Source organism: Lupinus angustifolius, unplaced genomic scaffold (assembly GCF_001865875.1).
Source record: "Lupinus angustifolius cultivar Tanjil unplaced genomic scaffold, LupAngTanjil_v1.0 Scaffold_116_16, whole genome shotgun sequence".
NCBI lineage: Eukaryota > Viridiplantae > Streptophyta > Magnoliopsida > Fabales > Fabaceae > Lupinus > Lupinus angustifolius.
Window position 1 is genome coordinate 23,186 of NW_017724975.1, and position 72,089 is coordinate 95,274.

General features: G+C 33.2%; 2 protein-coding genes across 2 annotated transcripts; both read left to right on the forward strand.

The window, feature by feature from the left end:
* The first annotated feature begins 14,991 nt into the window (after positions 1-14,991).
* LOC109339858 (65-kDa microtubule-associated protein 1-like) lies at positions 14,992-20,043 on the forward strand. The gene is made up of 10 exons (XM_019577386.1): positions 14,992-15,100; positions 16,384-16,471; positions 16,554-16,757; positions 16,881-17,138; positions 17,241-17,456; positions 17,632-17,787; positions 17,869-18,180; positions 18,869-18,956; positions 19,240-19,388; positions 19,552-20,043. The coding sequence occupies exons 2-10, from the start codon at positions 16,400-16,402 to the stop codon at positions 19,852-19,854; spliced, it is 1,758 nt and encodes a 585-aa protein (XP_019432931.1). The 5' UTR covers positions 14,992-15,100; positions 16,384-16,399; the 3' UTR covers positions 19,855-20,043.
* Positions 20,044-26,099: 6,056 nt separating this feature from the next.
* Positions 26,100-31,151, forward strand: LOC109339859 (65-kDa microtubule-associated protein 1-like). Its single transcript, XM_019577387.1, has 10 exons — positions 26,100-26,208; positions 27,492-27,579; positions 27,662-27,865; positions 27,989-28,246; positions 28,349-28,564; positions 28,740-28,895; positions 28,977-29,288; positions 29,977-30,064; positions 30,348-30,496; positions 30,660-31,151. Exons 2-10 carry the CDS (start codon positions 27,508-27,510, stop codon positions 30,960-30,962), a joined length of 1,758 nt encoding a protein of 585 aa, XP_019432932.1. The 5' UTR covers positions 26,100-26,208; positions 27,492-27,507; the 3' UTR covers positions 30,963-31,151.
* The last annotated feature ends 40,938 nt before the right edge of the window (positions 31,152-72,089 follow it).

Here is a 72,089-nt window from a genome sequence, read left to right on the forward strand (position 1 = left end):
AATAACAAAGCATACAAGTTTTATGACCTTAACACGAAAGTGATCGTTGAGTCTAACGATACAGACTTCAAAGAAATGAAATTCCCTTTTAACAAACAAATAATTATAACAACGATTGGGTAGAAATAGAACCTAGAAGAAGTAAGAGAACAATGACTGCTAGAAAGTATGGACCTGACTATATGGTCTATATATTGGAAGAGGATCTATCAACTCTTCAAGAAGCTTTGACTTCTTTGGATGCTAATTTGTGGCAAGAGGCCATAAATGATGAAATGAATTCTCTTGAGTCTAACAAGACTTCGACTTTAGCTGACTTGCCCCCTGGTTGCAAACCTATTGGTTGTAAGTGGATATTGAAAAAGAAACCGGAACCTGATGGCACAGTGGATAAATACAATGCTCGTCTTGTAGTTAAGGGTTTCAAGCAAAGGGAGAATGTAGATTTCTTCGACACCTTTTCATCTGTTACTAGAATAACATTCATTAGAGTACTAATTTCGCTCGATGTGATACATAATTTATTAGTACATCAAATGGATGTTACGACTACTTTCTTAAATGGTGATTTGGAAGAAGAAATCTATATGGAACAATCTGAAGGTTTTGTAATACATGGGCAAGAAAATAAGGTTTGCAAGTTAGATAAGTCGTTGTATAGTCTTAAGCAATCACCTAAGTAGTGACTTGAAAAGTATAACGACTTAATGATCTCAAATGAGTTTAAGGTGAATGAAAGTAACAAATGCATTTATTACAAATCAGAAATGACATTTGCACTATCATATGTCTCTATGTAGACGACCTACTCATATTTGGTTCCAACATTCATGTTGCTAATAATGTGAATCATTGTTGTGTAATAACTTTGATATGAAAGACCTTTGAGAGGCAAGTGTAATCCTTGATATAAAAATTACTAGGTAAAAAGAAGGAAATTTTTTGGATCAATCTCACTATGTAGAAACGATCTTAAAGAAATACAAATACTTTGATTGTAAACCTACTAGCATACCATATGATCCAAGTGTAAAACTTTTAAAGAACACTGATGAAGGTGTAAGGAAATTTGAGTATGCTAACATCATTGGTAGCCTTCGGTATGCCACTGAATGCACTAGACCCGATATTGCCTACATTGTGGGATTATTATGCAAGTTTACTAATAGAGCTAGTATGAAGCATTGACATACTATAGAAAGGGTAACGAGATACCTTAAGAAAACAATGAATCTTAGATTATATTACCGTAGGTTTCCAGCTATCCTAGAAGGATTCAGCTATGTTGATTGGAGCACTCTTTCAGATGATTCCCAAGCAACAAGTGGCTATATATTTAGCATAACTAGTGGGGCTGTTTCTTGGAAGTCAAAGAAACAAACTATTTTGGCTCAATCCACTATGGAAGCTAAGATGATAGTACTAGCAACAGCTAGTGAAGAATCAAGTTGGCTGAGAAGCTTGCTTGCAGAGATTCCCCTATGGGAAAACCTGATTCCAACTATGTTGATCCATTGTCATAGTAGCACGACTATTGCAAAAATTGAGAACTGCTTTTATAACGGTAAGAAACGACAAATTCGTCGTAAGCATAGCACCATTAGAGAGTTACTCTCTACAAGAGTTGTTAGAATGGATCATGTACACATTGAGAATAATTTAGCAGATCCTTTGACAAAACGACTAGCTAGAGAGAAAATCCATAATACTTCTAAGAGTATGAGACTATTGCCCATAGAACGAGGATCACTCATGATGGTAACCCGACCTAACTGACTAGAGATCCCAAGAAATAGGTTCAATGGGTAATAACAAGTTGTGAAGTGATATGAGAATGAACATGCTATAAAATTATGAGAAGCATGATTCCTGTAGCATATGTAAGGATGAGTTAAAACTCTTAATGAGATCTATACTCCAATTGGAGTGGAGTACCTAGGCTACAGGAGTACTATGGGAGAATGTTCAAGACACATATACCAAATGGTGGAAACCCTAGTTAGACTTTTTGAAAGGATTATAAACCTTTTATCTTTGACATGTTGAGTTATTTTCCTAACATATATAGTCAAGTGGTCCTTGGGCCATGACGTTCCTTGATATTTGTCAAATTCAGACATCTTAAACTTTGGTGGTACCACTAAATCTAGGACTAGACATTGTTGGAATTTGTTGAAAGAATGATGTTTTGAAGTGAAATGAAAAAACTCACTAGTCCCACTTTGCTTGGAAGAGGGAATTTGAAAGACTTTATAAGCCTTAAGTTGCATCCCAACATTCTTTTTAATAAAATATGAATTTATTAATTAATTAATTTATTTATCTAACTTTTGTGGCCTTTTGGGCTGGGATCGTGTGTTGACCAAGTCAATACACACATGCAACAAGGAAAGAACCGTTGGAAGAGATCTCGGACATTATAATAGAGGTGTTGGTAATAGGGGTGTTGGCAATAGAGTCGTTGGTAAAATAGAGTTATTGGTGAAAAAGTCGTTAGAGAGCCGTTGGAGGCCTCAGCCTATAAATAGAGGCATATTTCTCTCATTATAATTTGCACCAAGTTGAAGTTATTTACCTCTCAACTTCTCTTTGTCCACCCTTATATTCCACCGACGCATTTCCTGCAACCTTCTCCCTCTTTCTTTCCTTGACACTTGAGTATTGGCACATGCAGCCAAAGTGAAAATTTTGAGAATTAACACTAGTAGTCAGTATTGTGGAAAAAGAACTAACATGGGTAGCCATATTGTGGGAATTCGAGAATTGGGTGGAACCCATATAATGGGTGTATTCGAGAGTGATTCTTACAGTGCAGTAAGAAATCGTATAATAGAGAACTGAGTTGTTTTATCTTGGGACAGTGTGGTTGATAGCTTACTTGCATAACTTTAGAAGTACCATGAAACGTATTGAAGAGAGCGACTTGGTCGTGACTCATCTAGTAGCGATTATTTCGTGTCATTCGAAATTGTTGCGAGCTACGGTAACAACAATTTTAAGACGTTTCTACAACAATAACATTCGTAGATAATATTACTAGACCGGACAACTACGTGGTGAACGAGCCATTTCAGTTTGACGGGACAAATTTCAAATGTTGGCAACATAAGATGAAATTTTTCCTCACTATGAGAAATGTTGCCCACATTCTGAAAACTAACATCCTAGTGGCGTCGGATGAAGGTGAAAAAGAGGAAAGGGATAAATTGGCTATTGAAATAGCTCTTTGAAATGAAAGTGATTACTTATGTAAGAACTTCATTCTAAATGGGTTGTTTGATGATCTCTATGATACCATACAAGTCGGCCAAATTAATTTGGAATGTACTTGAAAAGAAATATGATAGTGAGGAAGCTGGCACTAAAAGTATGTTGTTAGTCGCTACCTCAAATATCAGATAACTGATGATAAATCAGTAGAGTCTCAATTCCACGATATACAAAAAATTGCTCATGAGATCATTTCTGAGGGTATGTCCCTAGATGAGCAATTCCAAGTGATTGTCATAAATGACAAATTGCCTCCTAGCTGGAAGGACTTTAAAAACCTTTCGAGATATAAGACTACAGAAATCTCTTTGGAATCTTTGATCACTTGTGTTCGTATTGAAGAAGAGGCTCGTAAGCAAGATCAGAGAGAAAAGGTGTTGATTATCTCCAGCAATAGGACTGTGAAGAAATTCTCAGGTGCAATTCTGAAGCCTTTTGGCACTAATTTCAAGAATCAAAACCATAATGGGAATAAGAACATCAGTCGCAACAAGAATTGGAACCCTCAAAAGGTCTAATATGATAAGCCACCTACTAAGAATGACTCTAGAAACCTGTTCATCTACTTCAAGTGTGGGAAACCAGGTCATATGGCACGCAAGTGCAAAAATAAACCAATTGGTCATCCTCCACAACCCAACATGATTGATGAGCCATTTGTGGTTGTATTATCTGAGGTCACTATGGTTGGAGGAACTAATGGATGGTGGGTAGATAATGGCGCATCCCGCCATGTCTGTTATGACCGTGCTATGTTCAAACTATATATGGATGTTGATGACAAGAAGGTGTTGTTGGGTGACTCCCACACCACTGTTGTTGCTAGAACTGGTGAGGTGGAGTTGAAGTTTACATATGGGAAGATTCTGATTCTCAAATATGTAATTCACACTCCAGAGATGATGAAGAATCTAGTTTCTGGTTTTCTTCATAATAAGATTGGTTTTACCCAGACCATAGGAGCAAACTTGTATTCTCTTACTAGGAATGGTGTATTTGTTGGGAAAGAGTACGCCATTGATGACATGTTTAAATTAAATGTTGATATTTCTATTAATAAAATTTCCGATATTGTTTACATGTTGTGTGATTTTAATATTTGGCATTCTAGACTTTGTCATATTAATAAACGTGCAATTTCAAATTTGAGTAGCTTAGATTAAATTCCAAAGTTATCTAAAAATGATTTTGAAATTTTTGAACCATGCAGTGAAGCGAAAATTTCAAAAAAAACCTCATAAATTAGTAATGCGAGAATATGAGCTTTTAGATTTACTATACTCAAATATATGTGAATTAGATGGAACGTTAACTAGAAATGGTAAACGTTACTATCACTTTTAATGATGACTGTTCTGATTTTACTTATGTATATCTTATGAAAAATAAAAGTGAAGCACCTGACATGTTTAAGTTATATGTAATTGAAATTGAAAATCAACTCAAACAGAAAATAAAGAAACTTAAAAGTGATAGAGTCATTGAGTATGGCTCTAACATGTTTAATGATTTTTATAAATTAAATGACATTATTCATGAAACAACTGCGCCATATTCACCTAAAATGAATGGTAAAGTTGAAAGAAAGAATAGAACTTTAACTAAATTGGTTGTAGTTATTATGTTAAGTTTTGGTGCAGCACCCTCTTGGTGGAGTGAAATTTTACTAACTGTATGTTATGTGCTAAATACAGTCCCCAAGGCTAAAAGCAAAATTTCTCCATAATGAAATTATTAAGAATAGATAACCAAACTTGTATTATTTGAGAACTTGAGGTTGTCTGGTCTATGTCCGGATACCAGACCCCAAGAGTGTTAAACTCTCAAGTAGAGCCTATGAATATGTATTCATTGGGTATGTTATGAATAACAAAGCATACAAGTTTTATGACCTTAACACGAAAGTGATCGTTGAGTCTAACGATACAGACTTCAAAGAAATGAAATTCCCTTTTAACAAACAAATAATTATAACAACGATTGGGTAGAAATAGAACCTAGAAGAAGTAAGAGAACAATGACTGCTAGAAAGTATGGACCTGACTATATGGTCTATATATTGGAAGAGGATCTATCAACTCTTCAAGAAGCTTTGACTTCTTTGGATGCTAATTTGTGGCAAGAGGCCATAAATGATGAAATGAATTCTCTTGAGTCTAACAAGACTTCGACTTTAGCTGACTTGCCCCCTGGTTGCAAACCTATTGGTTGTAAGTGGATATTGAAAAAGAAACCGGAACCTGATGGCACAGTGGATAAATACAATGCTCGTCTTGTAGTTAAGGGTTTCAAGCAAAGGGAGAATGTAGATTTCTTCGACACCTTTTCATCTGTTACTAGAATAACATTCATTAGAGTACTAATTTCGCTCGATGTGATACATAATTTATTAGTACATCAAATGGATGTTACGACTACTTTCTTAAATGGTGATTTGGAAGAAGAAATCTATATGGACCAATCTGAAGGTTTTGTAATACATGGGCAAGAAAATAAGGTTTGCAAGTTAGATAAGTCGTTGTATAGTCTTAAGCAATCACCTAAGTAGTGACTTGAAAAGTATAACGACTTAATGATCTCAAATGAGTTTAAGGTGAATGAAAGTAACAAATGCATTTATTACAAATCAGAAATGACATTTGCACTATCATATGTCTCTATGTAGACGACCTACTCATATTTGGTTCCAACATTCATGTTGCTAATAATGTGAATCATTGTTGTGTAATAACTTTGATATGAAAGACCTTTGAGAGGCAAGTGTAATCCTTGATATAAAAATTACTAGGTAAAAAGAAGGAAATTTTTTGGATCAATCTCACTATGTAGAAACGATCTTAAAGAAATACAAATACTTTGATTGTAAACCTACTAGCATACCATATGATCCAAGTGTAAAACTTTTAAAGAACACTGATGAAGGTGTAAGGAAATTTGAGTATGCTAACATCATTGGTAGCCTTCGGTATGCCACTGAATGCACTAGACCCGATATTGCCTACATTGTGGGATTATTATGCAAGTTTACTAATAGAGCTAGTATGAAGCATTGACATACTATAGAAAGGGTAACGAGATACCTTAAGAAAACAATGAATCTTAGATTATATTACCGTAGGTTTCCAGCTATCCTAGAAGGATTCAGCTATGTTGATTGGAGCACTCTTTCAGATGATTCCCAAGCAACAAGTGGCTATATATTTAGCATAACTAGTGGGGCTGTTTCTTGGAAGTCAAAGAAACAAACTATTTTGGCTCAATCCACTATGGAAGCTAAGATGATAGTACTAGCAACAGCTAGTGAAGAATCAAGTTGGCTGAGAAGCTTGCTTGCAGAGATTCCCCTATGGGAAAACCTGATTCCAACTATGTTGATCCATTGTCATAGTAGCACGACTATTGCAAAAATTGAGAACTGCTTTTATAACGGTAAGAAACGACAAATTCGTCGTAAGCATAGCACCATTAGAGAGTTACTCTCTACAAGAGTTGTTAGAATGGATCATGTACACATTGAGAATAATTTAGCAGATCCTTTGACAAAACGACTAGCTAGAGAGAAAATCCATAATACTTCTAAGAGTATGAGACTATTGCCCATAGAACGAGGATCACTCATGATGGTAACCCGACCTAACTGACTAGAGATCCCAAGAAATAGGTTCAATGGGTAATAACAAGTTGTGAAGTGATATGAGAATGAACATGCTATAAAATTATGAGAAGCATGATTTCTACAGCATATATAAGGATGAGTTAAACTCTTAATGAGATCTATACTCCAATTGGAGTGAAGTACCTAGGCTACAGGAGTACTCTTGATAGACTCACCTATGTGAACGTGGAAGTGAGGGCCGCTTCCTATGAAATTTTTGGGCATAAATTTCTAGAGTGTTCACTATATTGGGATAGACGTGCATGACCTTTAATGCACAACCTTTATAGAATACACCTTTAAAAAAGTTGTGTGTGGTTTGATGTTGGAGATAGAGTTCAAGACAACGAGTCACTCTAATAAAATATGGATCTTATCACTATGCAAAGGTTCAAGCCGTGACACATTTGTTTATGCATAATCTTATTGAGACCAAAGAAATTCTCGGAAATTGTTTTTTAATTTCAAGTGGGGGATTGTTGAATTTGTTGAAATGATGTTGAAGTAAAATGAAAAAACTCACTAGTCCCACTTTGCTTAAATGAGGGAAGTTGAAAGGCTTTATAAGTCTTAAGTTACCGCCCAATATTCTTTTTAATAAAATATTTATTTATTTATTTAATTTGTTGGGGCCTTTTGGGCCTGGACCTTGTGTTGACCAAGTCAACACACACATGCAATAAGGAAAGAGTCGTTGGAGGAGATCTCGACCATTAGGATAGAGTTGTTGGTAATAGATTTGTTAGTGAAAGAGTCGTTAAAGAGCTATTGGAGGCCCCAGGCTATAAATAGAGGCATCCTCCCTTCATTATAATTCGCACCAAGTTGTTGGCGCTTACCTGTCAACTTCTCTTTCTCCCCCCTTATATTCTGCCGACGCATTTTCGATAACCTTCTTCCTCTTTCTTTTCGTGACACTTGAGAATCGGTATAGGCAACCAAAGTGGGAATTTCGAGAACTGACACTAGTAGTTAGTATTGTGGAAAAAGAATTGGCATGGGTAGCCATACTATGGGAATTCGAGAATTGGCACTGATATCCATATTGTGGGTGTATTCAAGAGCGATTCTTATAGTGCAGTAAGGAATCGTATAACAGAGAATTGTGTTGTTTTATCCTAGGACGGCGTGGTTGATAGTTTGCACGCACAATTTTACTAGTACTATGAAACTTCTTAAAGAGAGTGACCTGCTCGTGACTCAGCCAATAACGATTATTTCGTGTCATTCAGAATTGTTGTGAGCTACGGTAGCAACATACATATGTTTGTGACATCCTCAAATTTGGGGTGTTTAGGGTCGGTTCAGATCGGTTTTTAGGCAAAAAATCATCCGATCCAAACACATAATTAACTTGTGATTCATCTAGTTTGCTTATATTAAGACATCCAATCCAAATATTATATGCGATTTTACTTTAGTTAGGATCAATTTTTATAAAACGTTGGCACTACACATACACTACAAAACTCATAATCATGACTAAAATATGAAGTCTAATACACTTTAAAATGTAAGTTTATATGCATTCATGTTAATATTATCATAACTTTGTCACAATGCTATTTAGATTAAGTATAAAGGTATAATATTACAAGTCCACAACCTTATTCCTGACATATGTTAACGCATGTGAACTCCCAATTTTATCTTGCCCAAAAATATTTTTAAAATAAAAAAGTGTTTTTTTAAATTTAAGTAATTAAAGGCCAAAATAATAAATTAGGATTTTTTTTTAAATTACAATACCGATTTCAAATGTCTCACACTTTAAAAAATAATAAAAAGTTAAAATTTAACACTTAATTGACTCAATATTTTTGGGATTCAATTTCAAATTATCTTTAAAATAAACATCTTTAAACAGCTTAATAAGCATATATCGGCTCAATAATAGTAAAAAATCATCACATTTTCGTTTTTTATTTTAAATAAAAAAATTAAAATGTCTTTTTAAGTGACTTAGTGGTTCTTGTTACCCTAATTATGAAGGACATCATTTTCTTTTCAAATATGTGCCTAATTCCTATTATAAACAAGGGTTTGGATCACATACAAAGACCATAAAAAATTACAAAGAAAATATAGAAATGTAGTATACAACATGCAAACACACAAAGAGACATACATATTCTATAATTTTTTCCGTAAACATTCTAAGCCTCATGCATACATATTCTATAATTGTTTCCATAAACATTCAATTAATAGGCAAGCCAAAGACATTACTCTGCATCGACGCCACCTTGAGGGAGGGATACTCTACTTGGCTTGGTAATATTTGCCATTGTTACGACAATTCATGGGTGTCCTTCGCAAATCGATAGTTTCATCCACTGCCAATAACAGAATGTTGGTTACGGCCTAGATTGATATACCCAACTCTCCCTAACTATATTCCTTTACAATGAGGGACCTATGATTGAATCGATGCAGCAGAATGTATGGGTAACCATATCCATCCATGTCCCCCATAACCATCGTGTAATGTCACCATGAGAAACCCGTGGTTTGTTCGGAAACGGGTTATACCGTGAAGAGGGAGATGTGGAAGTCAACCCAATGGTTGTGATGCTCGGTAACATAACTTATAAGTCAGCCCAATGGTTTTGTCGTGGACATGGATGTTGTGACGCCTCTCACCCTCCACTCGTTCTTTGCTTATTATAGTTTCGGTGATCTAATTGTTGCTAGTTTTGTCAACGGAAGAAGGATGAAGATGGCTAATCCAATATGTGTGTCGTTCTTTGTCAGCTAAGCAACCAGTTTCATGTCGAACTTCACGCTTGGTGCAGCCCCTATCCATGGAAGACAACTTTAATGGAGAGGTTACAACTCAATATCTTTCTTCCTGCTTCAAGCCAAGAAATAGTTGGGGTCATTAGTAGTGCTTTTGCTATTTAACGAAGTATGAAGACGGTAAGAAACTATTGTTGAATCATCGTCTATTATTCTCTCTTTTAAAAATAAATTATTTATAAAAAAAATCAGATGTTTTAACTATTTTAATGAGAATTCGATAACGAAGTTATGACTAATGTTGAATCTTAGTTCCTACTTTGAGTCGAGAAACATTTGTGATTATTTGTACTACACATGCTATTTATCAAAATTGGAAGATGGTAAGTGACCAATGCTGACTATTCGTTTATTAATTCCCCTCTAGTGAATCTAAATAATTCCAAAATCAAATCAAGTCAACACCACTCAAACTTCTTTAAACACGGAAATATGTAGTTTTGATTCTCTAATGCACATAGGGATACATAGGAGCAAGATTAACTCTTGTCGAACACAAAAGTAAAAAATAAATATTTGTTTTAACAATTTATTTTTTAATAAAATAAATCAAGGTTAAATTTAATTCATGCAATTAGCTAGGATATCATTTCATTATTGGTGTAAGGGTGTTAATATATTCATCGATCTGTAATCAACTTCTGAGCTCAGAACTCTCAGTCAAATAACTATTTTATCTAAATTTGGCTTAAAGTAGAGTTTTACACGTTTTAATTGCAAAAAAACATAGCGACAACTCTAAAAAGTCATGCAACTATGATCGACCGAAAATCGAGATGCAACAATATAAAGAAACAAACGACTATTGTATAAATTAGAAGAAATTATGTTCATAACAAAATGTTTCATTAAAAGAAAGAATAAATAATTGGACATAATGGACAATTGATATTGATTTATTCCTTCATTGTAATTGTATTGTGTATGAAAAGAAAACAAACTTAACTACTTAATTATATTTATGAAAAGAAATATCATCTCTACGGTATAAACAATTTACCTACATGTGTGACTATATTACTTAGCGAACATATATTTTTTAATATATGAAATGAACATTACTGAATGTACATATGACTTGTTGGTTGTTAAATATGTATTCTAGCTTGTTTATAAAATTATTGAACTGAAATGTTAAACACTTAAACGTACAATTATATTTGTGCATATTCTTCATAAGCTAAATTGATTCGGTCCTATTTGGATCAGTTTGGTTCGTAGAGTTGGAACAAAACCCAAACCAGACTGACCAATTTTTAAAAACATCAATTCAATCAGTATAAATGTTTTTACACTATGAGCAAACTATCTATCATTTATATGTTAACCATCATTGATCCTCAAATAAAATTAATATAAATTAATGATAGATAATATACTAACTATTTAAAGAACTTTACATTAACATGAACGATGCATAAATTTTAAACTCAAGTTATATATCCTTTATACCTTCCTAGTTTCCTTTAATTTCAATCATGGCTACTTATGTTCGAGTAAAACAACATATCAATCCTAAGAAAATATAAAATATTGAATGCAACCAATTAAAGAATTTAAAAGATTGAAAAAAATGTGAGTATTCTTAATTATTTCATTTTTTTTACTAAACACTTGATGACTACTTCATTGGATGTGGTTGAAATAGATTTATTCTCAACTAGCATGTTGATATGCATAATGTGCCTGTCAATCCACTTTCCAATTATTTGTAATGTGTAGTCTACATATTGTAAATGTCAAATATAGTAAGTGAAACAGAGAAAGAGAAATACCTGGAAGTTAGAGGATGAAGATGTATAATAAAAAATAGAGAGATAAAAGTTTATGTAGTATTGGTGCTAAAGGTTAGAGGAAGAAGATGTATAAGAAAAAAGGAGAGTGAAAAGTATACTTTATACTTTCATAGTCTCAACGATGATATGCACGTTTTATTCAAAAAAGGCTGAAGGAAAAACTACAGCATTTATGTCATGTATCATAATGTCTCACTTATGCCCGGTTAATAATTCAGATATCCACATGACATGTTCACTTAAAAAATTGTCGTATTTAACCATTGTTATGTCATGTTCACTTCAAAAACTATAACAATTACCAATTGTTATGACAATTTATAGAATAAGCATTAATTTAAATTGACATAGTCATAATTTACAGGAATATGAAATTATAAATTATGAAAGGTAAAATAGGTAAACATGAATTACACAATGGGTAGTTATTTTGTGTTTTTTCTTTATTAAATAATATAGATATTTCAATCACAAAAATTAATTATAAATAATAATAAATAGATAATATATAATTATAAAAATAAAAAACATTTGATTAATTTTTTTTATAAATAAGTAAGTATTTGCGAGACGAATATCATGATTTCTTCCCCACCTATAAACTATATTTGCTAGTAATCATTGCATAGAGGTGTGAAAAGGACTACCCAAACAGGTACTGATTAGTCTATATAGGGTTCAGGCTAAACTGGACCAGACTAGAAAGTCCGACTACAAATTATGTATATCAAATTGTAGCTCAAATTCGTCCTAAGCGGGTTGCGGTTTGTGGCCCAAGCTCGACTGAAAAAGTATTTATTTAAATTTTAACATATTTAATCTATTTAAAAATATATCATTTGTATATTAGTGTATAATTTTTTTAACACATTTATTATGCTCAATCCAACCAAACTGATAGATCAAATTCCTTATATTTGAGTTAAAGTGTGAAGTCAAGTCTACTCATATAATGTTTAACATAACTCATCTATTAAGTCTCTCATTTCTATTGGACTCTCACACTCTAACAAAATATAATTTGTGACTTTATTTTAATATATAAACCTTTGGATACTATAAAAATAATTTTATATTAGTTTATAATAATATAGATTCAAGTTCAGAAGGAACTCTATATATCAAAATATAACTATAATAATAATATATGATGATCATTATTTACTTTTTGGTATGAATACCATTGGTATGTTCATTATCAACACTTTCATTGTGAATTAGTACATGTTACATTTGGTTATGTGGAGTCCTCTATAGTAAACAATTATGTTTTCTTTTAGTTTTGTTGTAAAAATTATTATTCTTTATTATATTTTTGTTCTAAAAGTTAAATATAATTAAATATACAATTAAGAAATGAAAAATTAAATTCATATAGTTAATATTTCTTCACATTTGATTTGATACACTGTTATTATATTTAAAATGATATTATGCAAAATAAGACAAATAATATATTGATTGAATTAATCTATGTTTTGTTCAAAGTTCATAATACAATATTTATTATTTATTTTTATTATAAGTTCATAGTAGTATAGTACCACTATGTAAAATTAGGGAAAAGTTCACAAAACCACTTAAATTTTATGTGTTTTCTAAATAGACATCGTAAACTATTTTTTCTTCATAATTACTCCTTAAACTTTAACTATTAGTAAAATTGGTTCCTACATGCATATAATTTTAAATTAATAAGAATGAAATTGGAATTAACAAGTAAATTGCCCTTCACTACCAATAAATTGCCCTCTTTTTATCTAGTTACTGCACTCTTCTACTATGATTCTAGGGCTACACTCTACTCCACTATTTCTAAAGAGGCTTTGTAACAGTACATTTATATTTGCTCTTTTTTTCTTAATAACATGTGTTCTTCATTGTTGAGTAATTGTGCAACTCATCTCAAAAGAGAGAATATATGTATGGATTATGTTTTTTTAATAATAGTTATTAAATAATTGTTTATGACTTATATTTATTTATTTGTTTAGTAACTGTACAACCTATCTCAAAAGAGAGGGTATTTGGTACAAATTATATTTTTTTATAATGTGTTAATTTCAATTTCATTGTTAGTAATTTAAAATTGTATGTAGGGATCAATAGTTAAAGTTGAATAATTAGGAAGAAAAAATAGTTTACGATATTTACTTACAAAACACATAAAGTTTAAAAAGATTATGTGAACTTTTCCCATAAAATTATTTTCAACTAAGGCTTAATATCATGCCGAAGGTCCGAAAAAATAATATAAAAATGGGTAGCCCAAACTCACATAGATAAGCCCAGTCTAAATTTGGTTTTAATAAAATCCATCTGATCCGGATTAAAAAGATTAGATTCAATAAAAAAATACTTAATATAATACTTAAACTCTATCAATTTTTTGAGTTTTTGTAGGCTGACCTGATTAGACCGGCTCATTTTAACACCTCAACCATTACAAAAACTTTTGCGGATACATACATGACATGTAAATTTGTTATCCCTAGGTATTGGACGTCAAGAATTGGTTGGAAGAACTCCAAAATAATTGAGTTAAGTGGGATAGATAGGAATCAAACGCCGGTTCCTTCAATTTAAATACGACCATTTTTTGGGTACATAAATACCACCATTTATTAGTAGGTTACCTACAATCTTAAATTATTATATGAATTGCATATTTTATTATTTTCCTAACTAAATCATATATTCACTTATAATATTTATTTTATAATCTTAATAACCGGCCATTTAATTAATAAACATTAAACGGCTCTATTAATATGATAGTAACCGTGACTCGAGTTGTTCGGATTCAAACAACTAGTCAAGTCAACAAAATCAGTAAGTCATTAATAGCTATGATAAACTCTCATAAGATTGGTTGTTTCAATTTAATAATTGCAGTAAAGTCATTAACAACCATGATTTACTCATTTAATAAAACAGATTGAGACAGTGTCATTTCCGTAATTAACCATGAAAAAGAGCGCAATTTGTTATAGTCAAAAGACAGACATTGGCACATCAAGTAACTGGAAATTCATCTGGTCTCTTTAAGCGTCCCTAAATCTATCTTGAACTAATCTATACTATATATAAAGCCAAAACAATTTGAAATAATTTCCTTCATGATGTAATTTTCATTTCCTATATTACTCTTAACATTATTTAATTTTTACAAAAAACTATATAATCCTAAGCAACTACCATCAATACATTAATTAACCATATGTCTCACCTTAAATATATAATATATAAAAATTGAATATGTAGTATCACACAATATTCGTCGGCAGGCACGAAGTGCTTGTACAAACTAGTCATAATAAACCAAAAATAAAAAAAGTTACTATTATTTAATTTTTTTTAAATATAACATGTTTTGATTGCTTGGAGGACATACTTTTGTTTGGTGACAACAAATTCTTCTACATATAACCTTGCTCTCATGTCCTTTGCTGATAGATTCTATTTACAACACTCACTCTCTCTCTCTCTCTCACTAACAAAGAAACACAAACACTCTCTTTCTCTGTGACTTAGATCTGAAACCACAGAACCTCTAAAACCTTACAATAACACGATCTGGGTAAGCATTTCAACCTCTTTTTGCTTCTGTTCTCACAACATCAACAATGTGCACCTCATTCTCTTCTTCATGTGCTGGATTATGCATTGTTCTTGTTTCCCTACTATAACTTTCTCAATGCAAGTTCTCAACTTTATGCTTCTGGATTTTGCATTGTACTTCTCTATATTAGTTTAACTCATTTCCTTTTTTTTGGGTCGTCATTAATTGTGTGAACTACACTAGCTTTGCACTAGTATAACATTGGTCTAGTGATATAAGACTCTGCTTGATCCAGAAAGACCAAAAGGGTCAAATGTTTGATTTCTGGGAGCTACATTTGTCGGGACGGGTAGCCACACACCCTGAAAGGTATTAATTCATCACCCATTGGGTGAGGGGATACTTGCTAGTACCCAAAAAAAATAAGGGTTTCCCCCTTTATTTCTTGGCAGTTGTTAGTTGTTAGTAAGGGTCTTGATTTAGTGCGAAGGAAGAATTGACTTTATGCTCTTTTTTCAGTAGCTTATTGACTGTGATCCTTCTTAATCAATTTGCATTTGAAAGTAAGTGTTTTATTTTTTGGTTCTTGACTGTTGGAGAACTTAATGTGTGAAATTTTGCAGCTTGAGAAGTGGGTTTCCTTTTCCAATTTTTTTGGGGTTCTTAACCTTATTTTAAAAAATAAATTTGACTTTTTGGTTTATCTGTCTTTCATTATTTCGTCAGGACCTTATTTGAACTCCTAATTGCATCTATTCGGAATATATTGTGTTATATTCAATGTGCTTTATCTAATTCCATATCTCCATTGTGTTCTGTTTTAGTTTCCCATATTCTTTCTGTTATAGTTTTCCATATTCATAGCCTTTTCCTTTTACTAGTTTTCTGTCCCTGGAATAGGATTTGTCAAATGCTCTTTTGTTTTTCTCCTTTACTTTTGGAGGGTATTTATACAATTATCATATATGCTCATATTTTTATTATTTTGGTTTGGTCTAGTGGTATATTCATGTATGCTCATATTATTATTTTGGAGACTGACTAAGAGATCAATGCTTTGTCATTGTCAATGAACATGATTTATGATATAGCATTCTGACGTCGTTTGATCTATGTAGCCGATCCCACCTAGTGAGATAAAGGCGTGGTTGTTATTGTTGTTGTCTAGTGGTATATTCATGAATTTTTGGATTTCTGGTTGCTAGTTTTTTCTTCCTAGAAGATGTTTTTGTTTTTCTATGGTACGGGTAGGAGATAAGAATTTAAGAATTTCACATAATTTTTTTTTTTTGCTGTTTAAGTTGTACTGGAACTACAATGGCAGCAACGGATGCTCAACATCCCCCGCTTGGTGAAAACACATGTGGTTCCTTGTTAAATAAGCTGCAGGTAAATATATTAAACTTTTCATCCGTGTTATTATAGATGTGCGTGTTCTACAGCAAAGTGAGGATATCTTTATTTTCTATAGGAAATATGGGACGAGGTTGGTGAGAGTGATGAGGAACGGGACAAGATGCTACTTGAGATAGATCAAGAGTGTTTGGATGTGTACAAGAAAAAAGTTGAGCAGGCTGCTAAGTCAAGAGCACAGTTACTTCAATCCTTGTCTGATGCTAAACTTGAGCTTTCTAGTCTTCTATCGGCTCTTGGAGAAAAGAGCTTTGCTGGAATTGTTAGTAACTAATTAAATTTGTCCTTTTATTGGAAACAACCAACAACTGCGAACATAACTTTCTGATGCATATAAAATTGATGTGTTAAACTAATTTCCTATGCATATTTGGTTCCTTTGCAGCCCGAAAAAACTTCAGGCACAATCAAGGAACAGCTTGAAGCTATAGCACCGATACTGGAACAGTTATGGAAACAAAAGGAGGAAAGAATAAAGGAGTTTTCAGATGTACAATCACAAATCCAAAAAATTTGTGGAGAGATAGCTGGGGACTTCAGTCCTAATGATCAGACAGGAACGTATGCAGTTGATGAGTCTGACCTGACCCTGGAGAAGTTAGATGAATATCAGTCCCAACTTCAAGAACTTCAAAAGGAAAAGGTAACTTTGCTAGACCCTCTGATAATGTTTCTAACAAGTTTGAAAACTTCATTTGATCTACTAACCAACACATTGAGTTCAATACTTTGCTTTGTCTCGTAGAGTGAGAGGTTGCACAAGGTTCTTGAACTTGTAAGTACCGTGCATGATCTTTGTGCTGTCCTTGGCATGGACTTCTATAGTACTGTGACTGAGGTTCATCCAAGCTTAGACGATTTTAAGGATGTTCATTCCAAAAGCATAAGCAACGGCACCCTAGCTAGGCTGGCTAAGACAGTCTTAACACTGAAAGAAGATAAGCAACAGAGGCTGCACAAGGTAATGCATTGAATAACTATATGTTAGTTCTGTTTTTTTATTTCTTTTTTCCAGCCTCTGTTACTTACACTATGGTAGCTCCGAAGTAATGGTATCACCTGCACACTTGGTGTCTTCGATTGTGATTAACTATTAATCTACGGTATAATTTGTTTGACTTTGACATATCCCACAGCTCCAAGAGTTAGCTTCTCAGTTAATTGATCTGTGGAATCTAATGGACACTCCTCTAGAGGAAAGGAGACTTTTCGACCATGTTACATGTAATATGTCAACTTCTGTGGATGAAGTCACTGTTCCCGGGGCCCTTGCTCTGGATTTGATTGAGCAGGTATCAATGACTGTCTTTACTTTACAGATTTATGCTCCATAAATGATGCTTACTGATTATTGTTCTCTCTATGTTGCAAAGGCTGAAGTGGAAGTTGAAAGACTTGATCAGCTGAAAGCCAGCAGGATGAAAGAAATTGCTTTGAAGAAGCAAGCAGAACTGGAGGAGATATATGCCCATGCTCATATAGAAATAGACCCAGAAGCAGCGCGAGACAGAATTATGTCAATGATTGATTCTGGAAACATTGAACCAACTGAATTACTGACTGACATGGACAATCAGATAGCGAAAGCGAAAGAAGAAGCTTTAAGCCGAAAAGATATATTGGACAAGGTTGAGAAATGGATGTCAGCATGTGAAGAAGAGAGTTGGCTTGAAGACTATAATCGGGTACCTATAAGCTCTCTTCATTTTCTGTGTTTCTCTCTAGTTAGACGTGTAAAGCTTTGATTGATGGTAGAGCTGTAGTACTATTTTGATCGGGACATATATAGGATGATGCTAATAAAAGCTGTAATCCTTTAAACTAACATCATGTAGGTGAGAACTTCAGCTAGTATATTAGATAGAATGAGTACACTGAATTCTTTATCATATAATGCATCAAATTCATTTTTGACGTATGCTGATGGTACTTGTGAAAAAATTGATGCTAATGCATCTGCAAGAATGAAGTTTCATTGTTATCTCTTGTATACTTCATATGCTTCACTTACTCTCTGTATTGTGTTTATTGGCTTATTTATTAAAGTACTGTGATCTTTTAGCTGGTATACTCTGTGGCATAGTATATTTCGTCTTGTCCTGATAGAGATAGAAATTGATCATGATAATCTTGTGTACACCAAATTACTGGCATGATGTCTGAGTCTAGAATTGCATATAATCTTTCATGTAACTTCTTTGGTTTTACAATTAATTCATGTTTAGTATTAAATTTTTAATTAGTTCACATGCTTTCCCTTTATTGTTTTCCTATTTAACAAGATATTGAAAATGTCTTGTCTGTCTCCTTGAAAAGTAGATAATGTTACTCTTGTAGATTATAACTTTACCCTCTGGCACTACATTGTAACAGGATGATAATAGGTATAATGCAAGCAGAGGTGCACACTTAAACCTCAAACGTGCCGAGAAAGCTCGGATACTGGTCAACAAAATTCCAGGTATCTGTTGAATGAGTCTAAACAACCATCACAAACTATTATTATTAGTTTGATCCACTATCAGCATAAAACTCATCACTGATAGCTTAAAATTTTTTACTCAACCAAAACTAATAGTTATTATTTTCAAATTGAGGTAAATGAACATCATGCATAACCATGATTTTTTCTTCAGTATGGGTTGGTGAAACTATTACAAATCAAATAGATGCATTTGAATTGTCTCATGTCATGCATGTACCAAAGAAAATTAATTTTGGTCCTTTTGGTGGAAAAAATGCAGCTTTGGTTGATACGTTGGTTGCTAAAACACGTGCCTGGGAAGAAGCTCATGACATATCATTCACATATGATAGTGTTCCTCTTCTTGCTATGTTAGATGAATATGCCATTCTTCGGCATGAACGGGTAGAGGAAAAACGGAGGATGAGGGTAAGTTTCATTGATGAGAATATTAAGATGACTGTATTTCAGATTTATTTTAGTACTTGAGAATTAATTAGCAAAAGTGGACTGTCAGCTTGGCTCATTTGTGTTGGTTGCATATCCTTGTACTGAATTAGTTTATATAACCTTTGCTTTTTAAATTCCACAGGACCATAAAAAGTATCAAGAGCAGCAAAATACAGAGCCAGAACCTGTCTTTGGTTCAAGATCCAGTCCTGCTCGGCCAATTGGCAACAAGAAGGTTGCTGGTCCTCGCGTAAATGGAGGGTCAAATGGTACACCTAATAAGCGGCTCTCTTTGAATGCACATCAAAATGGAAGCAGATCCTCCACAAAAAATGGAAAAAGGGATAATACTAGACAATCTGCTCCCCTGGATTTTGTGTTGATGTCAAAAGAAGATGCCACTTCCCATGTTTCTGGTGCAGAAACAGTCCCAACATCACCCTAATGAGATCTGTGTTTTCAACCCTATAATTTCATCTTTGTAGCATTTTCATGTTACTAGTTAATGCTGCAGGACTCTAATCTTTTAGTGATAAGTAACTGGAGAGGAATTGTTCTGAGATGTGTAATGCTATATATGCTATTTAGATTATAGAGGTTTTCTAATACATGTTTGCTTTAACTTTGAAATTCTTTCATGGTAGTCTTGCATTTGGAAGAATAAGGTCCCTATCACTTTGTTCTTTTACTCAGTGTTGTTAAAACCGTACCAGTTATCAAACTGATCAGGGTACTGGTATAGTGGTATAGTGGTACAGTGGTTCAACCAGTGGTTCAGTAATTAAACTACATGCCGGTTAAACCGGACATACCTACTTATATTTATATATATATAAACTTATAACAAAAAAATTCCAAATAGGTAGATACTCAAATTTATAATCCATATTTATAATCTACTCAAAATTCACATAAATAAACAACTTTTAAGTGTTTAACAAATTCAAAGTCTAAATTAAAAAACATATATCAGTCCAAAAGTATTACTTAACAATCACAAAATATAAATAAATTGACAACTTCACAACTCACTCTATAAAACAAATAAATTTAGACAAATGTAATTGAGATTATACACGAATGTTAGGAACCAAAATGTGTAATCTAAGTATGTTTTGGAAGCATGTGCCTTGAAGTGTTGAATAAGAGATGGAAAGATGGGTCACCTTGTAATGGGTTTTTAAGTTTTTTATTTTAAAAAAAAATATGTGGGTGTAAATCAACCGGTTTAGTAACATACCGGCCGGTTCACCGGTTTTGACCGATTTCGATACTTGGCCGGTTCAACACCTGTACTGTACCGGTTAGGGGCCCGGTTCACCGGTTGAACCGGCCGATACGGTACGGTTTTTATAACTATACTTTCATTTTATAAAAAAAGGCACTCAATGCACGAGACTCCCATTTATTGGGGTCACCTAGTTTTATTCTCGTAACTGAAAAGACTGTTTCTAGGCCTATAATCCTGGGGTCACAAGACAAAATTTATTGTGTTTATATCTTAATCTTCATCCTCCAAACGTATGAGATTATTGTATTGTGCTATGTCCTGACTCACGTTAACTACTGAAGTTAGCTCAGAAGACGGAGAAAATGGTAGGGAGACATATTTAATGCTCGAGAAATGATTTGATTGTCAGCATAGATTGGTAAGGAATTATTAGATCTAGTCATATTAAGTTCAATGATTGTATAGATTGATAAGGAATTATCAGATCTAGAAGATGATATTGAGCGCAAGACTGAAGATAATGACTTGTTAGACAAGTTAAAAGGAGAGGTCAAAGATTTTGTTACCTATATTTTCTTGGGTTCCTTGTTAGTTGGCTAAGTCTGTGAAGACTTCCTCTTTTGTAAATACATTTGGACATAACATTTCCAATTTTTTCATATAAGTCACAAACAAGTATAACAAAATATGATTTAGAAGCAGGTGTAATAAATGAAGAGTTGGAATCATGTCTAACATAAAGCATTTAGAGACAAATCAAACATTTTTAGATTTCACTTGCTCAATGGTTAGATTTTGGCTAAAATAGTCAATACCTTCTTCATTGTCCCAACTTCTTTGACTACCTAAGAGTTTAGTCAGGTTATCTATTTCATTTACAAGCTCAAACCAGTCTAAGGCCAGTTCCTCATATGCTTGTTGTAGTCTAATTATTTCTAGAGAATGTAGAATATCTCTAGGCAACTTAATTTCAGACTGAAGTTTGTGGTTTTCTTCTCCATCCTAGAGTGTATGCTTATGATTTATGAGTAAACTTTGCTATCTGAAAAATCGGTCAATGAAATAATGAATCAGGTTGTCACTAAGAAGTATGAAGAGTTATTGTATTCATAGGGACTTGAGCGATATTAGGCTGTTAGACAATAATTATGGTTATGCTAAGATATTTTTCACAAGTAGTTTTGTTTGGACTTAAATAATTAGAAACTAAAATAAATATTAAATGTGTAGAAAAGTGTTGGGATTAGATTTTGCTATTCACATTTCAATTACCAAATGATTTAACTCATAAAAGATATCTATACATTGATTTCATAAACATCATTTATATTTAACATCATTAGTGTTATAATGAGAAGATCAACAACCCATTTATATTTAACATCATCATTTATATTTAATAAGCTTAGATGTTATCTTCACTAATCAATCTAACTCTATTCCTAGGAATTAGACCCAATGGATTATTTATTCTAGTTTAGACTCAAACATGTAATTTCCAACAACGCACTCAACAATTAAGATCATATTTTAGGTGATCAAACTAAATCAAACATTAAAAACAAGAATAAATTATATAAATCATTGCATATATATGAATATATTGAAATAAATAAAAAATAAATACATCAAAATGAATATCTACATTTAATTTGAACAAAATAATTCATTGCATACACATGAATATATATTTCAATCTCTCATGAATATATGTTTCTATCATTTTGTATATTGAATTGACCAGAAGTTAATTTTGATATTGTTTTAACAATCATTTGTAGTAAATATATACCAAAGATCACTAAGGTCTTAATAAGATTGTAATGGAGTTGAACTTCAAAGAGTATGATTTTTTTCTCGATAAACGAAACCTCTAAAAGGTGAAGAGAGTAAATTCAACACACTATTCTAATTTCTTAGTTGTACATAAGTATATCAAAATCAACTCCCATTTCACTTTTATTTTCTTATCATACCATCAACCATATTTTTTGGTCCTCTTCTTATGAGGTTTTTAATTTTCACACTTTTACAACCCATTTGATTTCATTTCACTTTTCCAAACACTTGACTTTCTCTCCCCAACACGGATATCACCAAAACATACAAAAATGACCTCTTATTTATTATAATTTGAGGTATTCATTATTTTTCTTTTGTGGCTTAACTGTCTAATTCAATAAAGCTTTTAAGGTTCAATTGGGTTAATAAAGAATAATTCTATTTGGTAGGTTGCTCGACTATGTGATTTATCCTAGGAATTATTTGACTTCCATGTATTCCACTACAATGATAATCAAAGATTCAAGCAAAACCAACAACATAAGACAATAACATATGACTCAAATATATAACAACATTAAATTCACACAACTCTTGTGTCATGCATTCCCTAATTTCAAACAACTTCATGCTAAATTTTAAGAAACTCACATGTTTATAAAAGAACTCAACATTTAATGCCAAATATGAGTATAACCACAAATATCCCTAAATCCAATCATTTCACCATTCTACATTTTTTCTTATGAAATTGGAGTCATGCATTAAATCTAAGTAAACAAAATCCATGACATTGAACAGTGAAACTCAAACAAATATTTAATGATGTTATAAAGCTTCACACAACTATCAAATGTTTATCAAAAAAGCTAGACTGAACATGCTAAAACTAAACTAAAAAGTAATGATAAATAACATAAACTAATGAGAAAATATTTGACAAAAATAATTTGATAAACTTCACAAATTGATGCTCAAGATTCTCAATATCTATTCGACTACTCCTACTTCATCCTCCCCCTGGAAGTTTGGATTGTCCCCAGGCTAAGAGACATGCACAAGAAGGGTATGGTGTATGCACTCATCTTTCAACTACCAAGCATTCTTAAAACTGCAAAACACAAAATGATCTACAACAAAACATTAACAGCATATATTAAAATGATAAATCAAATAATTAAAGAGAAGGGTTATAAAATTGGATTGCCACCCAACTCGAGCTTCTTTAGTGTGAATATCCATTTTTGTCCGGCCCATAAAAAACCCAACATATTTTTCAAAATAATTTTTTTTATTTTTTAGTTTCAGGATTTATTTGGGATTTAAATAATTAGAATGAGATTTCCTAAATAATACACATTTGATTTTTAAAGAAGGATAAATAAATAAATTTCAAATTAATTAGTTTTAAATAAGTTTCTTTAAACATATATCATTTTCAGAAAATAATAAATAAATTAAGTTAAATTGGGCCCCTAAAAACCACACTCATTTTTCTAAAAAATGGGATACAAATATTTTTTATTATTATTTTTATTTTTTCGATTTTTATTATAAACTAAATTAAAAGATAATTAAAAATATTTTTTTATAAAACTTTATTATTAAATTCAATTTTATAAAATATAAATAAAATAAATGAGATATTCTAAATATCTCATTTAAAGTCCAAATTTTTACTTTTAGTTTTGAAAATATAAATTTAAAATATTCAATTTTTTTTGTTATTTAATTCAAATATATAAATAATTTAATAAATAAACCAAGTTTAAAATGTATTTTAATAAAAAGAAATAAAATAAAAATTTTGCACAAAGATAGAGAGAAAAAGGAGAGGGTGAGTTGAAATTCGCTCTGATCCAGTGAAAATTGGTTCCTACATGCATATAATTTTAAATTAATAAGAATGAAATTGGAATTAACAAGTAAATTGCCCTTCACTACCAATAAATTGCCCTCTTTTTATCTAGTTACTGCACTCTTCTACTATGATTCTAGGGCTACACTCTACTCCACTATTTCTAAAGAGGCTTTGTAACAGTACATTTATATTTGCTCTTTTTTTCTTAATAACATGTGTTCTTCATTGTTGAGTAATTGTGCAACTCATCTCAAAAGAGAGAATATATGTATGGATTATGTTTTTTTAATAATAGTTATTAAATAATTGTTTATGACTTATATTTATTTATTTGTTTAGTAACTGTACAACCTATCTCAAAAGAGAGGGTATTTGGTACAAATTATATTTTTTTATAATGTGTTAATTTCAATTTCATTGTTAGTAATTTAAAATTGTATGTAGGGATCAATAGTTAAAGTTGAATAATTAGGAAGAAAAAATAGTTTACGATATTTACTTACAAAACACATAAAGTTTAAAAAGATTATGTGAACTTTTCCCATAAAATTATTTTCAACTAAGGCTTAATATCATGCCGAAGGTCCGAAAAAATAATATAAAAATGGGTAGCCCAAACTCACATAGATAAGCCCAGTCTAAATTTGGTTTTAATAAAATCCATCTGATCCGGATTAAAAAGATTAGATTCAATAAAAAAATACTTAATATAATACTTAAACTCTATCAATTTTTTGAGTTTTTGTAGGCTGACCTGATTAGACCGGCTCATTTTAACACCTCAACCATTACAAAAACTTTTGCGGATACATACATGACATGTAAATTTGTTATCCCTAGGTATTGGACGTCAAGAATTGGTTGGAAGAACTCCAAAATAATTGAGTTAAGTGGGATAGATAGGAATCAAACGCCGGTTCCTTCAATTTAAATACGACCATTTTTTGGGTACATAAATACCACCATTTATTAGTAGGTTACCTACAATCTTAAATTATTATATGAATTGCATATTTTATTATTTTCCTAACTAAATCATATATTCACTTATAATATTTATTTTATAATCTTAATAACCGGCCATTTAATTAATAAACATTAAACGGCTCTATTAATATGATAGTAACCGTGACTCGAGTTGTTCGGATTCAAACAACTAGTCAAGTCAACAAAATCAGTAAGTCATTAATAGCTATGATAAACTCTCATAAGATTGGTTGTTTCAATTTAATAATTGCAGTAAAGTCATTAACAACCATGATTTACTCATTTAATAAAACAGATTGAGACAGTGTCATTTCCGTAATTAACCATGAAAAAGAGCGCAATTTGTTATAGTCAAAAGACAGACATTGGCACATCAAGTAACTGGAAATTCATCTGGTCTCTTTAAGCGTCCCTAAATCTATCTTGAACTAATCTATACTATATATAAAGCCAAAACAATTTGAAATAATTTCCTTCATGATGTAATTTTCATTTCCTATATTACTCTTAACATTATTTAATTTTTACAAAAAACTATATAATCCTAAGCAACTACCATCAATACATTAATTAACCATATGTCTCACCTTAAATATATAATATATAAAAATTGAATATGTAGTATCACACAATATTCGTCGGCAGGCACGAAGTGCTTGTACAAACTAGTCATAATAAACCAAAAATAAAAAAAGTTACTATTATTTAATTTTTTTTAAATATAACATGTTTTGATTGCTTGGAGGACATACTTTTGTTTGGTGACAACAAATTCTTCTACATATAACCTTGCTCTCATGTCCTTTGCTGATAGATTCTATTTACAACACTCACTCTCTCTCTCTCTCTCACTAACAAAGAAACACAAACACTCTCTTTCTCTGTGACTTAGATCTGAAACCACAGAACCTCTAAAACCTTACAATAACACGATCTGGGTAAGCATTTCAACCTCTTTTTGCTTCTGTTCTCACAACATCAACAATGTGCACCTCATTCTCTTCTTCATGTGCTGGATTATGCATTGTTCTTGTTTCCCTACTATAACTTTCTCAATGCAAGTTCTCAACTTTATGCTTCTGGATTTTGCATTGTACTTCTCTATATTAGTTTAACTCATTTCCTTTTTTTTGGGTCGTCATTAATTGTGTGAACTACACTAGCTTTGCACTAGTATAACATTGGTCTAGTGATATAAGACTCTGCTTGATCCAGAAAGACCAAAAGGGTCAAATGTTTGATTTCTGGGAGCTACATTTGTCGGGACGGGTAGCCACACACCCTGAAAGGTATTAATTCATCACCCATTGGGTGAGGGGATACTTGCTAGTACCCAAAAAAAATAAGGGTTTCCCCCTTTATTTCTTGGCAGTTGTTAGTTGTTAGTAAGGGTCTTGATTTAGTGCGAAGGAAGAATTGACTTTATGCTCTTTTTTCAGTAGCTTATTGACTGTGATCCTTCTTAATCAATTTGCATTTGAAAGTAAGTGTTTTATTTTTTGGTTCTTGACTGTTGGAGAACTTAATGTGTGAAATTTTGCAGCTTGAGAAGTGGGTTTCCTTTTCCAATTTTTTTGGGGTTCTTAACCTTATTTTAAAAAATAAATTTGACTTTTTGGTTTATCTGTCTTTCATTATTTCGTCAGGACCTTATTTGAACTCCTAATTGCATCTATTCGGAATATATTGTGTTATATTCAATGTGCTTTATCTAATTCCATATCTCCATTGTGTTCTGTTTTAGTTTCCCATATTCTTTCTGTTATAGTTTTCCATATTCATAGCCTTTTCCTTTTACTAGTTTTCTGTCCCTGGAATAGGATTTGTCAAATGCTCTTTTGTTTTTCTCCTTTACTTTTGGAGGGTATTTATACAATTATCATATATGCTCATATTTTTATTATTTTGGTTTGGTCTAGTGGTATATTCATGTATGCTCATATTATTATTTTGGAGACTGACTAAGAGATCAATGCTTTGTCATTGTCAATGAACATGATTTATGATATAGCATTCTGACGTCGTTTGATCTATGTAGCCGATCCCACCTAGTGAGATAAAGGCGTGGTTGTTATTGTTGTTGTCTAGTGGTATATTCATGAATTTTTGGATTTCTGGTTGCTAGTTTTTTCTTCCTAGAAGATGTTTTTGTTTTTCTATGGTACGGGTAGGAGATAAGAATTTAAGAATTTCACATAATTTTTTTTTTTTGCTGTTTAAGTTGTACTGGAACTACAATGGCAGCAACGGATGCTCAACATCCCCCGCTTGGTGAAAACACATGTGGTTCCTTGTTAAATAAGCTGCAGGTAAATATATTAAACTTTTCATCCGTGTTATTATAGATGTGCGTGTTCTACAGCAAAGTGAGGATATCTTTATTTTCTATAGGAAATATGGGACGAGGTTGGTGAGAGTGATGAGGAACGGGACAAGATGCTACTTGAGATAGATCAAGAGTGTTTGGATGTGTACAAGAAAAAAGTTGAGCAGGCTGCTAAGTCAAGAGCACAGTTACTTCAATCCTTGTCTGATGCTAAACTTGAGCTTTCTAGTCTTCTATCGGCTCTTGGAGAAAAGAGCTTTGCTGGAATTGTTAGTAACTAATTAAATTTGTCCTTTTATTGGAAACAACCAACAACTGCGAACATAACTTTCTGATGCATATAAAATTGATGTGTTAAACTAATTTCCTATGCATATTTGGTTCCTTTGCAGCCCGAAAAAACTTCAGGCACAATCAAGGAACAGCTTGAAGCTATAGCACCGATACTGGAACAGTTATGGAAACAAAAGGAGGAAAGAATAAAGGAGTTTTCAGATGTACAATCACAAATCCAAAAAATTTGTGGAGAGATAGCTGGGGACTTCAGTCCTAATGATCAGACAGGAACGTATGCAGTTGATGAGTCTGACCTGACCCTGGAGAAGTTAGATGAATATCAGTCCCAACTTCAAGAACTTCAAAAGGAAAAGGTAACTTTGCTAGACCCTCTGATAATGTTTCTAACAAGTTTGAAAACTTCATTTGATCTACTAACCAACACATTGAGTTCAATACTTTGCTTTGTCTCGTAGAGTGAGAGGTTGCACAAGGTTCTTGAACTTGTAAGTACCGTGCATGATCTTTGTGCTGTCCTTGGCATGGACTTCTATAGTACTGTGACTGAGGTTCATCCAAGCTTAGACGATTTTAAGGATGTTCATTCCAAAAGCATAAGCAACGGCACCCTAGCTAGGCTGGCTAAGACAGTCTTAACACTGAAAGAAGATAAGCAACAGAGGCTGCACAAGGTAATGCATTGAATAACTATATGTTAGTTCTGTTTTTTTATTTCTTTTTTCCAGCCTCTGTTACTTACACTATGGTAGCTCCGAAGTAATGGTATCACCTGCACACTTGGTGTCTTCGATTGTGATTAACTATTAATCTACGGTATAATTTGTTTGACTTTGACATATCCCACAGCTCCAAGAGTTAGCTTCTCAGTTAATTGATCTGTGGAATCTAATGGACACTCCTCTAGAGGAAAGGAGACTTTTCGACCATGTTACATGTAATATGTCAACTTCTGTGGATGAAGTCACTGTTCCCGGGGCCCTTGCTCTGGATTTGATTGAGCAGGTATCAATGACTGTCTTTACTTTACAGATTTATGCTCCATAAATGATGCTTACTGATTATTGTTCTCTCTATGTTGCAAAGGCTGAAGTGGAAGTTGAAAGACTTGATCAGCTGAAAGCCAGCAGGATGAAAGAAATTGCTTTGAAGAAGCAAGCAGAACTGGAGGAGATATATGCCCATGCTCATATAGAAATAGACCCAGAAGCAGCGCGAGACAGAATTATGTCAATGATTGATTCTGGAAACATTGAACCAACTGAATTACTGACTGACATGGACAATCAGATAGCGAAAGCGAAAGAAGAAGCTTTAAGCCGAAAAGATATATTGGACAAGGTTGAGAAATGGATGTCAGCATGTGAAGAAGAGAGTTGGCTTGAAGACTATAATCGGGTACCTATAAGCTCTCTTCATTTTCTGTGTTTCTCTCTAGTTAGACGTGTAAAGCTTTGATTGATGGTAGAGCTGTAGTACTATTTTGATCGGGACATATATAGGATGATGCTAATAAAAGCTGTAATCCTTTAAACTAACATCATGTAGGTGAGAACTTCAGCTAGTATATTAGATAGAATGAGTACACTGAATTCTTTATCATATAATGCATCAAATTCATTTTTGACGTATGCTGATGGTACTTGTGAAAAAATTGATGCTAATGCATCTGCAAGAATGAAGTTTCATTGTTATCTCTTGTATACTTCATATGCTTCACTTACTCTCTGTATTGTGTTTATTGGCTTATTTATTAAAGTACTGTGATCTTTTAGCTGGTATACTCTGTGGCATAGTATATTTCGTCTTGTCCTGATAGAGATAGAAATTGATCATGATAATCTTGTGTACACCAAATTACTGGCATGATGTCTGAGTCTAGAATTGCATATAATCTTTCATGTAACTTCTTTGGTTTTACAATTAATTCATGTTTAGTATTAAATTTTTAATTAGTTCACATGCTTTCCCTTTATTGTTTTCCTATTTAACAAGATATTGAAAATGTCTTGTCTGTCTCCTTGAAAAGTAGATAATGTTACTCTTGTAGATTATAACTTTACCCTCTGGCACTACATTGTAACAGGATGATAATAGGTATAATGCAAGCAGAGGTGCACACTTAAACCTCAAACGTGCCGAGAAAGCTCGGATACTGGTCAACAAAATTCCAGGTATCTGTTGAATGAGTCTAAACAACCATCACAAACTATTATTATTAGTTTGATCCACTATCAGCATAAAACTCATCACTGATAGCTTAAAATTTTTTACTCAACCAAAACTAATAGTTATTATTTTCAAATTGAGGTAAATGAACATCATGCATAACCATGATTTTTTCTTCAGTATGGGTTGGTGAAACTATTACAAATCAAATAGATGCATTTGAATTGTCTCATGTCATGCATGTACCAAAGAAAATTAATTTTGGTCCTTTTGGTGGAAAAAATGCAGCTTTGGTTGATACGTTGGTTGCTAAAACACGTGCCTGGGAAGAAGCTCATGACATATCATTCACATATGATAGTGTTCCTCTTCTTGCTATGTTAGATGAATATGCCATTCTTCGGCATGAACGGGTAGAGGAAAAACGGAGGATGAGGGTAAGTTTCATTGATGAGAATATTAAGATGACTGTATTTCAGATTTATTTTAGTACTTGAGAATTAATTAGCAAAAGTGGACTGTCAGCTTGGCTCATTTGTGTTGGTTGCATATCCTTGTACTGAATTAGTTTATATAACCTTTGCTTTTTAAATTCCACAGGACCATAAAAAGTATCAAGAGCAGCAAAATACAGAGCCAGAACCTGTCTTTGGTTCAAGATCCAGTCCTGCTCGGCCAATTGGCAACAAGAAGGTTGCTGGTCCTCGCGTAAATGGAGGGTCAAATGGTACACCTAATAAGCGGCTCTCTTTGAATGCACATCAAAATGGAAGCAGATCCTCCACAAAAAATGGAAAAAGGGATAATACTAGACAATCTGCTCCCCTGGATTTTGTGTTGATGTCAAAAGAAGATGCCACTTCCCATGTTTCTGGTGCAGAAACAGTCCCAACATCACCCTAATGAGATCTGTGTTTTCAACCCTATAATTTCATCTTTGTAGCATTTTCATGTTACTAGTTAATGCTGCAGGACTCTAATCTTTTAGTGATAAGTAACTGGAGAGGAATTGTTCTGAGATGTGTAATGCTATATATGCTATTTAGATTATAGAGGTTTTCTAATACATGTTTGCTTTAACTTTGAAATTCTTTCATGGTAGTCTTGCATTTGGAAGAATAAGGTCCCTATCACTTTGTTCTTTTACTCAGTGTTGTTAAAACCGTACCAGTTATCAAACTGATCAGGGTACTGGTATAGTGGTATAGTGGTACAGTGGTTCAACCAGTGGTTCAGTAATTAAACTACATGCCGGTTAAACCGGACATACCTACTTATATTTATATATATATAAACTTATAACAAAAAAATTCCAAATAGGTAGATACTCAAATTTATAATCCATATTTATAATCTACTCAAAATTCACATAAATAAACAACTTTTAAGTGTTTAACAAATTCAAAGTCTAAATTAAAAAACATATATCAGTCCAAAAGTATTACTTAACAATCACAAAATATAAATAAATTGACAACTTCACAACTCACTCTATAAAACAAATAAATTTAGACAAATGTAATTGAGATTATACACGAATGTTAGGAACCAAAATGTGTAATCTAAGTATGTTTTGGAAGCATGTGCCTTGAAGTGTTGAATAAGAGATGGAAAGATGGGTCACCTTGTAATGGGTTTTTAAGTTTTTTATTTTAAAAAAAAATATGTGGGTGTAAATCAACCGGTTTAGTAACATACCGGCCGGTTCACCGGTTTTGACCGATTTCGATACTTGGCCGGTTCAACACCTGTACTGTACCGGTTAGGGGCCCGGTTCACCGGTTGAACCGGCCGATACGGTACGGTTTTTATAACTATACTTTCATTTTATAAAAAAAGGCACTCAATGCACGAGACTCCCATTTATTGGGGTCACCTAGTTTTATTCTCGTAACTGAAAAGACTGTTTCTAGGCCTATAATCCTGGGGTCACAAGACAAAATTTATTGTGTTTATATCTTAATCTTCATCCTCCAAACGTATGAGATTATTGTATTGTGCTATGTCCTGACTCACGTTAACTACTGAAGTTAGCTCAGAAGACGGAGAAAATGGTAGGGAGACATATTTAATGCTCGAGAAATGATTTGATTGTCAGCATAGATTGGTAAGGAATTATTAGATCTAGTCATATTAAGTTCAATGATTGTATAGATTGATAAGGAATTATCAGATCTAGAAGATGATATTGAGCGCAAGACTGAAGATAATGACTTGTTAGACAAGTTAAAAGGAGAGGTCAAAGATTTTGTTACCTATATTTTCTTGGGTTCCTTGTTAGTTGGCTAAGTCTGTGAAGACTTCCTCTTTTGTAAATACATTTGGACATAACATTTCCAATTTTTTCATATAAGTCACAAACAAGTATAACAAAATATGATTTAGAAGCAGGTGTAATAAATGAAGAGTTGGAATCATGTCTAACATAAAGCATTTAGAGACAAATCAAACATTTTTAGATTTCACTTGCTCAATGGTTAGATTTTGGCTAAAATAGTCAATACCTTCTTCATTGTCCCAACTTCTTTGACTACCTAAGAGTTTAGTCAGGTTATCTATTTCATTTACAAGCTCAAACCAGTCTAAGGCCAGTTCCTCATATGCTTGTTGTAGTCTAATTATTTCTAGAGAATGTAGAATATCTCTAGGCAACTTAATTTCAGACTGAAGTTTGTGGTTTTCTTCTCCATCCTAGAGTGTATGCTTATGATTTATGAGTAAACTTTGCTATCTGAAAAATCGGTCAATGAAATAATGAATCAGGTTGTCACTAAGAAGTATGAAGAGTTATTGTATTCATAGGGACTTGAGCGATATTAGGCTGTTAGACAATAATTATGGTTATGCTAAGATATTTTTCACAAGTAGTTTTGTTTGGACTTAAATAATTAGAAACTAAAATAAATATTAAATGTGTAGAAAAGTGTTGGGATTAGATTTTGCTATTCACATTTCAATTACCAAATGATTTAACTCATAAAAGATATCTATACATTGATTTCATAAACATCATTTATATTTAACATCATTAGTGTTATAATGAGAAGATCAACAACCCATTTATATTTAACATCATCATTTATATTTAATAAGCTTAGATGTTATCTTCACTAATCAATCTAACTCTATTCCTAGGAATTAGACCCAATGGATTATTTATTCTAGTTTAGACTCAAACATGTAATTTCCAACAACGCACTCAACAATTAAGATCATATTTTAGGTGATCAAACTAAATCAAACATTAAAAACAAGAATAAATTATATAAATCATTGCATATATATGAATATATTGAAATAAATAAAAAATAAATACATCAAAATGAATATCTACATTTAATTTGAACAAAATAATTCATTGCATACACATGAATATATATTTCAATCTCTCATGAATATATGTTTCTATCATTTTGTATATTGAATTGACCAGAAGTTAATTTTGATATTGTTTTAACAATCATTTGTAGTAAATATATACCAAAGATCACTAAGGTCTTAATAAGATTGTAATGGAGTTGAACTTCAAAGAGTATGATTTTTTTCTCGATAAACGAAACCTCTAAAAGGTGAAGAGAGTAAATTCAACACACTATTCTAATTTCTTAGTTGTACATAAGTATATCAAAATCAACTCCCATTTCACTTTTATTTTCTTATCATACCATCAACCATATTTTTTGGTCCTCTTCTTATGAGGTTTTTAATTTTCACACTTTTACAACCCATTTGATTTCATTTCACTTTTCCAAACACTTGACTTTCTCTCCCCAACACGGATATCACCAAAACATACAAAAATGACCTCTTATTTATTATAATTTGAGGTATTCATTATTTTTCTTTTGTGGCTTAACTGTCTAATTCAATAAAGCTTTTAAGGTTCAATTGGGTTAATAAAGAATAATTCTATTTGGTAGGTTGCTCGACTATGTGATTTATCCTAGGAATTATTTGACTTCCATGTATTCCACTACAATGATAATCAAAGATTCAAGCAAAACCAACAACATAAGACAATAACATATGACTCAAATATATAACAACATTAAATTCACACAACTCTTGTGTCATGCATTCCCTAATTTCAAACAACTTCATGCTAAATTTTAAGAAACTCACATGTTTATAAAAGAACTCAACATTTAATGCCAAATATGAGTATAACCACAAATATCCCTAAATCCAATCATTTCACCATTCTACATTTTTTCTTATGAAATTGGAGTCATGCATTAAATCTAAGTAAACAAAATCCATGACATTGAACAGTGAAACTCAAACAAATATTTAATGATGTTATAAAGCTTCACACAACTATCAAATGTTTATCAAAAAAGCTAGACTGAACATGCTAAAACTAAACTAAAAAGTAATGATAAATAACATAAACTAATGAGAAAATATTTGACAAAAATAATTTGATAAACTTCACAAATTGATGCTCAAGATTCTCAATATCTATTCGACTACTCCTACTTCATCCTCCCCCTGGAAGTTTGGATTGTCCCCAGGCTAAGAGACATGCACAAGAAGGGTATGGTGTATGCACTCATCTTTCAACTACCAAGCATTCTTAAAACTGCAAAACACAAAATGATCTACAACAAAACATTAACAGCATATATTAAAATGATAAATCAAATAATTAAAGAGAAGGGTTATAAAATTGGATTGCCACCCAACTCGAGCTTCTTTAGTGTGAATATCCATTTTTGTCCGGCCCATAAAAAACCCAACATATTTTTCAAAATAATTTTTTTTATTTTTTAGTTTCAGGATTTATTTGGGATTTAAATAATTAGAATGAGATTTCCTAAATAATACACATTTGATTTTTAAAGAAGGATAAATAAATAAATTTCAAATTAATTAGTTTTAAATAAGTTTCTTTAAACATATATCATTTTCAGAAAATAATAAATAAATTAAGTTAAATTGGGCCCCTAAAAACCACACTCATTTTTCTAAAAAATGGGATACAAATATTTTTTATTATTATTTTTATTTTTTCGATTTTTATTATAAACTAAATTAAAAGATAATTAAAAATATTTTTTTATAAAACTTTATTATTAAATTCAATTTTATAAAATATAAATAAAATAAATGAGATATTCTAAATATCTCATTTAAAGTCCAAATTTTTACTTTTAGTTTTGAAAATATAAATTTAAAATATTCAATTTTTTTTGTTATTTAATTCAAATATATAAATAATTTAATAAATAAACCAAGTTTAAAATGTATTTTAATAAAAAGAAATAAAATAAAAATTTTGCACAAAGATAGAGAGAAAAAGGAGAGGGTGAGTTGAAATTCGCTCTGATCCAGTGTGAGCAACACCATTGGAAGAACCATGCACCCGTTCCACAAGCCACTGGATCGGTCTTCATCACATTGCTTCTGTTGACCAGAAACCAGAGTCAATCAGTGTTTGACATGCGGGCAGGTCTACTCTTGCAAGCATAGACGAGTGCACACTGAATTGAGGCGCCCCTACCCAACGTTTATTCCCTACGGCCGTGCTTATTGTCAGGACCGTGCACCCACTGATCTCCCCATTCGATCCGAAGGTGTAAACGTCGGCTCATACGCGCCACCACACGAGATCAATACTCCTTCTGCCCTGTTCCAATACAGCCAAGTCCACCGTGACACCCGTGCGTCCTCCATTCTAGCAAACCACATATGTCCACGTGGCATACACCAAGCAACAACCAGTACTTGCTTGACACGTAGATGAAAGTGCAATGTGTCAAGAGAGCACTTATGCTTACCTATATTTTGATGAAGACAAATGACTTAGTGAAAGCTTAAAGACAACTCAACAAATCAACATGCCAAAGATTCAAGAGTTTAATGTCTATACTAGAATCTTAGATGTGTCTTAGTTATTGAGTCTTGATTAGGTAAACCTAGATGCAAATCTCACAAAGTCTAAAAACTATCATATCATTTACATGAGACTTGCCATCTATTTTTATATGTTCATGCATTAATCATACATGTTATTTGTGCATTTTAGGCATAACATAAAGGTAAAACATGTATAGTTGATAAGCATAACATATAGGCAGTTTACCAATTAACATCTTAACTGAAAAGGTATAATTTTGTTTTTGGGATTAATCAAAGGGTGGAAGCAGGTCATGGTAATATTTCTTGTTTTCATATCGTCATTGAACAGTTGCGTTACAATGCTTCTTTTCACTCGATTAATTCCTAAATTGATAACATAAAACCAAATAATATATTATAATTATTTCAAACCTTTTTAAAATGGGATGTGGTACGAACATTAATTTATGTTGCTTCACCCTTTTTAAGGAGTTAATTATTTTCCAAACAAACCAATTTATTAATTAGAACTACATAGTCTTAATTTCCTAAAATGTTTAGGGATACGTAGGAACAAGTAACCTTGTCAGACTTAAAAAGTAAGGGTATTTAAATCATACAATTGGCAATAGTACTGTTTGATTATGGGCATACGAGGTGCTAATATCTTCCTCGATCCGTAATCGACGCGCGACAGTTGGCGACTCTATTGGGGGCATTTTTTAAGAGAGTCAGACCCAGTTGTAGCCAATTGAATGATTTAAATACCTTTTTTTTCCTTTGTGTATTATTATTAACTATAAAAAAATAGTTATGAAATAATTTTTTTTTACAAGTTTTATTTATCACTTTAATATTATTGTATATGCTCACCATTTTTTGCTGCTTTGGGGTGGAGATTTATTTGTTTCGAATTTTTTCGCTTCCTCACACACTTATAGTACACTTGAGTTACATGCATATACGTCCTATACCCGGGTTGTTAGAGATTAAGATTGAGATAAGATGGACATGTGCTTTACCAGTGTTAGACTTGTCTCCTGGTATTAGCATAATGGACCATCCAAATTGTCTTGGTATCGTGAGTTAGACGCTCGAGGGGTTTGACTCCTCTTGTTTCTAACCTAGGATATTGGGACTCCTTTCTTTCGAGATTAGGGGCAATTTAGTGACCTAGAAGTCTAGAACCTTTACCGAATCCACTTTAATGAGACCTTAATATATTGTCATACGGTTGTGACTTTTAGTCTATCCAAAATCATATAAGTATACCATGTATAGCACACTGGAAGCAAATTATGTCCACCCCATTCTGCATTCATACATGCATAAAATGAGATTTAACATTCTAAATAATTACAAAATCCATCATTTTTGCTATTGCACTATAATTGCATACCTACAATAGGGTTCCATAACCAAGGTTAGTTTTTTCATTTCCCAAAATAAAAGATAACATAAATTTTATAAAAATTTGGAGTTATGCCCCAAAATATAATCATCACTCTCATTGATAGACCCCAAGCCCGAGGGTAAGTTTTGTCCAGTTTTTGAAAAAAAAAACTTAGACTAAACTTTGACAATATAATAAATATCTATCCTAAAATGATATTTAGTTTATATTGTAATGGACTACATTATCACACAAGACAAGATCAACCACCCTAAAAAGAGATTTACACCATTTCATATCATATATTAATCATTACATATATCATTGCATTAACCATATCATAAATTATTACATTTAATTAATCATTACATATATCATTGCATTAATCTTAAATCATTGAATGTATCATTTCATATTCATTCATCATTTTGGTTATATAAACAATTTTAATCATAAACAAGCACCTTTTCAGCTAAAGGTTTTTTGTTATAGCAGGACATGGAGGCTATTTCTAAAACCGTGGGTTCTAATAACACTCTCTCAACAAAAAATAAAGCGAAGTTCGAATTGCAGACCTTTGATGTAGGCCATTTGGTGGAGCTCCTCACCAAAGTCCCTAAAGATGTTATGAGTCAGTTGACAATGGAGTATGGTAAATTGGCAGATCTCCTTCTCGTTCCTATTGATGTTGGTGCTTTATACTACGGGGCTATGGCAAAATATTGGAATACATCCCTGCGGATTTTTGAGTTTCCAAATGTAGACGCTTCTCCAACAATTGAAGAGTATGACATTCTTCTGGACATCCCACTAGAGAGCAGACTTAAGGTATATTTGTTCACTGGCACACAGAATATTACTGAATTTCTCATTGAAGAATTGATAGATATTTGTCCAGCTGCATCCCACATCATTAAGCAAGGGCCTTGTTATGGATTGAAGTGGAGTTTTATGAAAAAGCATCTTGATCAAGTGGTGGAGAAAGAAGACTAGAATTTGTTTAAACCAACATTTGCATTAGTAATCTATGGCAGACTCCTCTTCCCCTTTTTCAGTGATATGGTGGTCCAATGCACGATCGATGTCCTAGTTAAGTTCAGAAAGTTCAGAGTCAACCTAGTTCCTGCTGTGCTAGAAGACACTCTTCTCGCCTTTTAAAGAAGTCTCAAAAAGGGTATTCCTAAAATCAGATGTTGTGTGCATCTGCTTTATGTATGGATGGTGACAAGGTTCAAGCATAACCGATATCTAGATTGGACCATAAATCCTTTTCGTCGGTTCAGAAACACAAAGCTCCAACCTATGCAACTATCCAATTGGGAGGCACTATTCAAGGATGTCACCCCTAGAAATTTTGGGACTAAATGCACTATGTACAATAAGTAGGATGAAATCATGTACTCATGCGGAAGCTACCCCAATATGGTGCTCATGGGATCACAAGAATGCATTAGTGTCACCCCGACTTTAGTACTTGGACATATGAAAGGGGGCATGATGCCAGTCCCTCAGGAGCAGTTGTAAGGATTCATGATCTAGTACCAGGACAAAGAAACTACCAAAGAAACCCTGGACACAATAAGGAATGCATTAAAGGATATCCACATCTACGGAAAGAATGAGTTAGGAGAGCATCAAGATTTCTACAATGAAGAATACAAGTTGTGGCGTAGTGAGAGGAGGAAAGGAGAAGCCATCCTGCTAATGTCTCCACCCCATGAACCAGCTGGTCCCTCAGAAAATGAATTATTAAAGAGTCAGCTCAAAATCTCTGATGCAAAACTAGAGGAAGCCCGATGCAAAATTGATAAGTGTGAGCTAACCATAGAGAAGCTTAATAAGACCATGGTGGCATTAAGAAAGGAAGAAGCTAGTCTGAAAAGGGATTATGCTCAGATGTGTTCTCAATTTGACAAATATCGCCTGATCAAGTCTGTACAAGAAAAAGATGACCAACTAGCTGACTTCAGTCGACATATGAAAGCGCGAAATCATGTTATCAATGCTGCATAAGCCGATAAAAGAGATATAGAGGCAAAGTGTGAACATTTGCAAGTATCCCTCCATGAAAGTCAACAAAATGAGAATGAGGCATTAGCACGGTTAAAAGATTATCAGTTTGCACTTGATGAGATAATGAAGAAGGAAGACCTGCTCAAGGCAATCTTGGAAGATACATAAAAATTCACCATGAATCCATAACAACTACAAGTCATAGAGAGGATCATCTTTCGAGGCAGTTCTGGGATCTCTAGAGAGCATATGATGAAGTGACAGTCAAACAAGAAGCATGGTCAGAAAATTGGAAAAGAGTACTCCAAGAAAGCCAAGAAGAAAAATATCAATGGGAAAATATATGCAGAATTATGGTTGATGGCCTTCGGGACTTTACTGATGATTTGCTAAGGTCATTCTTCAATGCTAAGAGGGAACTAAAGAAGTATCTAGAGACAGGACTACTCTCAGTTATGAAAGCAGTCTACGAGTCTTGCAAGGAAGTAGCCATAGACTTAAGAAGATGGAAGGTTTTGGAAAATAGGGAATTTTGATTACAAGATATAGACCACTAGTCTTGTAATATTTTTTTTCTTATTTTTCCATGAATAAAATAACACCTTATTGCTACCAAGCTTCTTATTGTTATCAAATATCTTATTCATTGTCGCGCAAATATTCAAAGATCGTTTTTTTTTGCAATGAACCACAACAACAACAAAAAAGAAAAAAGAGAGAAAAATCATATTGAGAGAGATAATAACAACTTGTATTTAGATGCAATCTAGGTCCGAAACTTTGTGTGTTCTCATAGATTTCCATCAACTGCATAAGGCCTTGTAGAGTATGCTTTCAAGTTACCAAGTGTAGGGAAAGATGTTTAATGTTAGTAACCCACATTAAAAGAACGAATGTAGATGCAACCATAATTCAAAACTTAAAGTTGTCATCAACGCAGAAAAAACAAAGGAGGCATGCCTCATGGTCACCAAATGCGGGTTAAAACGTCTTGCTATACCGATCCTCCAAATGCAAAGGAATTTAAAAAACAAAAACTATTGGATGCATCATTGTTTTCTTCATTTAAACAAGAAAACATTGTTTTATTCAGGAATCGTCCAAACATTAGTCCCAAGCATCCGTACCACATTAGACTGCAGTCCAAGCTGATGGCAGTCCAAGAATCCGGTAGTATTGGTAACAGGTCTGAGCTTGCCGAAATCAAAGAGCAAATGAATTATATGATGAAAATCATCCAGGATATGCAAAAGGCTCGAAGCTCAGAAGAAGATACCATTGCGTCCGACACTAGATAATCACAATCCACACAAAAGTTGGGTCAGAAGGCAGTTATTGGGGCCAATCGTCGTAAGTATGTTATCATAAGGTATGAAGATACAAATGAGGATCAAGAGGAACAACAATCACCCGAGGAAGACGACAAGCAAGACAAAGATCCTACTCGCGGTCTTTCTCCTCAAGGTAAGTCCACAAGCTACCAGGCTGAAACCAAGATAAACAAGGGTACCCTGGATGACTCCTCAAGCCAAGAGAAGGTAGAGCTAGAGCTTATAAAAAAGAGACAAAGGTTTATTGAGAGAACAAACTTTCCTGATGTAAAGAAAATCATTTGAGATGTGTCTAGTGCCAGATGTAGTGTTTCCACCCAAAGTTAAGACTCCTGAGTTTGAGAAGTACGACGGTACTTCCTACCCAAAAAGTCACTTGCATATGTATGCCAGGAAGATTAAAGCTCACCACAGAGCATGGTTAAGAAACCAGAAGAGAGCTTTAAGGAATATACCCAACGCTGGAGAGCTTTGGCATGACAGGTCATGCCTAGATTGGAAGAAGAAGAACAATTATCCATCTTTGTGGACACTTTGAAGGAACCTTATTATGACTACTTAGTGGGAGTTGTTGCATCCAGCTTCAATGCACTTACTAAGGTGGAGGAGAAAATAGAAGGGCGCATAAGAAGTGGAAAGCTAGTAGGAGATCAGTCTAAGTCAGGTACGAGGAAGAAATCCAACTTTATGAAGAAGAAAGAGGGAGAAGCACTTGCAGTGTTCACTTAGCCGAAAGGATATAAAGCCCAAAACTCCAAATACTAGGCCCCATATAATGTCGCACCTTCCACACAATCCAACTACATAGCCCACAATAACAACAACCAAACACGCCCAAACTATAACCAAACACAACCCTACTAACCCCGTCAAAATCATAACCCTGCCAACCTCGTCAAAATTACAACAAAACACAACCCTATAATAGGCATACAATTCGATCTCATACCAATATCTTATGCAGAACTATATACTCATCTTTTAAGGGAGAGAATGATAAGCCCTATAATAGGAACAATGCCTGAGTCACCTGGGGCCTGGATTAATCCAAATGTTACTTGCGAGTACCACTCTGGGGTCATTGGTCACTCTATTGAACACTATCGAGCTCTAAAGCGTAAGGTATAAAGCCTAATGAATGCAAAACAACTACATTTCAAGCCTACCGTGCCAAATGTAGATAGGAATCCATTACCTAATCATGGTAATCAGGGTGTGAATGTTATAAATAAGGCTCAAGGTAGAGCATTCGTTTAGGAGGCAGATGAGGTAAAAACACCCACGAGGGTGATTTTCAAGAGATATGCAAGCGTGGATGGTGGAAAGGTTGGTGGAAGATGAAGATTCAACCAGTTGTGAGTTGTATGGCAAAGTGGATCACACCTTAGAGGAATGTCCAGAATTTAAGCTCTTATTACATAAGATATTATATATGAGATTAATCATAATAGAGATGGGATCTTCGTATCAAACTGTGAATGCTACTACTAGAAGTGAGGAGGACATATGAAGGGCCATGAGGCCATTAATCATTTGTTACAAAGCTATACTGAACATTTCAGATAATGCTCAATTACACCTACAAATAACTCGGTGGGTGCTAGTCATAAGTAGAATGAAGCCTGTTCTGAGGCCTACAGAAGAGAGACCATAACCTTTCACTTACAAGACATATAAACTTGTGCCATGGATCTATGGTTGAGGGAATTCAGAGACAACTCAACAAAAGTTAGAAAGTCACAAATGTTGTTGGGGACAGTCGAATAACCAAAAGTGGATGTGTCTATGTTCCCTCATATGTTGAAAAGATCCTAGCCAAGGAGAAAGGAAATGGGAAAGCATGTATTCATGTGGAAGATGAATTGGAGACCAATCTGAATGACCTATTGTATAAGCATGGAGATCAAATGGAAGTATCTAATGAGGAGGCTTGTGAATTTCTGAAGTTCATAAAGCAAAGTGAGTATAGGGTCGTGGATCAACAAAACTGCATGATATGGCAAATAATCAAAGGATATCATTATAACCGACCTACGAAGTTTTGATGAAGACAAGGTCTTATACGGAAGCTTGAAGACTTGGACATCACAACAAACAACATACCAATAACTCAAGGTCAACGTCATAGAATCTAGGATTGTTTTTACATTCTAGAGTCCTAAGATGATTGCCTAGTATTGAGTCTTAGGTTAGGTAAACTCAAGATGAAAATGTCTCACAAAAAGTCTAAAATGAAAATCATATAGGGTGAGACATAACAACTACATGCATATATATGATAAGTAACACTCATGCATTTGCATTAAGCATGCATGCTTTTGTGCATAAAGGTTTTAATCATTTCTAAAAATTATGTTGCATGTTCATTCATCATATAGGGTGTTTATCATATAATTAGAAAAACCATTTAAAACGATTTTAATCGATTAACCCATTTGGTAATGGATTAAGTCTTGGTGAAATCCTTAATCGATTAAGGAAAGTCGTAATTGATTAAATGGAGTTACATAAGCTAACTTCCCAGGATTTCTGCTTATTAATTGATTAAGCAAGTTTTTAATCAATTGAGCCATAACTGAAAATCTGTTTTCAAGAAACACGTTAATCGATTAACTTGGAAATTTAATCGATTAATATTAGTTGAGTCAGTTATGAACTAATTCTATTATTTTGAAATAGAATCAAATCAGTTTTTAAACTAAGCTATTCACACTTTCACTGATCATTGAAAAGATACTAAGAGAAAACAAAAACAAAGATTCATGGTGCTTAAGTTTTCAAAGATATCTTGTTGATTCTTTGAAGTTTTTCTTACATACTTGTTTAAGAGTGAAAAGATAGAGAAAGTATTTTCAATGTGCCAACATTTTTCATTCAGTTGAAATACCTTGCATGATTTCTAAATCTAGTTCTTAGGGTTGTTTGTGAGATCATTCTGTTAAGGGTAATAGAAAGCTGATTTTAGTATCGTTATCCGCACAATCTTGTGTGCAAAATAACTCGGAAAAAGTCAGTAAATTGAGGATAATTCTTGTGGTGTGTGGTATCATCACAAGTTGAGAATCAGTAGCCTTCGCAAGGCAGAGAGTCTTGATTTGAGCAAAAGTTTCGGTTGGGGCCAAATTGCACGAACGGTGTGGTATCCAAGTAGGCGTAGATAAAGGTCAAACCGAGCTTGGTGGCTCAACGGTTTCAAGAAGGAAGTTTTTGTCTACGATTATTGGAAGTTAGTTTGTAACTGAATTACATTTCTGATAGTGAAAAAAAATCTCCCGGATCAACCGGGAGGCCTGGATGTAGTTTACAAGTGGACCCGTAAACGAACCAGGATAAATATCTTCGAGCACATTTTCTCTTTCCCTATCTCTTTACGTTTCTGTCTTTACTGCTTTCTATGTTGAAAATGCATTCTATGATTAATTTGTAATTATTGTTAATTTGTTGATACTCATGAATCAATATTAAGATAGTTAAGATCTAGATTCATCATTGTTTTTCGAAGCAAGAAAATTGTTTTTCAAAGAGTAAACAACCAATATAATCGATTAACGTACTGACCATAATCGATTAACAGGACTTACCTTAATCGATTAAATCTGTTGATAATCAATTAACTGTAGCAGCTTTTGTATTCTACACAAATATCGGAAAAGTGGGATTAGTGACCCGCTACACCTATTAACCCGCCCCTCTAGATGTAATCTTACCTCACGGGTACCCAAAAATTGGTATTAGAGCTAGTACAAAGGTGTTAGCTTGGCCGCTAAATTCGTTGATCCAAGGGATTAATCATTATGGGTTCCACTAACCCTTTCGGCGGTGATGACGCATCCATCAACCACCATCCGATCTTCAGTGGCGAGGGGTAGTGGAACCCACAATAGACACGAAGATTTGGGACTTTGTTGTCAACGAGCCTTTTACTCCACTTCACTTAGTGGATGGTGAACCCAAAGAAAAAAAAAAGGATTGTGGACTGACGAAGAAAGACGTAAAGTCCAGCACAATCTCAAGGAAAAGAATATAATAACCTCTGCCTTATCATATTGTGAATTATTTCGGGTGTCACAGTGCCTTAATGGAAAAGAAATGTGGGATACATTGCAAGTAACCCACGAAGGCACAAGTGAGGTTAAGCACGTAAGATTGAATGCGTTAACACATGAATATAAGTTGTTTCGTATGTTTCCAAATGAACCGATTAATGAAATGCAAAAAGATTCACTCATATTGTTAATCATTTAATTGCTTTAGATAAGAGTTTTGCTATTGGTGAACTTACTAGCAAAATGTTGTATTGTCTTGATAGAAAACGGCAGCCCAATGTAATAACAATTATTGAGTCGAAAGACTTAGACACTATGCCACTAGCAACTCTCTTTGGGAAACTCCAAGAACACGAAATGGAGTTGGGAAGCTTAACAAATCATGAAGATTCAGACCGAAAGAAAAAGGATCTCTCTGAATGCTACATCTTCACAACCACAAGAAGAGAGAGACGATGATGATTCAGGGTCTGAATTAGATGATGAAACCTTAACTCTCATGGTTAGAAATTTTGGCAAGTTTCTCAAGAAGAAATGAGAATTTAAGCTCTTTCAAAAGAAAGAGGCAACTGATTCAACCATACGAGGCAAATCTCCCAAAGATTGCCTCATTTGCCATGAGTGTGGCAAACCGGGTCATATGAAATTCCAATGTCCGAGTCACCTCAAGGAGTTTAAACATGATAAAATCAAACCCAATGACTTTAAATCAAATAAGGCCTACAGAGTATGGGATTATCTGGAGGACGAGACAACAAGTAGCACATCCGATAAAGAGGAGACTGCCAAATTGTTCTTAATGACAAACACTCAAGAAATTGGCAGAACAAACAATCCGAATAATACGAGTGAGGTACATTTTTCTGACTCTTCTTCGTGTTCCGAGGAGTCTTCCACTTGTGATAAATTATATAGTGCATTTTTTGAGTTGCATGAGGAATTTCAGAAACTAGCAAAAGTAAATGTAGATAGAAAACGAGTCATCATGTTGCATGAAAGTAAAATAACTAAAATGCAAGAATAATTAAATGAATTGAAAATAGAAAATGAGACTCTAGATCTTATTTACTGTTCTGCCTCATGTATTTGTGTAACTAAATTAATTGAACCTCTTATATATGATCAATGCGATATATTAAATTCTGAAATTTCTTATTTAAAGCATAAATTGGCAAAGTTCACATATAGTAGCTATAACCTGAACAACCTACTTGCTACATCTAGAAATATAGTTAATCATGGAGGTCTTGGCTATAAACCAAAGAAAAATAGAAAACCATATAGGAGGCAAGTAAATTACATGAATAATAGGACTAGTCATAGAATGCCTACTTGTTTTTATTGTGGTAAACATGGTCATACATCTATATAATGCTACATTAGGAAATATGGAGTACCTAGTGGTAAATATGTATGAATTCAAAAAGGGAAAGAATCTTTGATTACTAACAAGAAATGATCCAATATAACTTGGGTACCTAAACAATGCAAGTAAAATTGTTTTGCAGGTATGCCTTCAGACTTAGAGACAACACTGGTACTTCGATAGTGGATGTTTGAGGCATATGACAAGTGATAGATTAAAGTTCTTGGATCTCTCACTAAATGGTAAAGGTTATGTCACTTAAGGAGACAACAATAGAGGAATGATACTAAGCATTGGAAGAATTGGAAATGCTTCACAAGCCGTAATAGAAAACATGCTATACGTCGAAGGACTAGAGCACAACCTACTAAGCATTAGCTAGTTGTGTGATAAAGGTAATAAGGTATCTTTTGACTCAAAATGTTGCATCATTCGTGACGGTAAATAATAATGTTAAGTTTATATGGCAGCAAATAAATAACATTTATATGATCGATTTGGATGATATAACCACTCTGTTTTCAAAATGTTTTATCACTAAAGAGAGTGACATTTGGTTGTTTCATAGACGAGTAGCACATGTCCATTTAAAACATCTAGATAAGTTATCATCACATGATTTATTAGTAGGATTACCAAAGCTTGATTTCAAATCAAAATACTCTTGTGACACTTGTCACAAGTGTAAACAAGTAAAGAGTTCATTTTCAACTAAGAACGTGATATCCACAATAAAGCCTTTGGAATTACTCCATATGGACTTGTTTGGACCATCGCAAATTATGAGCTTTGGTGGTAGCTACTACGCGTTGGTAATTGTTGATGTTTTCTGTAGATATACATGGACTGTATTTCTTGCTCTAAAAACGATGCTTTCAAATCTTTTAAAAATCTGGCCAAATAGCTTCAAAACCATTTTGATGATAAGATAGTGTATATTCCCAGGGATCATAGTTAAGAATTTTAAAACCACCTATTTGATAAGTTTTATTAAAAGCATGAGATCCTACATCAGTATTCGACTCCTCAAACCCCTCAACAAAATGGACTTATTGAGAGGAAAAATCGAGTATTATAGGAGCTAGCTAGGACAATGCTAAATGAGAGCAAGGTCCATAAGTATTTTTGGGCCAATGCGGTGCATACTGCTTGCTATGTAATTAATCGAGTACTACTTAGGCCTATACTCTTAAAAACGCCATATGAATTACTAAAAGGCCGAAAACCTAATATTTCACACTTGCATGCTTTTGGATGAAAATGCTTCATATTGAATACTGGTAAAAGATTACTAGGAAAAATTGACTCGAAAGCTGATGAGAGAATATTTTTGGGGTACTCTGTTCATAGTAAAGCATATCGAGTCTTTAGTAAATATATTATGCATGTTGATGAGTCTACCCATGTAAAAAATGGTGAATCTTATCCAAAAGAGAAGAGGAAGGTTGTGTGTGATGATGTTTCAGGTGCGCTGGAAAATGCACACACAAAGAACATGGAAATTGAAAACAAGGTTCAAGATGATTAGGAGATAAATGCAGATCATCAAGAAATGCCTATGGAGTGGAAGAGAAAGAAAGATCATCCGCTCGACAAGGTTATATGTGATATCTCAATGGAAGTGGTAACCCAAAACTCTCTGCGAAACTTTTGTAATTTTGTAGCATTTGTGTCTCAAGTCGAGCCTAAGACCATAGATGAGGCCATAGAGGATGAACACTAGGGAATAACTATACAAGAAGAGCTAAACCAGTTTGAGCGTAATAACATATGGAACTTGGTCCCTAAACCTAAAGATCATCCTGTAATAGGCACAAAATGGGTCTTTGAAAATAAATTGGACGAATCTGGTTTGATTGTATAAAATAAAGCACGTCTAGTTGCCAAAGGGTATAATCAAGAAGAAGGCATCGACTATGATGAAATTCACGCCTCTGTTGCGAGGTTAGAGGCTATTCGAATGTTACTAGCCTTTGCGTCGATTATGAACTTCAAACTCTTTCAAATGGATGTAAAGAGTGCTTTCCTAAATAGATATATTCAAGAAGAATTGTATGTAAATCAACCGCCCGGTTTTGAAAATCATAAATTCTCTAATCATGTTTATAAACTCAAAAAGACATTATATGGTTTAAAGTAGGATCCTAGAGCTTGGTATGATAGATTGAGTAGTTTCCTATTAGAAAATGGATTAGAAAGGGGCAAAGTTGATGCAACTCTCTTTATACAAAATTCAGAAAATAATGTGTTATTAGTACAAATTTATGTAGATGATATTATATTTGGTGCTAATAACGATTTGCTTTGTAAGGAATTTTTTGAACTTATGAAAGGGGAGTTTGAAATTTCGATGATGGGTGAGCTGACATTCTTTCTAGGACTACAAATAAAACAAATGAGCAGCGAGATATCATTCACCAAACAAAATATTGCAAGGAACTATTGCAAATATTCGAGATGGTTAAGTGTAAAGAAGCGACAAAACCCATGGCATCATCTTGCTATCTTGACAAAGACGAAAAAGGTAAATTAATTAAGGTAACAAAATATCGTGGGATAATTGGTTCTTTATTGTATCTAACTGCTAGTCGCTCCGATATAATGTTTAGTGTAAAACGTGCTCATTTCAGTGTTGTAAAACGTGTTTTGAAATATCTTAAAGGAATAATATCTATGGTTTTATGGTATCCTAGGGATGCTTCACTATCCCTAATAGGATGTTCTGGTTCTGACTTCACGGGATGCAAGTTAAACCGAAAAAGTACTAGCGGGACTTGCCACCTTTTGGATAGCTCCGTAGTATCATGACATAGTAAGAAGCAATTTTGTGTTGCTTTGTCTATCTCTAAAGTGGGATATATTTCCACAGGCGTGTGTTGCGCTCAGATTCTATGGATGAAGCATCAACTATCAGACTTTGGCTTAAAACTAGTAAAATTCCTATAAAATGCGATAATACTGGTGCCATAAATCTATTGAAGAACCATATTCTGCATTCTAGAACTAAGCATATAGATATTAGACATCACTTTTTAAGAGATCATGTACAAAAAGGTGACTGCATACTTGAATTTGTTGAAACCTCGAAGCAATTAGTAGATATTTTTACCAAGCCCCTTTCATGGAATACATCCCTTGTGTTACATAGAGAACTTGGTATACTTGATGAAAAATATCTAAACTAATTTTCCTAGGGTAATTATGTGCCTTTTCTTGATCTTGATTATATGCTTGTGAATGATATATGTTATGAATGCATGCTTCCTTGTTTAGATTAACTTCATAAATGTTTTTATGCTCTGTTAGTGTGTCAAAATCCTTTAGGTTTGTGTCTTAACAATAACACTCTAAGCATACCCTAGAAATCTATAAAATGCACTGAAATATGTGTTAAGCTCTGTCAATAATTGATTGTTCTGTGCCTTAATCAATTAATTTGAGTTCTAGTAGCCAAAAGAAATTTTTATCTTGCAATTTAATCGATTAACACTCGTTTTAATCGATTACATACTCTCAATATTTTTTGAAAATCTGAAAATATCATCTGTTTAATCGATTATTGTCAAATTCAATCGATTGCCTGGGATTCAAATTTTCAAATTTTGAAAACTTTAAGTTGGTTCATCGATTAAACTACTGCAGATAATCGATTAACGACAATGCTATATCAGATTCAAGTGACATTTTTTGTCATTCTTCACTTAGAACCCTAATCCTCCTTGCTTCCCCCCTTCTAAATCTTTTCCCTAAATTGAGTGTTCCTATAGAAATCAACAACAATCTCGATTACGATCTCACCGTTCCATCTCTCTACAACCTTAAATCACCACAAATTTGAATCCTCACCATATTTCCCTATTTAGAAACCCTAAAATCTCAATTCGAAAAATCGATTATCAAATCGATTAAATCAGTGTTATACATGCAAAGATAAGTGAACCTAGAAGCATAAGAGTGAAGTACACCTTCAAGCGTGCGAGAGGCGGAGAAAAAGGTTCTTCCTCGGCTCAAGGAGGACGAAAGAACCATAGAGACCCTTACTACTCTCCCATTCTTCAAGAAGCTAGATTAGCTAAGTTTCAAGGCCGAAAGCAAACTTACATCTGGTATGCGGATGCAGAATGGCTGGTTGCACAAGGCTTCCAATTCCCACATGGGTTAGAGACCCAATGAGTGACCAAATTCGTGGAATTGAAAGGTAAGTTTTATCCTTCACTCATTAGGGAATTCTATAGCAACTTTAGGTATAAAGATGAGGTATGTTCTTCAATGGTAATGGGGAAGATGATTATTTTGGATGAAGAGTTATTTTTGGATGTTGGAGGTCTTGATTGAGATGGACTGAGGCTAGGTGACTGTAACAATCAGTCATGGGCTTATTCGTTGCTATTGAAATGTACAAGTCTTGCCTAAGAGAACCTCACCTATTTGTGCAAGGGTAATTGACCAAACTAGGTTCATTTTCTATAGAAAACCGACTCTTACACTATTTGATTGCATATATATTAGTTCAGAGGAATACCAACCACGCTCAACCCACCATCAATAATCTGAAGCTTATGTTCGCCATATGGGAAGGCATTGCGGTGAACTGGCCTTCAGAAATTCTGAAAGTTATGTAGGGCATAGCTTCATCTTCATCGAGACTGCTCGCATACGGGATATTCATCTCTCAGGTCATTGACTATTACGAGATTGACACAAGAGATGTGGACACTATCATGACAAACTCCCGAGAGCTCTTGTTGGTGATAATATGATTCACAAAATGGGCATTTACAAATATGATAATGAATGGAAATATCAAGAAGATCATACTGCAAGAGTGAATGAGGATATGCCAAATGAAGATAATGGTGCAAATCATGGTGAGCCTATCCCTGAGCAACCACCTACAGAGGCATTTGTTGATCCTCAAGATCCATCGTTTGGGCTTGCTCACTTGGGTGCTATGGAATAGTGCCTCAATGCGCGTATACATGGACATTTTCAAACTATGAGGGATTCCATGGCCGCTGAATTTCACCATCAGCAACAAAGACTATCCGAAGATCTGGAATGCATCATTTTCATTGTGCGTGCTACAAATGGATCATCCCGAAAACCACCTCCACAAGATTAGCCTAGATAGGATTGTCTAGTGTGTCTAGGGTGTGTGTGTATTATGTTTTGGAGATTATCTTTTTGTGTTGATTATATTTTGGTTGTATTTTGTTGTTCTTTATGTTGAACTCTATGTACTCGTTTGCACTTACTCTTTTGTTTGTGAAACTTTGTTGCTAATTTGGATTATGTTTACAATTATTGTGTTATCCATTGATTTTATCTACATGTGTATATCTAATGTTGAATGATTAATATGCTCTCAATATTGCTTAATCATTATCATTGATCATTCTATGGAATTCATGTTGAACTTACACGACTAAATATATCTAGCAATCAATTCTGTCATAATCTATTTTATTACTAAATAATCGATTAACTCCATATAATAATTGATTAATGCTGAACTTTGTGCACATGTTCAAGTAATGTTTTAGGCTGCTTAATTGATTGTTCTTGATTAATTAATTGATTACTAGTAAACTGTGTATATCTTTCCTTACTTTTGGCTTTTAATATCATAATCTGCCATAACTTTTTGATCATGCCAAAAGGGGGAGAAATGTGTTGTTTGAGCTGTTTTCCAGGTTAAAGTGAGTTTCTGCAAGTAATCATGTTGCTACCCTAGCATTACCTATTACATGGTTTGAGGGGGAAAACAAAGTGAGAGGTAGCAGCGCATTCTGATTCAACCATATGCAAACATATCATGTCCAACTTCAAGTCATCAAACAAAGAAATTGTTTCAGTGTTTGTCATCATAAAAAAAAGGAGATTGAAATGGAAAATTGTCAAAGGATGCCATTATAACCGACCTAGAAGTTTTGATGAAGACAATGTATCATATGGAAGCTTGAAGACTTGGACATCTCAACAAACAACATACCAAGATCTCAAGGTCAACGTCATAGAATCTAGGATTGTTTTTTACATTCTAGACTCCTAAGATGATTACCTAGTTTTGAGTCTTAGGTTAGGTAAACCCAAGATGAAAGTGTCTCATAAAAAGTCAAAAATGAAAATCATATAAAATGAGGCATAACATCTACATATATGTATATGATAAGTAACACCCATGCATTTATATTAAGCCTACATGATTTTGTGCATAAAGGTTTTAGTCATTTCTAAAAATCATGTTGCATGTTCATTCATCATATAGGGTGTTTACCATATAATTAGAAAAACCATTTTTAGACGATTTTAATCGATTCACCCACTTGGTAATCGATTAAGTCTAGGTGAAATCCTTAATCGATTAAGGAAAGTCGTAATCGATTAAATGGAGTTACATAAGCTACCTCCTAGGATTTCTGCTTATTAATCGATTAAGCAAGTTTGTAATCGATTAAGCCATAACTGAAAATCTGTTTTCAAGAAACACGTTAAAGGATTAACTTGGAAATTTAATCGATTAAAATCAGTTGAGTCAGTTATGCACTAATTCTGTTATTTTAAAACAGAATCCAATTAGTTTTTAATCTAAGCTTTTCACACTTTCATTGATCATCGAAAATATACTAAGTGAAAATAAAAAACAAACATTCATGTTGCTTAAGTTTTCAAAGCTATCTTGTTGATTCTTTGAAGTTTTTCTTGCATACTATTTCAAGAGTGAAAAGAGAGAAAGTCTTTTCAATGTGCCAACATTTTTCATTCATTTGAAATACCTTGCATGATTTTTAAATCTAGTTCTTAGGGCAGTGTGTGAGATCATTCTGTCAAGGGTAATTGAAAGCCGATTTCAGTGTCGTTATCCGCACAATCTTGTGTGCAAAGTAACTCGGAAAAAGTCAGTAAATTGAGGATAATTCTCATGGTGTGTGGTATCATCACAAGTTAAGAATCAGTAGTCTTCATAAGGAAAGAAGTCTTGAATCGAGCAAAAGTTTCGGCTGAGGCCAAATTGTGCGAACGGTGTGGTATCCAAGTAGGCGTAGATAGAGGTCAAATCGAGCTTGGTGGCTCAACGGTTTCAAGAAGGAAGTTTCTGTCTAGGTTTATTGGAAGTGTGTTAGTAACTAAATTACATTTTTGATAGTGAAAAAAAATCTACCAGATCAACTAGGAGGCCTGGATGTAGTTTGCAAATGGACCTGCAAACCAACCAGGATAAAAATCCTCGAGCACATTTTCTCTTTCCCTATCTCTTTATGTTTCTGCTTTTACTGCTTTTTGTGTTGAATTTGCATTTTGTGATTAATTGCTAATTGTTGTTAATATGTTGATAATCACGAATCAATATTAAGATAGTAAAGATCTAGATTCATCACTAATTTTCAAAGCAACAAAACTGTTTTTCCAAGAGTAAACAACTAGTATAATCGATTAACGTACTGACCATAATCGATTGATAGATTTGTCCTTAATCGATTAATCCTGTTGATAATCGATTAACTGTAGGAGCTTTGTATTCTATGCAAATATTGGAAAAGTGGGATTAGTGATCCGCTACACCTATTCACCCCCCCCCTCTAGGTGTAATCTTACGTCACTAGTATCCAACACTACACTCCTGCCAGGATATCCATTATGTCTATGCTAATGAGTTCTGAGCCCCACGGAAAGGTACTGATGGAGATACTGAACCATGCACTTGTCAACCACGACATAACCACTGACAAGCTTGGTGGTATCATCAATAACATTGTGGTTGATAATTATATATCTTTCCGTGATGGGGAAATACCTTATGAGGGAATGGGACACACTACATTGCACCAGCGAGTTAAGTTTATAGTGGATGGAAAACTCCTTACTATTCTGGGAGAAGAAGATATGTTGGTATCAAGATCTCTTGACAATACGTACATCGAAGCAGCAAAGGAAGCTATTGGAACATCTTTCCAAGCACTGAAGATTGCCAATGCCTAATTTGTAGGAGGGGGCACCCACACTACGTCCCCAACCTTCGGAGGCATCAATGATGATGGTAAGAGTAATGCTGCAAAAGAGCTATCAACCGGGAAAAGAGCTTGGAAAGTTTGGCCAAGGAAGAAAAAACATAGTTATGTTATGACACACCAAAGATCGGCATGTCCTGGGATACAAAACCACCCAGGAAGATAGGGAGAGAACTGCTGAAGAGAAAAGGAAAGGAAGGATAGTTCGCCTGGGGCAGTGGGAGTATGAAGTTAGTGGGATATCCATACCGCACATTAGTAGGAACTTCGTTAGTGTAAGCTTAGAACCAAGAATGATTGATGTTGTGGGAGATGATGATTCAGAAGATGGGGAAGACTATGTTGTTCAGTACCCTCCATGCACCACCTTCAACAACTGGATAGAGGAAGACACGTCTCCACAAGTGTTTTTATGTTTCATTGATTAGTACAAGTTTTTTTTTAATTCAATAAAATGCATTTCTTTCTTCATATTTTGTGTTTCATTTTATTTTTCATATTTTTACACTTACACACACTGAAAAAAGCAACAAGTACAACCATGAAAAACTCATAAATAAAAAGCTAATCATAGCATCAACCTAATGCATATCCGATATTAACCTTAGAAATAATAACCATGTTATCAGCCACACGTACAATCATGATCATCCAATTAATCAGCTCAACGAAGAAGATAGTGATGAAGAATGGGAGGCATCACCTGATTTATTGAGAACAGTTGAGCAAGAGTCCAGAGAGATTAAGCCTCACAAAGAGTCCATTGAGCTAGTAAATTTGGGGACAAAGGATGGCAAGAAGGAAGTGAAGGTAGGTATATTAATGAAAGAAGAAGAGCACAAGAAGATGATTCAGCCTTTGCACGAGTTCAAAAATGTGTTTGCATGGTCGTACACTGGTATGGACAGAAACATAGTGGAACACAAGCTGTCATTGAATTCAAATTCACGTTTGGTTAAGCAGAAGCTACGACGAATAAAACCAAAAATTTCCTTAAGAGTGAAAGAAGAGGTGGAGAAATGGTTAGAAGTTGGGTTCGTGACAATTTCTACATATCCAAGATGGGTGGCTAACGTTGTAGCCGTACCAAAGACGGGAGGCAAGCTTAGGATCTGCATTGACTATCGATATTTGAAAAAAGCTAGCCCAAAGGATGATTTCCCGGTACCTCAAATAAATGTCTTGGTCGACAGCACTGCAGACCATGCCTTTTTCTCCTTGATGGATGGGTATTATGGTTATCATCAAATCAAGATGGCATCTAAAGATGTGGATAAAACTATTTTCCTCACCCCATGGGGAACCTTTAGCTATCTAGTCATTCCTTTTGGTTTAAATAATGTTAAGACCACATACGAGAGAGCCATGCCTTTTGGTTTAAAGAATGCTATGACCATATTCGAGAGAGCCATGGTAGCTCTTTTCCACGACATGATGCATAAGGAGGTGGAGATCTACGTAGATGGCATCATATGCAAGTCCAAATCAGAGGAAGAGCATGTGGAGAATCTAACGAAGTTATTTCAACGACTCAGAAAGTATAGCCTCAAGCTAAATCCCATAAAATGTAGCTTCGGGGTTAAATCAGGCGAGTCCTTGGTTTCATTGTCAGCCAGAATGGAATTGAAGTAGATCCTGAGGAAGTTAAAGCAATTATGGAAATGCTAGCACCCCAAACCGAGAAGGAAGTTAAAGGTTTCTTAGGGCGTTTGAACTACATATCCAGGTTTATCTCTCAACTAACAACTACATGTGAGCCAATCTTCAAGCTAATAAGAAAGAGTCAGGGAGTTAGATGGAATGACGATTGCTAGAAAGCCTTTAAAAGCATAAAACAATATTTGACCAAACCCCCAATATTGATGCATCTAGTACCTGGTCGACCTCTTCTGATGTGCCTAATAGTACTGGATGACTCTATGGGATGTGTCTTAGCCCAACATGACGAATCAAGCAGAAAAGAACAAGCCATATACTATCTAAAGCAAGAAGTTCACTGAGTGCAAGAGAAGATACTCATTGCTAGAACGTACCTGTTGTACTTTAGCATGAGCATCTCGTCACTTGAGACATTACATGTTGAGTCATACCACTTGGATGATTTCAAATATGGATCATGTGAAGTATATTTATGAAAAACCAATATTAATAAGGAGAATCGCTCGATGGTTGGTCTTATTGATAGAATATGATATAGTGTATGTGACATAGAAAGCAATCAAAGGCAGTGCCCTTGCAGATTATCTTGCCAGTCAACCCATAGAGAAGACTGAACCAATGAACCAAGAGTTCCCAGATGAAGGTATCATGAGTCTGCCCTTGGGAGAACCAAAAAAAAGACGGTGTATGAACGTTAATATTTGATGGGGCCTCCAATGCACTTGGACACGACATAGGATCCATGCTTGTATCTCCAGAAGGAAACTTCACTCCTATTATTGCCAGGTTATGCTTTGATTGCACCAACAATATAGCTGAATATGTGGCATGTGACCTAGGTTTGCAGGCAACATTGGAAATAAAATTCAAAATTTTAGAGGTCTTTGGGGATTTAGCTTTAGTCATCCATCAGTTGAAAGAAGAATATGAGACCCTTGACAACAAGCTAGTACCTTACAAAGAGTATATCTAGAGAATGGTTGAACACTTTGAACAAATTGACGTCTACCATATTCTTAGATAGGATAACAGACTAGTTGATGCCTTATCCATATTATCCTCAATGTTCCATATAAGTGGGAAGGGCCAACATCTCATCAAAATAGAAAGCAGAGATCAACCAATCCATTGTTGTGAAATAGAAGTGGAGCGAGATGGGAAGTTGTGGTATCATGACATCAAGGTGTATATACAGAAAAAAGTGTATCCCATTGGTGCCTCAGATACTGATAAGAGAACATTGAGAAGATTAGTCATGGGTTTATTTCTAGATGGGGATATTCTTTACAAAATGAATCATGACATGGTATTCCTCAGATTCCTAGAAGAGAAAGAGGCCGAAGTGATACTCAAGGACGTGCACGAAGGCTCAGTTGGAATTCATGCAAATGGACATGCTATGGCTAGAAAGATCTTAAGGGCAGGTTACTTTTGGATGACAATGGAGACAAACTGTTGTGCTTATGTTAGGAAATACCACAAGTGTCAAATTTATGCAGACAACATCAATGCTCCACCAAATTCTCCAAATTTCCTTTCAGCACCCTGACCCTTCTCCATGTGGGGAACAGATGTGATCGGACCAATAGAGCCAAAAGCTTCTAATGGGCATCGCTTCATCCTTGTTGCCATCGACTACTTCACGAAGTGGATTGAGACGTGTTCATATGCCAATGTGACCATGACAGTGGTACTACAATTTATCAAGAAGAATTTGGTGTGTAAGCATCTCTATATAAGATAAACAATCAACAATTAATAAAGTCATAATATAAAACAAATCAAACAGGTATTAATATAACAATTTAATCATATGTATGAGCATGATGTAATAATGAATGCACTCGTTAATATAATGAGACCAACTATTTTGTAGATGAATGCATGGAGAAAACATCTCCTAACTGGGCCCCTAATGATAACTCAACAGCAATGGTACCGACTGATCGAGCCCGGCCAGCCATTTGCTGTTCTTAGGAAGCGAACAGGACGAATACAACGTCGTGCCAACCATTGGTAACCAAAAGGCATATAACTATCGTGCACTCAATAGCGCCGGAAATACTCTCCGGCTGGCAAAGATAATCGCTGCATCACCCTGAGCACGATACCTTCAAGGGGGTGTCAGAGGTCGCTGTAGTTACTGCGAAGAGTTCTGTCGGGTCAAGGGAGCTACCCTATTCCTGACAAATCAATCTCCACCCACAATGTCCCCTCAACCAAGTCACACAGACAAGGTACCCCTCTGGGTTCTCAACACAATCCCAGTGTCGTATCTTCCTGCAGACTTTGTTACAAACGGTAAACATAGTGACATGAATCTTTCGATTCGTACAAAGCATAGCATTTTTTTTCCTTTTAAGAAAGAAGAATCAGGGGAAACCTTTTTATGGTAATAACAAAACATTTTCATTGAAACTCAATTATAACATTTTCATTGAAACTCAATTATAACATTTTCTTAAAGTTCTAACTCACTGGCTTATTGATCAAAAGGATTTTCTAATCGCTGTAAAAATACACCAGTTCTGATATAAGTCAGAAAAACATTTCCCCTTCATCCTTCGTCAAATCGTTCATAAGCAAAACTTTCATTCTTTAAGTTTCATCAAGAATTTTCATATGTTGTGCCATGAGAATGTTTTATGACAGTTCAATAGTTAACTCAACAATATGTCACAGTTCAAAATTCAACAGAATATTCAGTTAAATCAGTACTTTCATTATCAAACTTTCAGTCATAATGATCATTCATATCAACAAACATAATCATTCAATTCCATTGAACCAATTCAACCAAACATATCCATCATAATTTAGAATTTAAATTAATTTACGAACAACTAAGTCTCGCTACTCGATTGTTCGCGGCCATAGAAATAGTATTCGACTATATCCGCACATGGCCTAGCTTAGAGATGCATGAATATCTTTGGCATAATTTCTAAGAACCTATATAAAGACACTTCTCTTCATACCTCTATCCTTACTGAACTTAATGTTCCTTTGTTGTTGATTGCCCGAGTGTCTCGTACTTGATTAGGTCATAAACAGTTAATTTCGATATCACTAAGTTTATTCAGATTGTAAAGGAAAACACCTAAATGATGCACATACTCAAATATCTTGATTATGCACGAAAAGATTTTTAGAGACGCTATTGGTTTAAAACTCATAATTTGACTTAGGAGGCTCGAATTCGCTTCAGAAAAGCTTTAGAGAAATTATTATCTTGAGATACACACTTTATCTTCATAAAAAAGAGTACTAATATAAGTTTAGGCTCATAAAACTCAGAATTTACAAACCATAAGGCAATTTGAAACACAGGCTAACATATAGTAAAAAATTAGATAGTTTGGAGTGCCAACTAGGGACTGTTTTCGTTTTTCCCTTTAAACAGTGAGTATTTCGATTTTTTTGTCCCTGAAAGAATGATATTGAGCTAGAAATTTAAAATATGAACACATTCATATATTTTATGTAAAATATGGATGTTATGAACTCAAGTTATCAAGGAATTAAGGTATTAGGGTTTCCTTAACTCTTGAATACTTGGGACAGATTTGCATGGTTTCTTAGCCTTAAAAAATTTCGAGTTCTAACCTTTGGAATGAGTTAAAGATCATGATTTCAGTGTGTTAAACAAAACTTATAACACATGCAAGGGTTTTTCAATCCTAAACACCCTAGAACAATCACAACAACACCTAAAACACTCTTTCGGATCTATCAACAACACAAGGAGGTGATTGGGTTTAGAAATCCTTTCACCACGAAATTTTTGGGATAAAAAGACCTTCACAAAGAATATTTCCAACATGCAAAGAGTTCTAAACATAGCCATGATCATTTCTAACACAACCCTAAGCTTACTACTCAACAACAACGACAACAATGCATGATTTTCCTAACCACACTTAGAGCAGAACTTTTAAAACAGCAAGGACAACCCTTGAATGTCATTTTTTCATGAATCAGAGGTGAAATTTGAGTTCTCCATACCTTGAAATGGTTGGGTAGAGTCTTTGAAGATAAATTAGGAGGAAATCCAAGCAAACTCTACACTATAATCCATAGTTGCACCACTTTTAGTTCATGAAATCTTAATGAGAATCCAACCAACAAAACCTTATGAAAGTGTAGATTAAAAGCCATGGAGGTGAACTAGATACCTTGGGGATTCAGATTTCTCACTTGCATGTGAGTTTAAGAAGAAGATGGAGGCTTTCTTCCTTCCTCCTGAGGTGGAGGCTTTCTCCCTTCCTCCTTGGTGCTAACGTTAGGAAGAAAGAGCGGAGAAGATGAGTGAAGATGGAGTGTTGGTGAGGAGGTGTGAGAGTGTGAGAATTCAGCCCCCGACCCCCTTTAAGGTCATGTATATATATGTGTTATGGATGAGTTAGTGGAGGAAGTTATTTTGGGTTGGGTTTCATTAAGATTTAAACAAGGATTAGGTAATTTAGCAAACTTTTAGATGCATAATGTGGTATTTGGTTTGAGCAATTAGTGTAGTGCATGGATGTGTTTTCTTGTGCTCTAAGACACCTTAATACAACCTTAAACAATGTCTAGGGGAGTATAGATGATAGTTCAAGCACTCAAAGAACTGATAGAAAAGATCACAGGCACTCTCGGGCAATCCAGTTCAAAGGTACATTAAAACCAACATTTTTTCTAGAAACTCTCAACTAAGTTATTTATCATAGTATAACACTAAGATAATAAATTTCTATCCTCAAAACTCAACATCAATAAAGCATTATAAAGTCTAATAGGTTAGGTGGTCACTTAGATCTAATTAAAATTCTAAAACCATACATTACCCGATAACGGCTAGACTTACTTGGACAACTTTGAAACTAACTAGATCAACTTATTTTCAAAGAAATTATTAAACATTTAGCATTCTAATATCAAGAAAATATAATCACATACATAAGCACACACACACACACAGATATATATATATATATATATAGTTCTATGTCTACCTAAGCAAGGTGTTGAAAGGAGGGATGTTACAATGGAGGCCTCATAAATACCATCCAATTGAAAAATGTCATCGGAGACGTTAATTAGGGATTGTCTACTAGAATTAATCTTAAAGATTCATGCTTAATTTGTGTCTCAAATTGAACCTTTTGAAATAGATGATGCATTAGAATACTATGTTTAGCCATGAGCTAAATCAATTTTAGATAAACAAGGTTTGGAACTTGTCCCAAGACCAAAGAATAGTTATATAATCTATATTATTGTTAGAAATAAAGCTACATTAGTGGCTCAAGGTTACAATTAAGAAGAAGATATAAGTTTTAATGAAACATATGCACAAGTGTATTTTTAAATGCTTATATAAAATAGGAGGTGTATGTATAATAACCACCATATTTTGAAGATTTTAAAAATGCTTAATGCACTTTATAGCTTGAAGTAAGCTCCTAGAGCTTGATATGATACACTAAGTAACTATTTATATGAAACAGTTTTGAAAAGGGAAGGTTGGCACTATACAATATATTAAAATAATTTATAATCATTCATTACTAGTCTAAATATATGTTAATGATGTTAGGTATCAGTGACAAAATACACCTAGAAGGGGGGTTGAATAGGTGTGGCGGAGCTCAAGTTCCACTTTTTGGGTTTTTACACACTTGCTGAAAAATGCTCAATTAATCGATTAACTAGTGGGCTTAATCGATTAAATCTAAACACTACAGAATGATCAGAACAACAACTTGCACGGTTATTAACAAACATACAAACAGATATACAACATATACTTTTGTGCAAGATTAACAAGAACATAGCAAAGAACAAGTATGAAAAATATTAGCTTCAAACACGCATTAAAACATCTTGAAATATAAAAGAGAAAAGGATAGAAAAGATTGTGCAGGGATTTTATCCTGGTTCGTTTTGCTGTCCACTGCAAAACTACATCCAGTCCTCCCCTCTGATTTGGGAGATTTTCCTTCTTCACTTTAGAACACAATGTATGTTACATACACGCTTCCAAATACAAGACTCAAACGCTCCTTTCTTGGAACCCAAAGAACTTCGTCACCCTTGGTTTGACCTTTCCCAAAACTGCCTCCCAAGAAAACCTTTCTTACACAATTCGGCCCCAACCAAGGTATCGCTCTTTATCCCAAGACCTCCAAGTCTTTGTGTGAAACACACCTTACCTAACCGCAGCTAGGATTTTCCCAATCCTTGAATGTTCATGAATGTTCATGCATGAGGTTTTCTTGGGATATTATAATAAGAATCAAATCCTAAAAACCTAAGCAAGAACTCACAAGACGTCCTAGTCTAATATGAATGTTCATGCATGAGGTTTCTGAAAATATGCAATCTTTAAAGAACTATCTTTTGCTTTTGAAGAAACACAAGAATGATGCAAGAAAGATTTTCAAAGAAACATGCAAAATGAATGTGAAACGTAAAGCCTTAACATGATCTAATCTTTATCCTAATTCAACACTCTCTAATAGATTCTAACAATGATGATCTATATATATTCTCTTATATTTTTCACTCTTCTTTTTCCTTAGCCGTTTCTGCAATTAAGCCAGTATTTATACAAAACAGAATTTGGCTCTCAAAAACGATTTTTCAGTTATACTGTTGAAACAGAAGAAAAACATACACATTAATCGATTAAGCCATGGGGTTAATCGATTAACTAGTGTATTTTTAATACATGATTAAATGTAAACTACTTATATGATATATGCTCATGCAATACATGATTTCCAAAAATATAATACCTTTAATGCACAAAATCCATGTACTCAAATGCATGAACCTAATTATCATATATTTCTAGATGATGTCCCATTTTAGTGGATTAATTACTTTATTAAGTCTTGTGAGACTCACACCTAGGTTTACCTAACCTAGACTCAATATCTATGGCAAGCATCTTAGACTTCTAAAAAGATAATAAAGATTATGACATAAGTCTAGTAAGACACCACTTGAGCCTTCGGCATGTTGATTGTTTAAATATCTTCAAGCTTTAACTAATTCCTTCTCTTCATCAAAACATAGGCAAATGTTGCTAATGCAATCCTTCACGCTTTGCACTCTCAATCTATTATTGCTTACCTAAGGGGGAGAAAGGTATTCATAATAGCTTTTGCATATTATTGCTTACCTAAGGGGGAGTAAAGTGCTTTCAACTTTGGAGTCACAACCATTATGCAAATGTACAACGTCATCAAGCTAACTCGTCAAATGTAACGTATGATTTGATGTGGTATTTGTCATCATCAAAAAAGGGGAGATTGAGAGTGCAAAGCGTCAAGGATTACATTAGCAACGTTTGCCTATATTTTGATGAAGACAAAGAATTAGTTAAAGCTTGAAGATGTCTCAACAATCAACATGCTGATGGCTCAAGTGGTGTCTTACTAGACTTAGGTCATAATTCTTTATTATCCTTTTAGAAGTCTAAGATGTTTGCCATAGATATTGAGTCTAGGTTATGTAAACCTAGGTATGAGTCTCACAAGACTTACTAAAGTAATTAATCCACTAAAATGGGACATCGTCTAGAAATATATGATAATTAGGTATAATTTTTGGATCTACAAATGAGATTTTGAGTAGTGATTCTGCTAACATGTTGCAAGGAGAATTCAAAATGTTAATGATGGGTAGGTTAAATTTCTTACTTTGGTTTCAAATAAAGAAAATCATGAGTGATTAGTTGAGGTACTTATGTTGACGAAGATGAATTTGGTAAGTGCATAGATATTACATGGAATAAAGTTATGATTGACTCTCTAATCTATCAAACTGCTAGCAGACCTAATATCATGTTTAGCATATGCTTATGTGCTAGGTATCAACTAAATCTAAAGATTCACATCTTGTTGCTTTTAAAATTTTAATGAAATATCTTAAAAGAACAACAAATGTAGGATTATGATACCATAAAGGAAGTATTTATGATTTGGTTGATTATTCTGATTCTAAATTTCCTATATGTGATTCTGAACATAAAAGTACTAGTGGAACATGATATATACAAGAAATTCTCTAGTTTCATGATCTTTCAAAAATTAAATGTGTTGCATTAAATACTATTCAAGATCAATATATTGTAGCAGATAGTTATTGTAGCAGATACTATTCAAGATCAAAATTAAAGGGAATTTTTTTGATACATATACTCAACTTCTAGCGATATTCACTAAACCTTACCTAGATATTTTTTTACAAAATAAGAGATAACTTGGCATATTCTATGAAAGTGAATTGAGATAAGCATTCCTTACTACATTTATTGAAATTTGTATGGATATGGATTGATTTTTTATTTATGAGATGTTTGATTGTAGTTTATACGATCATTTGGTGTTCAAAACACTTTTTGAGTAACTTTAGAGTAATTGATTATTCAAGCTAGGTAATTGATTATTGAACTCTCGAGGTGCCTATACAAAATTCAAAGATTTAGGGTAACTGATTCCACTCATTTTTGTAACAATTACATCATCTTGGGACTCCTGGTAAAAAAATCCAAAGTTAGACTAACAGATTACACCAAGTATGTACGTAACTGATTACATGTCAGTGAAGAGTTCAAAACAGAGAAATTGGTGTAACCTTTTATCCTAAGTACATAACTGGTTACATGCATGCGCGAATATAAAAGGAAATAACTTAAATTCAGCGATGCTCGTATTTTGAATTCGTACTATTTTGTTTCTGAATTGTGATGTTGACATGATTGATTGATAAAGAAATAATGTACTTTCGCTTTGATAAGTATAGGTTGGTCTTATGCACATATTTTCTACTTTTCCATTTAGTCATAATACACATTGATCATTAGGGGTGTAAAAATTCGGTTCGGTTCGGTTTTTGGTGCATTTAGTGACCGAACTGATTACAAACATATGGTTCGGTTCTACTCAATTAACCGCAAATTTAACTATAAGAACCGAACCGGACCGAACCGCTCTTGAATGGTTCGGTTCGGTTCCGCGGTTTTTCCATTTACTTTTTTATAAAAAAATCTTGCATCAATTGAAAATTCAAAATGTATTACAAGAGATATTGTTTATCCATAAAAGGATAAACATTACTACTATTATGATAAAAATTTATGAATTATATATAACAATACAATTCATGATTAGTAACATATATATCAGTTAGTGAAATATATGATAGTTACATTTATAACCTTATATTTCATAATTAGTAACACATATAACAATACATGTATAACAATATATGATATATATGTTAGTTTCAAACTCAATATCACATAAGTTGGAAAATATGTTCCAAATCATAAGACATTAGGAAACAAGTAACTAATAACATATATAATATTAACTTAATAACAATTTAGTAATATATATAACCCTACAAATTTAAGCTAGAAAATTAGTTGAAGAATTTAAACAATAATAAAACATTATTCCCTAATCNCCTAATCCCTAGTATATATTTCTTTAATATGCGGTTTGGTTCGGTTCCAACGGTTCCTAAATTTCTAAAACCATAAACCGAACCAAACATAAACGGTTCCTTAAAAAAATAACCGAACCGAACCGCGAAATTGAACCGAACCACATTTTGCGGTTTGGTTCGGTTCGGTTCCATCGGTTTCGCGGTTTAAACCAGAACCGCTTACACCCCTATTGATCATTGCCTAGTTGTGAGTTTGGTGCTTTAATTGTCATATCTTATATTCTCTCCTTTTTATTCTTCTTAATAATTTCAAAAGGAGAGAAATCTTTGTGTGTGGTTGTTTCTTTATTTCAGGGCATTGAAGACTTAAATTGAAAAGGAAAAGGGAATATACAAGATAGATAGGGGGAGTTACTTATTGTTGAACCAAAGTGGATAAGAAGTTTCAAGATGTGATTTGTCATCATAAAAAGGGGAGTTGTGAAGAAGAGCCTTTATCTAAATTTGGTTAGGTTCCGATGAAGTCACCAACATCAACAAAGAAGAAATTTTTTTAAAACCATGAAGATTAAAAAGAACAAGGAGTTAATTTTGGAATAGATAAATTTTATTAATTTCTAATTATAGGTCTTGCCATTTATAGTCTATTTTATGTTTATATCACTTAAGGTCCATTAAAAATTAAATAATCAATGCTAAAATGTTTTTGAAAGTTAAAAGAGATAGAAACTATAAGCCTTAGTTTAGTTGAGTAGAGAAAGAGATGAAACAATTTGAGTGTAGAGAAAGTGGATCTCTCCCTCATTTGGTTGAGAAGAGAGTAAGGGAGGAGAAAACTAAAAAGCACATGGGACCCATCAAAACTATTTCTCTCCATATGTGAGGAGAAAGTGAAAGAAAATGTGAAATGACAAAATCAACTATTTTAATCACTCTCTATATTATATTATTTATTTTTACACACAGTTTTCCACTATTATTTTTCTTTTAATTTTTTTACCTCATAAATATTGTTTACATTTATAGTAGTATAATTTTTACATAAATTTCAAATTTATAATTCATAAAATTTTAATTAGTAATAAAAGATTTTTCATTTTTTAGTGTATGGAAATTTTTGTCATTCAAGAATTTATATCTACAATTTCTCTTCTCTTTCTCTCATACCATACAATACAAAAAATATTTTTTTGTTTCTTACACTTCTCTTTCTCACCTCTCTCTTTCTCCCTTCTTTCTCTTCTCTAATTTTCTACTCTTCAATCAAATAAAGACTTCAATATATTAGGTTACTAATAAATGTGTAACAGGATGTAAAAAAGTCTACAATAGAATAATGGCTCCAGTAAAACTTAAAAACAATTTGGATACAAAAGACAATCTCAAAAACTAATGGTTTTAATCGATTAAATGATTTCTTAATCAAATAATAGAAAGCTTTAGTTAATCAATTAACAAAATACTTAATCGATTAACCTTGTTGATTTTCTTGAAAATATTTTGTTCTTGATACAACAAGAAATGAGTGATTAATCTGATCTAATATTCACTTAAGCAGTTCAATGAAAGTGATTAATAATGCAAATTTACTTATGCAATAATCTCTATATGAATGTAATTAAATATAGTGAAATACGATAATTGCACGAAAGTAAAAGTGTAGGGAAAGAGAGAAAGTAACACGATCAATTTACCCTAGTTCGATTATCAACCACTGTAATCTACGTCTAGTCCTCTCCTAATCTTGGGAGATTTGCTTTACTAATAAGAAATCAAATGTTTGTACAAATACTTCTTCCACCAAGAATTTCCTTGGACCTAACTTCTAATGGATCCACACCACTTCTAACCAAGTATACCCAAAGAGACATTTTCTTGGAGTTGACCTCGGCCTAGGATTTTCTTCCTAAATTTATCTCTTCTTCCAAGGTGAGGTCTCACACCCCAAAGAGACAAATATGTAAATCAATCAGTAAAATGCGTGCAAATGTCTTTACACCATGATGTGTTAATCATACACTAAAATACAGAACCAATAACGCTTGATGAATCTTACAATCTTAGAGATGAATATCAATGATTATGAGACACAAAAGGAAAATCTTTGAAAACTATGAGTGCTTGAAAACTAAAGTTCATTCAAAGATTTACAAAACTCTATATTTTCACATAAAAAATTCTATCACACTTTTCAGAAGAAAAAAAACTCTCTTGAAAATTTGTGTATTCTAGTATTCTATATCAAGTTCATGTGTGTTAAAGTATTTTTGCCCATGTGAAAGGATAGCTAAAATATCATTCATTTTCAAACTGCCTTCTATTGAGTTAATCGATTATGTAACTACTTAATCGATTAACATTTCTTTAAAGATTTCAAAATTGAGATGACTTAATTGATTAACCATGTCCTTAATCGATTAACAGGTTTCTCATTTGCAAAGATTTAATCGATTAACTAAAGACTTAATCAATTAATGGTTTTCTGAAAATGCTTAGTTAATTTTCCATGAACCTCTAACATAAGTGATTGATGATGCAGGATGCATGATTTTGAAAATGATATAAGTATAACTTAGTTTAATGCATCAAAATCATATATGTATGCTAATGCACCTAAATCATGCAATGGATGAAAATCTCATATTCATTATGTTTATGCTCTAATATGTGAGATTTATAATTAGGTTCACCCAACTTAATCTCTACTCATTCAAAGCATCTTAGGAGCTAAAATAAAAAGATTACTCTAGCTTGTTGATCCTTATAAAGCTTGAATTTGAGTATGCATGTTGGTATAATTAATTTATCATTGTCCATGGTTTTTATCAATTTTTAAGTTTAGTTTCATACAGTTGTATTTCACATACACAATCCCAGGAACACACTTTATGGTTTTTAAAACTCGACCAGAGCATTCTTAAACGTTATACAATGGTTGCTTTGAAACTTGATACCTATCTACACTCAATATATACCTTTCTAAGTCCTGAAAATGAGACAAGACTATTACATATCAAAACACAAGTTTTTGGACAAATTTTTTAATCTTAAAGAAGAGAAAATTTTGTCCGAAATTAAAAAACAAAGAGCATCGTGGGATATTGTGCTTAAAGTGTTCTTTAGAAGGATTCTATCGGGTGTACAATTCCTCAACCACCCTCAAAGTGGTGTACTTTGTTTTGGGATACATTTTTTTGTGGGAGTTTTGGTGGGAAGCTTGTATGAACACTTGATTACTTTGTTGAATAGCAAATCCCTGAAGCTAAAAGAGCGACAGGATGTAGCCTTAAGTTGGAGATGGTGAATCAGGATACATGGTGTCTATGAATCTTCTCTAACTCATACTCTTTATTTTTAGCATATTTAGGTTGATTGAATAATTCATATTGGTTATGAATTATAATGTGAATAGGTATGTAAGAGTCTATTTCTAAGTTTCTTGTATGCATACCATGAAGGCATTTCTAGAAATTTAACTTAAAAAGGAATACATACAAATTAAACATATATATAATATGGAAGAAAAACACAGTCATTCAGGGATCCTTTGCTGAACTCATAAGATAAAGACAAAATATAATAGAGAGCCGAATAACAAAATAATATTAGCATGATAAACCCCTATTCAATTCCATGTTTAGTTTGTACCAGATAATGATGAAATTAATGTATGTGACGGGAGCTATGATGATGGTGTAGTGGTGGTAGCAATGATAATAATGTGGTGATAGTAATGATATTCAAGTGTAAGAGTGTACGTGAAAAATTGTATTTCATAGCCTACTTATTTCTAACTCAGCACCACTGTTGTAGAAAATGCACGAGGATAGGTCAACAAGATAGTGATATCTTGTTGGATCAACTATCTTGTTGGATCACCAAACCTAGGAGAATATGGTTGACTTTCATATATTGTCTTTTTTATTATATCTACCAAAATCCTTATAGTAGTACACCATGAGAATATGACATCCTCATGTATCTTCTATTGGATAATAAGGGTTCTAACACACTTAGAGTAGAGTGATTATGTATATTAGTGTACCATTCAAACTTTTTAGTTTTAAGAGATATTAACAGATTTTCCTTCATTTAATTGGTTAACAACTTTCTTAATCAATTAACATATTTCTGCAGTTAATCAATTAACTCATGACTTAATCAACTAATGTTCTTTAAAAATCCAAGATTTCAAAACTAACGTTGACTTAATCGATTAACGAGTTTCCGATTTTGCGAATAGTTAATCGATTAATTGATATACTATGAACCTCTAACATGATATAATAATGTATGATGCATGATTTGAAATGACATGAGTTTAACCTTGTTTAATGCATCAAAATTATGAAGTCATATATAAAGTTAATGCATCATCATCATTCTAATTTATGAGATTTCATTTGGTTCATCTTTCCTAGACTCTAACCATTCAAAATATCTTAGGACATAAGAAAATGAAAATTACTCTTAAGCTTTTGATTGATCCTCTTGAGTCTTTGATATTGTTGTTGATTTAGCTTTGTCCATATCTTCATGTTTTGTCTTCATCAAAATTATGCAATACACATTTGCATTCACACCTTCTTCTTTAGCCCTTTATACTTAATATACTCTTTAATTTACCCTCATGTATAAAATGCTACTATGAATACTCTTAAAAATTTATAGAATTATTTCTTTGTGCACTCATAACTTGTTTTAATTTACTAATAAAGTTGGTTTACTGGTTGAAGAAAACTAAACCTTTAGATATTATACAAGACTAAAAGGTGGAGATCCATAAGAGCCATATTTATTGCATTGGAAAATTTTGAATTTAATATTTGAAAAAACAGAGGATATGTTTCTCATATATATTACATTTATTTTACTTCTTATCCTCCGGCCTTACTCGAACCATTAATTTATATTTTATTATGACAGTTATAAAGTCACTTTCAAGATATGCCCGTCAAACCAATTGTATTGACAATAACACAAAAACCACCATTGACGTGTGAGAACATTAATCTTGAAGCTTGATCAACTCAATTTGGTTGTAATAACTTTTGTTTCATATGTCCAAATTTAATTGAAGTAATATTTATTTCCACATTTTAGATATTAATTTTAGAAAAATATAATAATTTAGATGTATTTATTAATTTAAATTATTGTATTTCCCTATAATTAATAAGTAAAATTTGTTAGAAGTTTTTTAAATTTACTTCACTTTCGAGGGACTTATGGTTTACTGGTGAGCCCACTGGCCTAGCCCATTTTATATTTTTAAGTGTATAATTCGACAGGTAGGATTCTATACGCAATCTAGTTGTTTTATCAAGACATCAATCACATAGAATTATACACATTTTTTTGTTACAAAAGGAAAAACAGAACTTTAGGCTTTAACGCCAAAACAATCTATAACTTTGAGCTAATAAACTTACTAAATAAAACATAACTTACCTCTTTCCCATTAAAATAAGTAAATTCAGTTTACCAATTTTATTGGAATATACTAACTTGTACGTATTTTAAATAGAACCTATATACTTGTTAAATCATTTTTATGCTCAAATTACAAAATTTTAGAAGTATAAAAGTTAATGTGTGAGTTTTAAGTGTTTAACAATTAAAATTACTAAAACTTTCGAATATGCATGCAAAGCATGGAAGATAGAAGAAGAAAAAAATATATGCATTCATAATGCAAGAGTTTTATATATTGTCAGTTCATTATCTACTATTCATTTTTAATAATTTTTGACTCTTCAAACAAAATACAAATAAAAGTAATATATTGACTAATATAAATATTTAAAGAAATAATACATAAATATTACATTCAAGACTAAATATATTCCTAAAATTGTTAGAAGAAATGCCTCAGGAGATCTAGTTCTTATATTGTTTAATTAGAGCATCTCCCATAATAAATTCGCACATTATTTTATAATTTATTATAACTCTTCATAAAATAAGAAGAATATCTATTTTTCACACAATAACAAACATCATTTTTATTCTTATGTAGGTCCTACAACATACTCCACACTTTTATATTTTACAATAAATATAACAAAATATTAAGAATAATTCATTATTTATTTATTAAAAAATTAAAATTGTTATAATTTATTATAAATAAAATTATATTTTTTTGTTGTGAATTATAAAAATAAATTACATAGACATGAATAAATAAAATAAAATATTGTATTAATTAAAATATATTAAAGATAATCTCAAAATATAACATAAATTATAACATAGTAAATTAAAAGATAAATAAAATGCATAAAATAGATAAAATATCACAACACATAAAAGATTATCTCTCATCACCAAATATTGTTCTTATACACTAAGAATCATTCTTATTTAAGAACAAAATTTAAGAAATAAGAATAACACAGTAAAGAATTATATTAAAAATATTTTTATTCTATTAAAAATAGCTACTACAGATGTTATTCGCAATGGGAAGAGGTCGTGATTTTGATGAAAGGACTCTACACGAAATGGGGTCTTCACAATCATTCCGTCAGCTAGTAGCAATATTGGGCTTGTTGATGAGGTTTGGAATTACTTTAGCGGAATGAGCAAAAATACTGCATTTGCCCTTCACCTAATCATAATCAATACATGCATCATGCATGTACTGTTTATCTTATACGCTGCTCTGGTCATGGCAATCAAGGGATACTAATTAACTTATAAAACAAAAAACAAGTTCATTAGGTGGGGCAACTACATAGTCAAACAAATTATGAATTTCTATCCTAAATTATAAAACAAAAATAAGTCTCATTAGGTGTCTCCTGCTACACATGGATCAAATATATTATAATGTTCAATGATAATTCATTTTCATTGAAAAAGTATTAATTTGTAAATCTTTTTTTACCATTTGGTCTATGATTTTTTTGGTCTCTTCTGTCTCTAG

Coding starts and splice junctions, on each gene's coding strand:
- LOC109339858 (XM_019577386.1), top strand. CDS start 16,400: ATGGCAGCAACGGATGCTCAACATCCCCCGCTTGGTGAAAACACATGT. Junction 18,957..19,239: donor ACTGGTCAACAAAATTCCAG/GTATCTGTTGAA, acceptor GAAAAAATGCAG/CTTTGGTTGATACGTTGGTT. Junction 19,389..19,551: donor AGGAAAAACGGAGGATGAGG/GTAAGTTTCATT, acceptor TAAATTCCACAG/GACCATAAAAAGTATCAAGA.
- LOC109339859 (XM_019577387.1), top strand. CDS start 27,508: ATGGCAGCAACGGATGCTCAACATCCCCCGCTTGGTGAAAACACATGT. Junction 27,580..27,661: donor CCTTGTTAAATAAGCTGCAG/GTAAATATATTA, acceptor TATTTTCTATAG/GAAATATGGGACGAGGTTGG. Junction 28,565..28,739: donor AGCAACAGAGGCTGCACAAG/GTAATGCATTGA, acceptor CATATCCCACAG/CTCCAAGAGTTAGCTTCTCA.